Consider the following 72,089-nt stretch of genomic DNA (forward strand, 5'->3'; position numbering starts at 1 on the left):
ATGAATACAAGTCCCATGATGGTAGTGACTGTCCATTACTGTTTATGACTTATCAACCATCATTTACTTTCTCATATAAAATATTTATTTGATGACTTTATTATTTCATTCCAAGTCATCAACTCATCTATAGAGCTGCTGCTTATCCTGTCTGACAAAATCACTATTTTAGTAGTTCTTCTAAGTAAATAAGACCTACTTTTATGACCGCTGAACACCAACTGTCAATCACTTAGATCATGTATTTCCAGGTAGAGGATCCTCGCAACGCAACTGCTTTTTATCTCTCTCATGCATTCTCTCGTCTCTCCGTCTCAGTCAATGAGGTTTCCGTATCTGCTCCACACAGAGTGGACAAGCAAGTGGGCGTGCAATGGATTATGGGAATTAATTGCCGTATTTTCTGTGGATACAGAAACTGAGCATAGCTCACAGAAGAAGAAAAAAATTAACTATATGGAATTCAAATAATTGAGCCGACGTCGGTCAAATTAAAAACCGAAAAATAACAAAAATGTTGGTTAAATGCTCAGCTCTAGATTCTAATGACATCATCAGTGTGCATCGTGTGATTTTAACCAATTATGAGTAGGCATTGCCTACTAATTGGTTGATGATGTCATAGAAAACACTTATCTTCCTCTTTCTTTTTTACTACAAAACATAGAAATGCCCGTTTTTCACATATGCTGATGTTGGGGTGGTGCTGGAGATGATGAATATGAAGTTGAAACATTTAGAAATTTCCCTTTAACATTTCTTCAAACTGCCTTGTATTTATGATTGTCCTTGAAGTTATTAGAAGTTACAGTATTTGAAGTTTATAGCAATTTGGATTTTTGTAGAGGATAGATGTTGCCAGGATAGATAGATATCTACAGGCCAGTTTCAATACAAATGACTTATACAAAATACATTTTATTGGGCTTTAGAAATTAAGCAGTTAGGCTGACATCACACTAAGGTTTTTTCTCAGAGAAACAGCAGCGTTTTCCTCATTGTTTTCAATGGTGCAGATGTATTTGACACACTGAATGTGCATCACAGCCTTACATATTATTTGTTTGACTTTGATGATTTCTGCGTTTTTTTCCCCAAGGACTCTAACCTCTCTGTCTGATGTGCAGAAGAAAACAACCAACTCTGAGACGCTACAAGTCCTCTTAGGTGTCTCAGAGGACACCCTTGTCACCTGTGTGCAGGACAGCCTGCAAGGTTCTCTCTCCAAACTTGCATGCATGTCCAATTCTCCATCTGGAAGTGCAGGCTCTATGATGCTAACCCCTGCTGTAATGGCAGAGTTGGCTAAAGATGTCAAGTCGGCCTTATCAGTGGTCGTTAAGAGTGCCTCCGCAAGTCAAACCTCTCTAGTGACACCGGTAAGGGGAGACTCACAGACCAAGGTGACTGAGAGCATGGTGAGAGAGCTGGCTGTTAAACTTGAAAAAGTTGACCAAGAGAGCAAGAGTCTAACAGGGCAAGTCATGACCACCATCTCTGACACAATGGTGGCTTTTGTTGACGAGAACGAACACAATTTGCTGGAAGATCTGAAGGACAAGATCACGTTTTTGGCATCGCATGTTGGCTTCATTGAGGATCTTGATGCCCTGATAAGGAAATACGAGAGCAGCTACAATATTAGTGAATCTGGTTCCTCCTGCACGCTCACATCTAAGAGCATCCAAAAACTCTCTAGCCGGGAGTTTCAAACATCAGCAATACAAGCAGTGAGTGGAGTTCTTGACAAAAAAGTCAGTAGTTTGAGCTTTCCTAGTTCAGTCGTTCAGTCTGAGTTAACAGGTGCTGTATCAGGTCAAACATTGTCTGGCATTGTAAAGACAGAGTCAATTCACCCAGTGGGCTCAGCAGCGTCAGTAGTTGTTAAGACTTTCGTGTCAGATATGAAGTCCTTGGCTGAATCTGAAGAGAGTCCCCAACAGAAGAGTGCCTGGTCTGCTGCTGTTCACATTTACCACAGCATCCAAAACAACTTGAAAGATTATTTCGGCAAGCTTCAGCGATGTGCCTTAAAGAGCATTGTCACATCTGATGATAACATCACAAATGCTGAGTTTAAGGAGACAGTTCCACTTCCTTGCTTAAACATGAAATATAGGCCCAGTAAGAGTGAGCCTCAGTTGCCAGAGTCCACTGGTGCAGTTACTTTACAAAGAGGCCTAAGTGAGAGCTCAAAACTTCTTTGGGCAAAAAAAGAGTCAGAAGAAAGCAAGCTCCTTCTGACAACTTGCACCAAAGAAGTCATCTCAGAGCTTCTGGTCTTGTACAAGACTGAGATGTCAAAGGAGGACCCCCTGTACACTGTTGGAGAAAAAGGATCAGGCTTCTCTATTGAGAGAGAGAAATGTGTAGAGGGTGTTCTGGCTCAGCTTGGGGATATTGCCCATTCCAGGGCCTCATCACCAATAGTATGTGAGTTCCCCTGTCAAATTGAGGACAGCAGAAGTAAGGCCACAGCTTCTTTGACCAGTCTGTTAGATTGTATTAGAAAACTCTCAAGTGAGGAATTTAAGAGAAATGCCACTCAAGCAGTGAGTGAGTTCCTAGTTAAAAAGTCCACCAGTAGCTTAACTAGTGCACAGCCTGCTTATTCTGTAGCATCCAGGTCTTGTTCCATTCAAAACCAGTACACATGGTCAAAGGATATTTGTGCGGATTCTGCTGCCTTTGGCATCATTGAAACATTTGTGGAAGACCTGCAGAGCTCGGCGCAACCTGCAGAAGTAGAGGAGAGAGAACCTGACCTCCAGGAAAATGCACAAAAGCTACAGAGCAGGATCTGGTCTGCTACCACTAGTTTATATAACAATATTAAGAAGACATTAAAGGACTTCATCATTCACCAGCGGAGGTCAGACATGCTGAGCAGAATGTCTAGTCATATACCCACAGAGGACTCTGGACATCTTGGGACTAAGGAGTACCTTGGTTTGGCAAGCCAGGACTTGAGGCAAGCTAGTAAGAGTGTGCCTCACTTGCACAGTTTGAACCTTGAAGTGGCTCTACACAGGGGTGTCAGCGAGAGTTCAAAACTTCTCTGGACTGAAACAGACGAGGCTCTACTGACCAATAGTACCAAAGAGGTCATTTCAACAATCTTGACCTCATGCGAGGATCAGGCATCAAATGCACCTTGCTTCTCCACAGTAGGAAAGAAAATATCTGATATGTCCCTTGAGGTCAACATGTTGGTAGGTGGTGTTCTGTCTCAGCTGAAGGACATCTCCTTGTCAAGGTCCCCAACACCATGTGAAGACATGTTTGAACGTCTCCAAGGTTCTCCTGAGCGAACCTCTCCAGTAAGTCTAGATTGCAGCACGGCTGCCTCCAAAGGCATTGCATCTTCCCACAGTCTTTCAACAAAGAGCCTCCAAAAACTCTCTAGTCATGAGTTCCAAACCAAAGCTGAGAAAGGAGTGAGTGAGGTCCTCTCTAGATCATTTAACATTGTGGAGGAAGGCACAACAGATAAGTACCTCCAGTCTGTATCTACATCCACCACATCTACTGATATTATACAAACCACGGTGAAAGACCAGCAGGAGCTCACCCAGACCACCCAATCATCTGACATGGTATCTGGAACCTCCCTGCTCACCACTGGACAGGTTTCTGAGAAAAGAATCTGGTCTGTTGCTCGTAACATCTACTACAGTCTGCAAAGTAAGATTACGGAGTTTCTCAGAAAAGATCTTCAAAGATCAGACACAACACTTGGTTCAATCCAAATCTTTACATATCAAAGCAGTCCTGCATCACAAAGAGCAAGTCTCGGCCATCTTGAGGTCAACCAGAGCAGTGTTACACCTGGTGTAAACGATGCCTGTGTGGACATTCCGCACAAATTACTACCTAAAACCACTGAGCTCTCAGGATCCATGCTGGAGGATATTGGCACGATCCGTTGTAGGAGTGCTGACAGCCAAAATACAAGAAATACCTCTTCTTCACGCTCTTCCATCTCTCTAACACCTACTTCAAAATTAAGGCAGTCGAAATGGCACTTTGCTTTACCCGGGACTCCCATCCCCACTGAGTTTCCTGCTCAGATTGACTTTCCCATTGTTAGAAACACAATCATTGAGGACTTCTTTCACACAGAGGACTTACTTCCTGTAACCTTTGTGGACAAAGTCAGGCAAGCTGCTGGGGTGGTAGTGGACATTATGGTGGAAAGTGTTGAGAACACACAGGAAAATGGACAGGGTGCTTCACATCTTGACGACCTCCGATCTGCTGTTAGGAAATTGAGAAAAATCATTTCCACTTGGACCATCCACATTTTCAGTCATGAATTGGTGGATAAAGTGATAGCCCTTCAGGACAGCCACAGCACTCCACAGGTCTTAACATTGGAAGCAGCCAAAAGTGCTTCAGACTCCATTCTTTCAAGGCTGAAATGGGGAAAGGAACAATGTGCCATATCCAAGGAGCTCTCCTCTCAGCTTCTCCAGATATTTGCTGAAGAGACAGTGAAGTGCTTCCTGAGACAGTGGTCAGATGAGTATGAAAACATAAACTTTGATGTTTCAGTCCAGAACGATCCAAAGACTTCTACTTGCATGGTCATTCTTCAAATGATCACCAAAGCCACTGCTAAATGTTATTTTGAGTCCGCTACCAGCGTGGCCACCAGTGGCATTGTAGAAGGCGTGTTTGATTTGGAAAGGGATACCATCAGCAGTACTGGAGAGCAGGTCCTCACCTTCAATACAAAGGTATAGTACACATACATCTTTCATGAATAACACTGCTGTTGACCTTTTATGAGATATATGATTCTTTGTGTCATGGCATTGCACTGCTTCTTTGCAATTGATATGCTGTACTTTAAGATATCGAAAAATGTTCAGTTTGTTTTAATGTGCCTTTTCCCACCAACCAGGGTTCCAAGAAAGTTAGTAAGAACCTCTGTCCTCAAGAGTCTCTGGAGTACCAGCCTCAGAACATTTCCCCTACTGTGTACTTTACAGGTAAGCCCTGCTGCTGTTTAGGCTGCTGCTCAGTCAAGACTGAGACATTATCCCTTTACCATTCCACTAATTCATTTGGAAAGACGTTGTACTCCTCTGAGTTGTTACCTATGACATACTGTACTGTGGGCTGGGTGGTAGCCTAGTGGGTTAAGAGGTTGGGCCAGTAACCGATAGGTTGCTGGTTCAGAATCCCTTAATTCACGAGGCAAAATCTGTCAATGTGCTCTTGAGCAAGGCACTTCATCCTAATTGCTCCTTGTAAGTCTCTCTGGATAAGAGTGTCTGATAAATGAGTAAAAATGTAAATTGATGGCATGCTGGATGGTCTTTCGTTGCAGAGACGATGACAACATCTCATGGCTCCTTTTCTCCAGAGGGAATTTATGATATCGCATCGTCCTTCCCACTTGAAGAGAAGAGTCGCAAACCCTCCCTTTTCACCAGATTGTCTAGATCCATCACGAAAGGCTTTCTCAGCCCATTCAAATCTTCAAGAAAAAACAAATTATTTAAATAAATTCCTCATTATAACAACGAGAGCATTCATTTGTTCAGATGAGAATCTAATCGTATTGGTCACATACGCCGAAAACAACTGTGAGATGCTTTATTACGAGCCCATTCCCAACAATGCAGAGTTAAAAAGTAAGAATATATTTTCTAAATAGTAACACAATAACAAGGCTATATACAAGGAGTACCAGTACCGAGTCAATGTGCATGGGTGCGAGGTAGTTGAGGTAATACAGTATGTACATGTAGGTAAGGGTAAAAGTGACTAGGCAATCAGGATAGATAATAAACACAGTAGCAGCAGCTAGTGTGAAAGTCGGTCAGTGTCACAGTGAATGTGTGGGTAGAGTGTAGTGAGTGTGCATCGAGCCAATTCAAGAGAGTCAGTGGAAAACAATTAGAAAAATACATCAATAACAAAGGGGGTCAATGCAAATAGTGCAGGTGGCCATTTAATTAACGTTCATCAGTCTGATGGCTTGGGGGTAGAAGCTGTTCAGCAGTCTTATGACTTGGGGGTAGAAGCTGTTCAGCAGTCTAATGACTTGGGGGTAGAAGCTGTTCAGCAGTCTAATGACTTGGGGGTGGAAGCTGTTCAGCAGTCTAATGGCTTGGGGTAGAAGCTGTTCAGCAGTCTAATGACTTGGGGGTAGAAGCTGTTCAGCAGTCTAATGACTTGGGGGTAGAAGCTGTTCAGCAGTCTAATGACTTGGGGGTAGAAGCTGTTCAGCAGTCTAATGACTTGAAGGGGTAGAAGCTGTCAGCAGTCTAATGACTTGGGGGCAGTCTAATGACTTGGGGGTAGAAGCTGTTCAGCAGTCTAATGCACTTGGGGGTAGAAGCTGTTCAGCAGTCTAATGGCTTGGGAGTAGAAGCTGTTAAGGAGCCTTTTGTCCCAGACTTGGTGCTCTCGTATCGCTTGCCGTGTGGTAGCAGAGTGAACAGTCTATGACTTGGGTGGTTGGAGCCTTTTGCCAATCATTTACATATCACTTATTTTATTTTTATTTGATTTGATGTCATATTGTAAACGTATGTATCTGTATTGCTGAAAATATGATTTTGAAAACAATGAATGTCTACAAGTGCTTCATAAAACAGTTATATTTATTTTTGTATTTTCAAAAGACAGCAAATAGCCAATCAAGTATCAACATAAGTGAAATGAAAGACAGATTTAATTTTCAGTGAATAATTGTCTTGTCCAGTGAGCAACTCAATGACAGCGATTCAAATGACATCATTAGATCACCTCCAAGAAGCATCTTCAACGTTCACCTGACAACCCATTGGATAAGACACATACACTAACCAAGTGTTTCTTACCTGTCAAGAAGGTTGAGATCAGAATATGAGGTCCATAAACAAACTGAAAATGGCATACTGAAGATGGAGTCAAAAGGAACTCAGCCTTTCACCCTTTTCATAGCAATGGAATATGTGACACGGTTCGTTATAGTTCATGTTTTCTACAAAAAATGATAAAGGCAGATTCGATTATCCAGTTTTTAAAATAATAATAATAATTTAAATCGACAGAACTACCGTCCTTGGGTGTTCCTGAGCTCACAGTAAAAGGTTAAACTAGACATGTTATTGTGAGTTCTGGAGGCAGCAGATGCTGTTGGTGGTCGATCAAGGGCACTTCCTGTCTACGCACTGCTTCCCGCCCTCTTCGTACTCCTGTTTTGAGATCCACATTTGCTGGAAAGTTCCCTAGAGTAAGACAACATGATGCTTATCAGTACAAATCCAAAACAATACAACCACCATCATTGATGAAGTGCATTAGGTCAAAGTAATAGGTTATTATCAAACTATTTCAAAACAGGCCAACACACAAATCCCAAAACAAATAGACAAATCATAGTGTGCAAGTGACCAGAAGCATTGCAATACAGTATAAGTATATATCAATGGAGGCTGCTGAGCTGCTCAGTGGAGGCTGCTGCCTCTCTGTGGTGAGAGCACTAACACACTGAACATGATGGACAAGGATGCTCCATATAGCCATCCATCACTGTCCAGGCACAGCCTGGGTGTATGTAATACAATTTGACCAGATATGGTTTGATATCTCTTCTGAAACTGTGGTGGGGTTATTGAGTTCAGGGTTGTGTAATGGTTGCTTCCATGTCAGTCCTCAAAGATGAAATTGCATAGAATCGAATGAATCACATCCAATGATTTCCCGTTTTGGACATTGTTTTGAAAATGATTCTCCATAGCTGCCATACCTTTGATGTCATAACCTGTTACAGAATTCCCCTTCCTTATTATAAACTCTGATTACAACTATGGAGTTCATTGGCCTACAACACATGTGTGTACGTATTTGCCCTTAAAATTATATTGCTACATGGAAGAAAATAATAAGGTAGGCCTAAACTGTAATAAGATGTACTTTAAAGATACTATAAATAGCAGGAGACATACCTGGGTTCTAGACTGGTATTCAGGGCAAGCATTTTAGGATTATACATATGGTTAGTGTCAACTTCTACTTACACGTTAAAGCTCAGCCATGTTGCTACATGTTTACTCATTGACTTCAAGTAGAGCATTGTTTGTGAATCTGAATAAAAGCCTAATAAAAGTGTATTGCCCCCAGCTTGGGCAGCACTGCTACACTGCTTTTTTGGGCTAAAGGTGTTTGTGACACGTGCATGTGTTCCAATGATGTCATAATTGTCTGTAGGTTCTATGTTGCCTATCAACTTGGCTGTCCTTCAGAAAGTAGATAATACTTGTATTTTCAAACTATTAATAAAAATTCTAGCAACAAAACAAACTAAATAGATTTAATCCATTAATATGATATTGCCAGATGGAAGAAAATAACAAGGTAGGCCTAAACTGTAATAAGATATATCTTATAGACTGCTTCAGTGCATTTGGAAAGTATTCAGACCCCTTGACTTTTTACACATTTCATTTTTTACATTACAGCCTTATTCTAAAATGGATTACATACAACATTTTCCTCATCAATCTACACACAATATCCTATAATGACAAAGCAAAAACAGTTTTTTAGACATTTTTGCAATTTAAAACGGAAAAAAACAGAAATACCTTATTTACATAAGTATTCAAACCCTTTGCTATGAGACTCGAAATTGAGCACCGGTGCATCCTGTTTCCCTTGATCATCCTTGAGGTATTTCTACAACATGATTGGAGTCCACCTGTGGTAAATTCAATTGATTGGACATGATTTGGAAAGGCCCATACCTAAGGTCCCACAGTTGACAGTGCAAAAATCTATTTTAATTCCAGGTTATAAGGCAACAAAATAGGGAAAATGCCAAGGGGGGTGAATACTTTCGCAAGCCACTGTAAATGGTTCAGTTCACATAAACAGTCATTATTTTCAGTTTGAGAGATCATCCCGGGCTTTGCCCCGTCTGCTGTAGCTGAGATGTCCCTGGAGGACGTAGAACAACAAGACTATGATGTTTCTGACACTGAGAGAGTCAGGTAAGGCCACTTACACTCTGTCCAGTTAGATATTTGTGTGGAGATTAAGAGAGACAGACTAATAAGAAAGAACTTGTTATGGGGCAGGTCAGGCGTCATTCATGGAGTCATTTGTAGGGTCAAGTCCCCAGCCGATCTATTTGAACCGCTCATTATTTGTGGCCATGTATTAACTACTAAGTGAGTCTTTGACATGAAGACAGTGGTTAGATTCTGACATTGGGACTGCTCTGATGTTGTTTCCATTCTCTCCTGCTTATGACCATAGAGCCTTGTCCCAGTCTCTAGACCTGCCTGTCTGTGTGGTGGATGACCACCTGACCTCTGAAGCTGTCAATGAGATGGTAAGTTGACCTTGTCATTTCATATTACAACATTAATCCAATAAAATGTTATAGTGATGCTATCATTGGCAATGTTGACGTACCACAACCATCTCTATTGTGTTTCAGTTGTTTGAATTTGTCCAACGTTGCCAATGCTCCTCCACTCTCTAACGGTTCATAAGTTCTTTCAGTATGATATTTGTTGTAAATGTTAAGTTTGACTCTGTTGGTGCCATTATTTGAGACTCATAATGTTTATTTCTACCAGAAGCAAAGCAGCACTGTGGAAACCACAGAAGAAGAGAGCCTCAACAGTGCGAAAAATCTTGAGTCTTTTTCACTGATTATCAACTTCCTGCAGAACCTAACTGAGGAGTATGTTCTATTTTATTTGGTACAGTACTACTATCAAACCTGTAAAGGATTGTATGAAAGCAGATTCATCAACTACATTTCCATTGCTGAAAAAGTTACATCACACCACAATGTTGTCAAAACAATTGCTACAAAGCATGTGTAAAATACTGTTTAATCTGATGACTCTACTGACCGACATTTCTGACAATATTAATTCTATTAATATGAATAATTCATATGAATCATTTTCAGGCAATGGAGTAGGATTCGTAATGGCATTTCTGACCCGGTAAGATCTGAAAGCTTATTTAGAATACAATGATCACTGAATGTTTAGCCTTGTTCATAAGCTTTTGAAAGACGCACTATGCAACATTTTAAAACACTACTTCTGTTTCTGGAATACAGCTGACAAAACAACAGCTTGCCGGCTTGTGTCTGAGGATTGTCCAGTTTTTATCGGACAAGCTGATGCAGATCATCATCCCAGGTCTTTACGAACTACTGGGCATCCAAGATGCTGCCTCCTCTCCATTGTCACAGAGATCTCTCACAGCGTCACTCACCAGTCTGTTAGACGATAAGGTTAACACCAAGTCCCGCGTGAGATTTACTGAGGCTGGTGTACCTAAGAGGCCAGGCAGTCGAAAGTCTTACAATAGCTTTCGCATCCCGACTCCCTACCCTTCTTCCAACTGTATGGATCAGGAAGAGGAAGAAGAGCAGGAATCACAACAACTTAAGTTCAAGGAGATTTACCTGACTAAGGAGATGGGCAGTCTGGGCAGTGGAAGCTACTGCCCAAAACCATTGCCCAAGCCAGCCATGAGGTATGTCTGTAACCATTCTTCAATACTGCCTTTTATTTATGATTGTCCTTAAACAGTATTTGATGTTTATAGCAATTTCACATTTTTTTTTAGAGGATAGATATGGCCATATAAAGTTGAATTCTGAGTTTACATACACCTTAGCCAAGTACATTTAAACTCAGTTTTTCACAATTCCTGACATTTAATCCTAGTAAAATTTCCCTGTTTTAGGTCAGTTAAAATCACCACTTTATTTTAAGAATGTGAAATGTCAGAATAATAGAAGAAGAAAGAATAATTTATTTCAGCTTTTATTTCTTTCTTCACATTCCCAGTGGGTCAGAAGTTTACATACACTCAAATAGTATTTGGTAGCATTGCCTTTAAATTGTTTAACTTGGGTCAAATGTTTTGGGTAGCCTTCCACAAGCTTCCCACAATAAGTTGGGAGAATTTTGGCCCATTCCTCCTGACAGAGCTGGTATGACTGAGTCAGGTTTGTAGGCCTCCTTGCTCGCACAAGCTTTTTCAGTTCTGCCCACAAATGTTCTATAGGATTGAGGTCAGGGCTTTGTGATTGCCACTCCAATACATTGACTTTGTTGTTCTTAAGTCATTTTGCCACAACTTTGGAAGTATGCTTGGGGTCATGTCCATTTGGAAGACCCATTTGCGACCAAGCTTTAACTTCCTGACTGAAGTCTTGAGATGTTGCTTCAATATATCCACATAATTGTCCAGCCTCATGATGCTATCTATTTTGTGAAGTGCACTAGACCCTCCTGCAGCAAAGCACCCCCACAACATGATTCTGCTACCCCCGTGCTTCACGGTTGGGATGGTGTTCTTTGGCTTGCAAGCCTCACCCTTTTCCTCCAAACATAATGATAGTCATTATGCCCAAACAGTTCTATTTTTGTTTCATCAGACCAGAGGACATTTCTCTAAAAAGTACGATCTTTGTCCCCATGTGCAGTTGCAAACCGTAGTCTGGGTTTTTTATGGCGGCTTCCGGAGCAGTGGCTTCTTCCCTGCTGAGCGGCCTTTCAGGTAATGTCGATATAGGACTCGTTTTACTGTGGATATAGATACTTTTGTACCTGTTTCCTCCAGCATCTTCACACGGTCCATTGCTGTTGTTCGTGGATTGATTTGCACTTTTCGCACCCAAGTACGTTCATCTCTAGGAGACAGAACGCGTCTCCTTCCTGAGTGTATGACGGCTGCGTGGTATTGTTTGTACAGATGAACGTGGTACCTTCAGCCATTTGGAAATTGCTCCCAAGGATGAACCAATTATTTTTCTGAGGTCTTGGCTGATTTCTTTGGATTTTCTCATGATGTCAAGCGAAGAGGCACTGAGTTTGAAGGTTGGCCTTGAAATACATCCACAGACTCAAATGATGTCAATAGGCCTAACATAAGCTTCTAAAGCCATGACATCCTTTTCTGGAATTTTCCAAGCTGTTTAAAGGCACAGTCAACTTAGTGCATGTAAACTTCTGACCCACTGGAATTGAGATACAGTGAATTATAAGTTAACTAATCTATCTGTAAACAATTGTTGGAAAAATGACTTGTGTCATGCACAAAGTAGATGTCCTAACCGACTTGCCAAAACTAGAGTTTGTTAACAAGGAATTTGTGGAGTGGTTGAAAAACGACTTTTAATGACTCCAACCTAAGTGTATGTAAACTTCCGACTTCAACTGTACAAGCCAGTTTCAATACAAATTACTTGTACAAAAAAAGTACTCTAATTTATCATATTATTTGACTTTAAAACAGAATAATTTAGTCTTTTTTTTTCTTCTCCAAACCGGCAGAAGCTTTTCTCTTTTATCTTTCTGTAATGAAAAGAACTATAGAAGTTGAATAAATTATTATTTTTTATTATTAGATGTGGTTGACACACCTCCACCACACTAAGGTGTTTTCCCAGAGCAAAAGCAACGATTCCCCCACTATTTTCAATGGTGCAGATGTGTTTGACACACCTCCACCAGAGCAACGTTCCTCACAGCATTACATATTATTTGTTTGACTGTGATGATTTCTGTTTTTTTTTTCAAGAACCTCTCTGTCTGATGTGCAGAAGAAGACAACCAACTCTGACTCGCTACAAGTCCTCTTAGGTGTCTCAGAGGACACCCTCGTCACCTGTGTGCAGGACAGCCTGCAAGGATCTCTCTCCAAACTTGCATGCATGTCCAATTCTCCATCTGGAAGTGCAGGCTCTCCGAAGATGACCCCTGCTGTAATGGCAGAAGTGATTAAAGATGTCAAGTCGGCCGTATCAGTGGTCGTTAAGAGTGCCTCCGCTAGCCAAACCTCTCAAGTGACACCGGTAAGGGGAGACTCACAGACCAAGGTGACTGAGAGCATGGTGAGAGAGCTGGCTGCTAAACTTGAAAAAGTTGACCAAGAGAGCAAGAGTCTAACAGTGCAAGTCATGACCATGATCTCTGACACAAGGGTGGCTTTTGTTGACGAGAACAAACATAATTTGCTGAAAGATCTGAAGGACAAGATCACGTTTTTGGCTTCGCATGTTGGCTTCATTGACGATCTTGATGCCCTGATAAGGAAATACGAGAGCAGCTACAATATTGGTGAATCTGGTTCCTCCTGCACGCTCACATCTAAGAGCATCCAAAAACTCTCCAGTCGGGAGTTTCAAACATCAGCAATACAAGCAGTGAGTGGAGTTCTTGCCAAAAAAGTCAGTAGTTTGAGCTTTCCTAGTTCAGTCGTTCAGTCTGAGTTAACAGGTGCTGTGTCAGGTCACACATTGTCTAGCATTGTAAAGACAGAGTCAATTCACCCAGTGGGCTCAGCAGCGTCAGTAGTTGTTAAGACTTTCGTGTCAGATATGAAGTCCTTGGCTGAATCTGAAGAGAGTCCCCAACAGAAGAGTGCCTGGTCTGCTGCTGTTCACATTTACCACAGCATCCAAAACAACTTGAAAGATTATTTCGGCAAGCTTCAGAGATTTGCCCTAAAGAGCATTGTCACATCTGATGACAACATCACAAATGCTGAGTTTAAGGAGACAGTTCCACTTCCTTGCTTAGACATGAAATATAGGCCCAGTAAGAGTGAGCCTCAGTTGCCAGAGTCCACTGGTGAAGTTACTTTACAAAGAGGCCTAAGTGAGTGCTCAAAACGTCTTTGGGCACAAACTGAGTCAGAAGAAAGCAAGCTCCTTCTGACAACTTGCACCAAAGAAGTCATCTCAGAGCTTCTGGTCTTGTACAAGACTGAGATGTCAAAGGAGGACCCCCTGTACACTGTTGGAGAAAAAGGATCAGACTTCTCTATTGAGAGACAACAATTTGTAGAGGGCGTTCTGGCTCAGCTTGGGGATATCTCCCATTCCAGGGCCTCATCACCAATAGTATATGAGTTCCCCTGTCAAATTGAGGACAGCAGAAGTAAGGCCACAGCTTCTTCGACCAGTCTGTTAGATTGCATGAAAAAACGATCAAGTGAGGAATTCAAGAGAGACACCACTCAAGCAGTGAGTGAGTTCCTAGTTAAAAAGTCCAACTGTAGCTTAACTAGTGCACAGCCTGCTTATTCTGTAGCATCCAGGTCTTGTTCCGTTCAAAACCAGAGAACCTTGTCAAAGGCTATTTGTGCGGATTCTGCTGCCTTTGGCATCATTGACACATTTGTGGAAGACCTGCAGAGCTTGGTGCAACCTGCAGAAGTAGAGGAGAGAGAACCTGACCTCCAGGAAAATGCACAAAAGCGAAAGAGCAGGATCTGGTCTGCTACCACTAGTTTATATAACAATATTAAGAAGACATTAAAGGACTTCATCATTCACCAGCGGAGGTCAGACGTGCAGAGAAGAATGTCTAGCCATACACCCACAGAGGACTCTGGACATCTTGTGACTAAGGAGTACCTTGGTTTGGCAAGCCAGAACTTGACGCAAGCTAGTAAGAGTGTGCCTCACTTGCACAGTTTGAACCAGGAAGTGACTCTACACATGGGTGTCAGCGAGAGTTCAAAACTTCTCTGGACTGAAACAGACGAGGGTCTAATGAACAATAGTACCAAACAGGTCATTTCAACAATCTTGACCTCATGCGAGGATCAGACATCAAATGCACCTTGCTTCTCCACAGTAGGAAAGAAAATATCTGATATGTCCCTTGAGGTCAACATATTGGTAGGTGGTGTTCTGTCTCAGCTGAAGGACATCTCCTTGTCAAGGTCCCCAACACCATGTGAAGACATGTTTGAACGTCTCCAAGGTTCTCCTGAGCGAACCTCTCCAGTAAGTCTAGATTGCAGCACGGCTGCCTCCAAAGGCATTGCATCTTCCCACAGTCTTTCAACAAAGAGCCTCCAAAATCTTTCTAGTCATGAGTTCCAAACCAAAGCTGAGAAAGGAGTGAGTGAGGTCCTCTCTAGATCATTTAACATTGTGGAGGAAGGTACAACAGATAAGTACCTCCAGTCTGTATCTACATCCACCACATCTACTGATATTATACAAACCATCGTGAAAGATCTGCAGGACCTCACCCAGACCACCCAATCATCTGACATGGTATCTGGAACCTCCCTGCTCACCACTGGACAGGTTTCTGAGAAAGGAATCTGGTCTGTTGCTCGTAACATCTACTACAGTGTGCAAAGTAAGATTACAGAGTTTCTCAGAAAAGATCTTCAAATGTCAGACACAACACTTGGTTCAATCCAAATATTTACATATCAAAGCAGTCCTGCTTCACAAAGAGCAAGTCTCTGCCATCTTGAGGTCAACCAGAGCAGTGTTACACCTGGTGGAAACGATGCCTGTGTGGACATTCCGCACAAATTACTACCTAAAACCACTAAGCTCTCAGGATCCATGCTGGAGGATATTGGCACGATCCGTTGTAGGAGTGCTGACAGCCAAAATACAAGAAATACCTCTTCTTCATGCTCCTCCATCTCTCTAACACCTACTTCAAAATCAAAGCAGTCAGAATGGGACTTTACCTTGCCCGGTACTCCCATCCCCACTGAATTATCTGCTCAGAGTGACTTTCCCATTGTAAGAAACATGATCATTCAGGACTTGTTTCACACAGAGAACTTACTTCCCCCATCCTTTGTGGAGAAAGTCAGGCAAGCTGCTGGGGTGGTAGTGGACGAAATGGTGGAAAGTGTTGAGAACACACAGGAAGATGGACAGGGTGCTTCTCATCCTGACAACCTCCGATCTGCTGTTAGGAAATTGAGAAAAATAATTTCCACTGGGACCATCCACATTTTCAGTCATGAATTTGTGGATAAAGTGATAGCCCTTCAGGACAGCCACAGCACTCCACAGGTCTTAACATTGGCAGCAGCCAGAAGTGCTTCAGACTCCATTCTTTCAAGGCTGAAATGGGGAAAGGAACAATGTGCCATATCCAGGAAGCTCTCCTCTCAGCTTCTTCAGATATTTGCTGAAGAGACAGTGAAGGGCTTCCTAAAACAGTGGTTAGATGAGTATGAAAATATCAACATTGATGTTTCAGTCCAGAATGAACCAAGCACCTCTACTTGCATGGTCTTTCCTATCCAGCTCAATCTGAGCAAGCCAGATGATAGTGACACAATGAATCAGCTCACGAAGGTCATGGTCAACAAAATGATGGATGCCTTATCAGTTGGCTCAAGTCATCAAATGATCACCAAAGCCAATGCCAAATGTTATTTTGAGTCCGGTACCAGCATGGCCACCAGTGACATTGTAGAAGGGATGTTGGATTTGGTAAGGGATAGCACCAGCAGTACTGGAGAGCAGATCCCCATCTTCAAGTCCAAGAAAAGCAAGAAAACCATGTTCAGCAAGATATGCTTTAACATAAAGGTATAGTACAAGTACAGATTTTTCATGAATAACACTGCTTTTGAATGTATGAGATATTATTTGTTTATATAATTCAGTATTTTAGCATTGTATTGCCTTTTTCCAGTTGACATACTGTACTTTAAGATATATAACAGTTTGTTTTAATGTGCCTTTTCCCACCAAACAGGGTTCCAAGAAAGTTAGAAAGGACCACTGTCCTCAAAAGTCTATGGAGTACCAGCCTCAGAACACTTCCCCTACTGTGTACTTTACAGGTAAGCCCTGCTGCTGCTCATTCAAGACTAAGATATTATTACTTTAGCGTTCAACTAATTCATTTGGAAAGACATTGCACTCTGCTCTGAATTGTTACCCATGACATACTGGATGGTCTTTCTTTGCAGAGTCGAGGACAAATTCTCATGGCTCCTTTGCTCCAGAGGGAAATGACATCGCATATTCCTTCCCACCTGAAGAGAAGAGTCGCAAACCCTCCCTTTTCACCAGAATGTATAGAGCCATCACTAGAAGCTTCTCCAACCCAAGATAATTTTCCTCATTAAATGAGATTGCATTCATTTGTTGTCATATATTGACTGTTTTGCTAGCACAGACTGTAATATGTTCTGCGATTCATCCACATGCATTGAGGAGTATACCACCTCAGTCACAGGCTACATCAATAAGTGGATCGACAACATCGTGCCCACAGTGACCGTATGTACATATCCCCGACAGAAGCCATGGATTACAGGCAACATCCACACCGCGCTAAAGGCTAGAGCTGCTTCTTTCAAGGAGCGGGACACTAATCCAGACACTTATATGAAATCCTGCTATGCCCTCAGACTAACCATCAAATAGGCAAAGTGGTTGGTTAGGTCAGGGTGTGACTAGGGTGGGCAATCTAGGTGATCTATTTCTTTGTTTGGACTGGTATGGTTCCCAATCAGAGGCAGCTGTCTATCGTTGTCTCTGATTGGGGATCATACTTATGAACATTATGTTTGTTTATACATATATATTTTTTTGGTGTTCATCTAATAAAGTAAGATGTACACTTACCACGCTGCACCTTGGTCTCCTCATTCCGACGACGAGCGTAACACAAAGCGTAAATACAGGACTAAGATTGAATCCTACTACACCGGTTCTGATGCTCGTTGGATGTGGCAAGGCTTGCAAACTATTACGGACAACAAAGGGAAACCCAGCCGCGAGCTGCCCAGTGACACAAGTCTGCCAGACGGGTTAGGTGCCTTTTATGCTCGCTTCAAGGCAAGCAACACTGAGGCATGCATGAGAGCATCAGCTGTTCGGTACGACTGTGATAACGTTCTCTGTAGCCAATGAGAGCAAAATCTTTAAAAAGGTCAACATTCACAAGGGGTCAGATGAATTACCAGGACGTCTGCTCCGTGCATGCGCGGACCAACTGGCAAGTGTCTTCACTGACATTTTCAACCTCTGTAATACCTACATGTTTCAAACAGACCACCATAGTCCCTGTGCCCAAGAAAGTGAAGGTAACCTGCCTAAATTACTATTACCCCATAGCCTTTGAAAGGCTGGTCAAGGCTCACATCAACACCATCATCCCAGAAACCCTATATATCCACTTCAATTTGCATACCGCCCCAACAGCTTCACAGATGATGCCATATCAATCGTGATCTATACTGCCCTTTTCCACCTGGTCAAAAGGAACACCTATGTGAGAATGCTGTTCATTGACTACAGCTCAGCATTCAACACCACAGTGCCCACAAAGCTCATCACTAAGCTAAGGACCCTGGAACTGAACACCTCCCTCTGCAACTGGATCCTGGACTTCCTGAAGGGCCTCCCCCAGGTTGTAAAGGTAGGCAACACCACATCTGCCACACTGATCCTCAACATGGGGGCCCCTCAGGGGTGCGTGCATAGTCCCCTCCTGCATGGCCAGCATGACTCCAACACCATCATTCAGTTTGCTGACGACACAACAGGGGTGGGCCTGATCACCGACAATGATGAGACAGCCTATAGGGAGGAGGTCAGAGACCTGGCAGTGTGGTGCCAGGACAACAACCTCTCCCTCAACATGAGCAAAACAAAGGAGATGATCGTGGACTACAGGAAAAGGAGGGCAGAACACTCCCCCATTCACATCAACAGGGCTGTAGTGGAGCGGATTGAGAATTAAGTTCCTTGGCGTCCACATCATATTCTCCCTGCTGCCATTCAGATTGGAGCTTGTGACTGTATCTAAATTAATTTACCCCCTGTTTTTTGCATAAATAAGTCTGTCATCAGCATTTATTTGATGTTGGTTGACTGTAGCATTTGTATGTCTTTCTCTGTATCATGATGCCTTGACATTGGTCATTCATATTAAAGTGATGTACAGACTGAATTTGTACTCTATTTTTAAGCCACAAAAATCTAAATATCTTTGAACATAACTTAATTTTCAAGTTGAAAGAGTGCGCCAAGAATAAATTGTGGGTGAATAAATATTCCGTTTTTAATCAAACTTTTGTAATGCTGTAAACCCTTTCCATCAATTGTCACTCCAGGTATTCTGAACATTGTCTTTTCTATTATGAATGGGATATTTTTCATACCAGTTTGACTGCTCAGACAAGTGTAATAAACTATCATTACGAACGTGAACGTTGACTAACAAAAGTTTAAGTTATACACCTTCAATACTTGTTACCTACATTAAGCCAAGATGGATCTTGAACTTCGATACCATTACATGAAGGGTCTATGGTGAAAACCCTGCAAGCCAGTGATATAGAGACATTAGAAAAGGTTTGTTTTCAGTGGTGCAAAGTACTTAAGTAAAAATGATTTAAATCGTTTTGGGGGTATCTGTACTTTAACTATTTATATTTTTGACAACTTCAGTACATTCATAAAGGACAAAAATGTACTTTTGACTCCATCCACTTTCCCTGATACCCAAAAGTACATTTTGAATGCTTTGTATGACAGGAAAATGGTCCAATTCACACACTTATCAAGAGAACCTCCCCTACCTCTGATCTGGCAGACTCAATAAACACAAATGTTTAGTTTATAAATTATGTCTAAGTGTTGGAGTGTGCCCCTGGCTATTCTTACATTCAAAAAAAGCAATACAATTGTGTTGTCTGCTTTGCTTAATTTTTTAAATTATTTTTACTTTTGATACTTGAGAATATTTCAGACCAAATACTTCCCAAGTAGTATTTTACTGGGCAACTTTCACATTTACTTGAGTCATACTGTTTGCAACTGACTGATTGAGGACTTTTTCCACCACTGTTTGTTTTGGACATTTATTTTTTATCAAATGTATTTGACAGGGACAATCTACTGTATTTCTGTAAATGTGCCAGATTTAGCCAGCTGGCTTTGTGATGTAACAAAGGTAGCTGATGATGTAATGAAAACAGACAGTTAAATATGTGTGTGTAGAACTGTTGCACATTTGCTCTGGAAATGAGGACCAAACCTACTCGTCAAAAGGAGTGAATTGCACCTCCAATTGAAGTCAATAATAAGGTATGGAATCATGCCAATAAGTCATTATTTATATAGCTCTGTAGCTTGCAGTATTTTGAAGGAGATAAGCAAGGGAAAATGATGCTTTGGTTAATATTTCTCACGTGAAAGGAAACATGACCATGCTAACTGAAAAATGGATACATGAATATTGGTCAAATGTACCTACATCTTCTGAAGCTGTGTTGGGCCTACTTGATCATTTAAAAAAAAAGTCACATAGACGATGTCCATAAATTAGACAACAATACTGAACAGTTGTAGCCCGTTGGTAGTGGTAGGCTTCTGGCTGTGATCTCTGACCACTGTAACAGTGAATAGTGGCAATTTACCCGCAGTGTATAGGCTTGTTTACTAGGCTAACTAGTGCATTGGGGTGGGCTATGTGCAGCATGGGCATACAGGAAACCACTCTAGCCGCTTAACTCACCTTGGCCACGAGCTCTATAGTTTACAGCTATTGCATCACCTACAAAGCATCAACTGAATGTTGAATGTCAGGTATTTTAATTGTCTGTATTGTCTACTTGTTAAATGTTTGTAAAGTCTTAATTTGTAATTGTTTGTAATGTCTTATCAATTGGTGTTGGACCACAGGAAGATTAGCTAACGTTATAGCGTTAGCTAATGGGGACTCTAGTAAAGATTCACAAGACTGTTCACAGATTCACATTGATCACAGAATCTGATTGATAATCTTAATTCGAAGTTTTTTACTGGACAACCAACACTTGACAGATGGGCTAATCCATAGAAAGAAAATGTGATCTTGGATCTTGAACTCCCCTAGCTACATTTCGACTTAATGTTCAATATTACTAGTGGCACTCTGTCCTTACGAACAGTAAATCATTGGGTCTGACTCTTTTGATTTAATGCAATTTCATCATCGATAGTGAAACAACCACCACATAATCGTCAACTCCCCCCTACAAAACATGAATTTATTTGTGGTTTATCCTCTTTAGCTATTTGGTATTAGGTGTGATCCTGACTTGGAATGGCCACGAAGTTACACATTGTTTTAGGTCCAGTTAGTTTGGAAGTTGTGGTAAATGGGGGAGTGTGAGCGCGTGTCATGAGATGCTGCAGGTGTTGATATGGGGATGGATAGGCTACCACTGCCTTTAATTACTACGCTCTGCCTGCACCTACCTCAACTGGTACTCTGCTGCCTCGCTGTGGTGAGAGCACTAACACACTGAACATGATGGACAAGGATGCTCCATATAGCCATCCATCACTGTCCAGTTGTGATGGATGTAATACAGAATGCAATACAGAATGACAAGATATGGTTTGATATCTCTTCTGAAACTGGGGTGGGGTTATTGAGTTCAAGGTTGTGTAATGGTTGCTTCCATGTCAGTCCTCAAAGATGAAATTGCATAGAATCGAATGAATCACATCCAATGATTTCCCGTTTTGGACATTGTTTTGAAAATGATTCTCCATAGCTGCCATACCTTTGATGTCATAACCTGTTACAGAATTCCCCTTCCTTATTATAAACTCTGATTAAAATCTAATCAAATCAAATTTTATTTGTCACATACACATGGTTAGCAGATGTTAATGCGAGTGTAGCGAAATGCTTGTGCTTCTAGTTCCGACAATGCAGTAATAACCAACAAGTAATCTAACTAACAATTCCAAAACTACTGTCTTATACACAGTGTAAGGGGATAAAGAATATGTACATAAAGATATATGAATGAGTGATGGTACAGAGCAGCATAGGCAAGATACAGTAGATGGTATCGAGTACAGTATATACATATGAGATGAGTATGTAAACAAAGTGGCATAGTTAAAGTGGCTAGTGATACATGTATTACATAAGGATGCAGTAGATGATATAGAGTACAGTATATACGTATACATATGAGATGAATAATGTAGGGTATGTAAACATTATATTAGGTAGCATTGTTTAAAGTGGCTAGTGATGTATTTTACATCATTTCCCATCAATTCCCATTATTAAAGTGGCTGGAGTTGAGTCAGTGTGTTGGCAGCAGCCACTCAATGTTAGTGGTGGCTGTTTAACAGTCTGATGGCCTTGAGATAGAAGCTGTTTTTCAGTCTCTCGGTCCCTGCTTTGATGCACCTGTACTGACCTCACCTTCTGGATGATAGCGGGGTGAACAGGCAGTGGCTCGGGTGGTTGTTATCCTTGATGATCTTTATGGCCTTCCTGTAACATCGGGTGGTGTAGGTGTCCTGGAAAAACTATGACTATAACTAAAACTATGGAGTTCATTGGCCTACAACACATGTGTGTGTATTTGCCCTTAAAATGATATTGCTAGATGGAAGAAAATAATAAGATAGGCCTAAACTGTAATAAGATGTACTTGAAAGATACTATAAATAGCAGGAGACATACCTGGGTTCTAGACTGGTATTTAGGGCAAGCATTTTAGGATTATACATATGCTTAGTGTCAACTTCTACTTACACGTTAAAGCTCAGCCATGTTGCTACATGTTTACTCTTTGACTTCAAGTAGAGCATTGTTTGTGAATCTGAATAAAAGCCTAATAAAAGTGTATCGCCCCCAGCTTGGGCAGCACTGCTACACTGCTTTTTTGGGCTAAAGGTGTTTGTGACACGTGCATGTGTTCCAATGATGTCATAATTGTCTGTAGGTTCTATGTTGCCTATCAACTTGGCTGTCCTTCAGAAAGTAGATAATACTTGTGTTTTCAAACAATTAATACAAATACTAGCAACAAAACAAACTAAATAGATTTAACCCATTAATATGATATTGCCAGATGGAAGAAAATAACAAGCTAAACTGTATTAAGATATATCTTATAGACTGCTTCAGTGCATTTGGAAAGTATTCAGACCCCTTGACTTTTTACACATTTCATTTTTTACGTTACAGCCTTATTCTAAAATGGATTACATACAACATTTTCCTCATCAATCTACACACAATATCCTATAATGACAAAGCAAAAACTGTTTTTTAGACATTTTTGCAATTTAAAACGGAAAAAAACAGAAATACCTTATAAGTATTCAAACCCTTTGCTATGAGACTCGAAATTGAGCACCGGTGCATCCTGTTTCCCTTGATCATCCTTGAGGTATTTCTACAACATGATTGGAGTCCACCTGTGGTAAATTCAATTGATTGGACGTGATTTGGAAAGGCACATACCTAAGGTCCCACAGTTGACAGTGCAAAAATCTATTTTAATTCCAGGTTATAAGGCAACAAAATAGGGAAAATGCCAAGGGGGGTGAATACTTTCGCAAGCCACTGTAAATGGTTCAGTTCACATAAACAGTCATTATTTTCAGTTTGAGAGATCATCCCGGGCTTTGCCCCGTCTGCTGTAGCTGAGATGTCCCTGGAGGACGTAGAACAACAAGACTATGATGTTTCTGACACTGAGACAGTCAGGTAAGGCCACTTACACTCTGTCCAGTTAGATATTTGTGTGGAGATTAAGAGAGAGAGACTAATAAGAAAGAACTTGTTATGGGGCAGGTCAGGCGTCATTCATGGAGTCATTTGTAGGGTCAAGTCCCCAGCCGATCTATTTGAACCGCTCATTATTTGTGGCCATGTATTAACTACTAAGTGAGTCTTTGACATGAAGACAGTGGTTAGATTCTTCCATTGGGACTGCTCTGATGTTTCCATTCTCTGCTGGTTATGACCATAGAGCCTTGTCCCAGTCTCTAGACCTGCCTGTCTGTGTGATGGATGACCACCTGACCTCTGAAGCTGTCAATGAGATGGTAAGTTGACCTTGTCATTTCATATTACAACATTAATCCAATAAAATGTTATAGTGATGCTATGATTGGCAATGTTGACGTACCACAACCATCTCTGTTGTGTTTCAGTTGTTTAAATTTGTCCAATGTTGCCAATGCTCCTCCATTCTCTAACGGTTCATAAGTTCTTTCAGTATGATATTTGTTGTATATGTTAAGTTTGACTCTGTTGGTGCCATTATTTGAGACTCATAATGTTTATTTCTACCAGAAGCAAAGCAGCACTGTGGAAACCACAGAAGAAGAGAGCCTCAACAGTGCGAAAAATCTTGAGTCTTTTTCACTGATTATCAACTTCCTGCAGAACCTAACTGAGGAGTATGTTCTATTTTATTTGGTACAGTACTACTATCAAACCTGTAAAGGATTGTATGAAAGCAGATTCATCAACTACATTTCCATTGCGGAAAAAGTTACATCACATCACAATGTTGTCAAAACAATTGCTACAAAGCATGTGTAAAATACTGTTTAATCTGATGACTCTACTGACCGACATTTCTGACAATATTAATACTATTAATATGAATAATTCATATGAATCATTTTCAGGCAATGGAGTAGGATTCATAATGGCATTTCTGACCCGGTAAGATCTGAAAGCTTATTTAGAATACAATGATCACTGAATGTTTAACCTTGTTCATAAGCTTTTGAAAGACGCACTATGCAACATTTTAAAACACTACTTCTGTTTCTGGAATACAGCTGACAAAACAACAGCTTGCCGGCTTGTGTCTGAGGATTGTCCAGTTTTTATCGGACAAGCTGATGCAGATCATCATCCCAGGTCTTTACGAACTACTGGGCATCCAAGATGCTGCCTCCCCTCCATTGTCACAGAGATCTCTCACAGCGTCACTCACCAGTCTGTTAGACGATAAGGTTAACACCAAGTCCCGCGTGAGATTTACTGAGGCTGGTGTACCTAAGAGGCCAGGCAGTCGAAAGTCTTTCAATATATTTCGCATCCCGACTCCCTACCCTTCCTCCAACTGTATGGATCAGGAAGAGGAAGAAGAGCAGGAATCACAACAACTTAAGTTCAATGAGATTTACCTGACTAAGGAGATGGGCAGTCTGGGCAGTGGAAGCTACTGCCCAAAACCATTGCCCAAGCCAGCCATGAGGTATGTCTGTAACCATTCTTCAATACTGCCCTTTATTTATGATTGTCCTTAAACAGTATTTGATGTTTATAGAAATTTCACATTTTTTTTAGAGGATAGATATGGCCATATAAAGTTTAATTCAGAGTTTACATACACCTTAGCCAAGGACATTTAAACTCAGTTTTTCACAATTCCTGACATTTAATCCTAGTAAAAATTCCCTGTTTTAGGTCAGTTAGGATCACCACTTTATTTTAAGAATGTGAAATGTCAGAATAATAGAAGAAGAAAGAATAATTTATTTCAGCTTTTATTTCTTTCTCCACATTCCCAGTGGGTCAGAAGTTTACATACACTCAAATAGTATTTGGTAGCATTGCCTTTAAATTGTTTAACTTGGGTCAAATGTTTTGGGTAGCCTTCCACAAGCTCCCACAATAAGTTGGGAGAATTTTGGCCCATTCCTCCTGACAGAGCTGGTATGACTGAGTCAGGTTTGTAGGCCTCCTTGCTCGCACAAGCTTTTTCAGTTCTGCCCACAAATGTTCTATAGGATTGAGGTCAGGGCTTTGTGATTGCCACTCCAATACCTTGACTTTGTTGTTCTTAAGTCATTTTGCCACAACTTTGGAAGTATGCTTGGGGTCATGTCCATTTGGAAGACCCATTTGCGACCAAGCTTTAACTTCCTGACTGAAGTCTTGAGATGTTGCTTCAATATATCCACATAATTGTCCAGCCTCATGATGCTATCTATTTTGTGAAGGGCACTAGACCCTCCTGCAGCAAAGCACCCCCACAACATGATTCTGCTACCACCGTGCTTCACGGTTGGGATGGTGTTCTTTGGCTTGCAAGCCTCACCCTTTTTCCTCCAAACATAATGATGGTCATTATGCCCAAACAGTTCTATTTTTGTTTCATCAGACCAGAGGACATTTCTCCAAAAAGTATGATCTTTGTCCCCATGTGCAGTTGCAAACCGTAGTCTGGGTTTTTTATGGCGGCTTCCGGAGCAGTGGCTTCTTCCCTGCTGAGCGGCCTTTCAGGTTATGTCGATATAGGACTCGTTTTACTGTGGATATAGATACTTTTGTACCTGTTTCCTCCAGCATCTTCACACGGTCCATTGCTGTTGTTCTGGGATTGATTTGCACTTTTCGCACCCAAGTACGTTCATCTCTAGGAGACAGAACGCGTCTCCTTCCTGAGTGGTATGACGGCTGTGTGGTCCCATGGTGTTTATACTTGCGTACTATTGTTTGCACAGATGAACGTGGTACCTTCAGCCATTTGGAAATTGCTCACAAGGTTGAACCAATTATTTTTCTGAGGTCTTGGCTGATTTCTTTTGATTTTCTCATGATGTCAAACGAAGAGGCACTGAGTTTGAAGGTTGGCCTTGAAATACATCCACAGACTCAAATGATGTCAATTAGCCTAACATAAGCTTCTAAAGCCATGACATCCTTTTCTGGAATTTTCCAAGCTGTTTAAAGGCACAGTCAACTTAGTGCATGTAAACTTCTGACCCACTGGAATTGAGATACAGTGAATTCTAAGTTAACTAATCTGTCTGTAAACAATTGTTGGAAAAATTACTTGTCATGCACAAAGTAGATGTCCTAACCGACTTGCCAAAACTAGAGTTTGTTAACAAGGAATTTGTGGAGTGGTTGAAAAACGACTTTTAATGACTCCAACCTAAGTGTATGTAAACTTCTGACTTCAACTGTACAAGCCAGTTTCAATACAAATTACTTATACAAAAAAAGTACTCTAATTTATCATATTATTTGACTTTAAAACAGAATAATTTAGTATTTTTTTTTCTTCTCCAAACCAGCAGAAGCTTTTCTCTTTTATCTTTCTGTAATGAAAAGAACTATAGAAGTTGAATAAATTATAATTTTTTATTATTAGATGTGGTTGACACACCTCCACCACACTAAGGTGTTTTCCCAGAGCAAAAGCAACGATTCCCCCACTATTTTCAATGGTGCAGATGTGTTTGACACACCTCCACCAGAGCAACGTTCCTCACAGCCTTACATATTATTTGTTTGACTGTGATGATTTCTGTTTTTTTTTCCAAGAACCTCTCTGTCTGATGTGCAGAAGAAGACAACCAACTCTGACTCGCTACAAGTCCTCTTAGGTGTCTCAGAGGACACCCTCGTCACCTGTGTGCAGGACAGCCTGCAAGGATCTCTCTCCAAACTTGCATGCATGTCCAATTCTCCATCTGGAAGTGCAGGCTCTCCGAAGATGACCCCTGCTGTAATGGCAGAAGTGATTAAAGATGTCAAGTCGGCCGTATCAGTGGTCGTTAAGAGTGCCTCCACTAGCCAAATCTCTCAAGTGACACCGGTAAGGGGAGACTCACAGACCACGGTGACTGAGAGCATGGTGAGAGAGCTGGCTGCTAAACTTGAAAAAGTTGACCAAGAGAGCAAGAGTCTAACAGGGCAAGTCATGACCATGATCTCTGACACAATGGTGGCTTTTGTTGACGAGAACGAACAGAATTTGCTGAAAGATCTGAAGGACAAGATCACGTTTTTGGCATCGCATGTTGGCTTCATTGAGGATCTTGATGCCCTGATAAGGAAATACGAGAGCAGCTACAATATTAGTGAATCTGGTTCCTCCTGCACGCTCACATCTAAGAGCATCCAAAAACTCTCCAGCCGGGAGTTTCAAACATCAGCAATACAAGCAGTGAGTGGAGTTCTTGCCAAAAAAGTCAGTAGTTTGAGCTTTCCTAGTTCAGTCGTTCAGTCTGAGTTAACAGGTGCTGTATCAGGTCAAACATTGTCTGGCATTGTAAAGACAGAGTCAATTCACCCAGTGGGCTCAGCAGCGTCAGTAGTTGTTAAGACTTTCGTGTCAGATATGAAGTCCTTGGCTGAATCTGAAGAGAGTCCCCAACAGAAGAGTGCCTGGTCTGCTGCTGTTCACATTTACCACAGCATCCAAAACAACTTGAAAGATTATTTCGGCAAGCTTCAGAGATTTGCCCTAAAGAGCATTGTCACATCTGATGACAACATCACAAATGCTGAGTTTAAGGAGACAGTTCCACTTCCTTGCTTAGACATGAAATATAGGCCCAGTAAGAGTGAGCCTCAGTTGCCAGAGTCCACTGGTGAAGTTACTTTACAAAGAGGCCTAAGTGAGTGCTCAAAACTTCTTTGGGCACAAACTGAGTCAGAAGAAAGCAAGCTACTTCTGACAACTTGCACCAAAGAAGTCATCTCAGAGCTTCTGGTCTTGTACAAGACTGAGATGTCAAAGGAGGACCCCCTGTACACTGTTGGAGAAAAAGGATCAGACTTCTCTATTGAGAGACAACAATTTGTAGATGGCGTTCTGGCTCAGCTTGGGGATATCTCCCATTCCAGGGCCTCATCACCAATAGTATATGAGTTCTCCTGTCAAATTGAGGACAGCAGAAGTAAGGCCACAGCTTCTTTGACCAGTCTGTTAGATTGCATGAAACAACTCTCAAGTGAGGAATTCAAGAGAGACACCACTCAAGCAGTGAGTGAGTTCCTAGTTAAAAAGTCCAACAGTAGCTTAACTAGTGCACAGCCTGCTTATTCTGTAGCATCCAGGTCTTGTTCCGTTCAAAACCAGAGAACCTTGTCAAAGGATATTTGTGTGGATTCTGCTGCCTTTGGCATCATTGACACATTTGTGGAAGACCTGCAGAGCTTGGCGCAACCTGCAGAAGTAGAGGAAAGAGAACCTGACCTCCAGGAAAATGCACAAAAGCTTCAGAGCAGGATCTGGTCTGCTACCACTAGTTTATATAACAATATTAAGAAGACATTAAAGGGCTTCACCATTCACCGGCGGAGGTCAGATGTGCAGAGAAGAATGTCTAGCCATACACCCACAGAGGACTCTGGACATCTTGTGACTAAGGAGTACCTTGGTTTGGCAAGCCAGAACTTGACGCAAGCTAGTAAGAGTGTGCCTCACTTGCCCAGTTTGAACCAGGAAGTGACTCTACACATGGGTGTCAGCGAGAGTTCAAAACTTCTCTGGACTGAAACAGACGAGGCTCTACTGACCAATAGTACCAAACAGGTCATTTCAACAATCTTGACCTCATGCGAGGATCAGACATCAAATGCACCTTGCTTCTCCACAGTAGGAAAGAAAATATCTGATATGTCCCTTGAGGTCAACATATTGGTAGGTGGTGTTCTGTCTCAGCTGAAGGACATCTCCTTGTCAAGGTCCCCAACACCATGTGAAGACATGTTTGAACGTCTCCAAGGTTCTACTGAGCGAACCTCTCCAGTAAGTCTAGATTGCAGCACGGCTGCCTCCAAAGGCATTGCATCTTCCCACAGTCTTTCAACAAAGAGCCTCCAAAAACTCTCTAGTCATGAGTTCCAAACCAAAGCTGAGAAAGGAGTGAGTGAGGTCCTCTCTAGATCATTTAACATTGTGGAGGAAGGTACAACAGATAAGTACCTCCAGTCTGTATCTACATCCACCACATCTACTGATATTATACGAACCATGGAGAAAGACCAGCAGGAGCTCACCCAGACCACCCAATCATCTGACATGGTATCTGGAACCTCCCTGCTCACCACTGGACAGGTTTCTGAGAAAAGGATCTGGTCTGTTGCTCGTAACATCTACTAAAGTCTGCAAAGTAAGATTACGGAGTTTCTCAGAAAAGATCTTCAAAGATCAGACACAACACTTGGTTCAATCCAAATATTTACATATCAAAGCAGTCCTGCTTCACAAAGAGCAAGTCTCTGCCATCTTGAGGTCAACCAGAGCAGTGTTACACCTGGTGGAAACGATGCCTGTGTGGACATTCCGCACAAATTACTACCTAAAACCACTAAGCTCTCAGGATCCATGCTGGAGGATATTGGCACGATCCGTTGTAGGAGTGCTGACAGCCAAAATACAAGAAATACCTCTTCTTCACGCTCCTCCACCTCTCTAACACCTACTTCAAAATTAAGGCAGTCGAAATGGCACTTTGCCTTACCCGGGACTCCCATCCCCACTGAGTTTCCTGCTCAGATTGACTTTCCCATTGTTAGAAACACAATCATTGAGGACTTCTTTCACACAGAGGACTTACTTCCTGTAACCTTTGTGGACAAAGTCAGGCAAGCTGCTGGGGTGGTAGTGGACATTATGGTGGAAAGTGTTGAGAACACACAGGAAGATGGAAAAGTTGGTTCTCATCTTGACGACCTCCGATCTGCTGTTAGGAAATTGAGAAAAATCATTTCCACTTGGACCATCCACATTTTCAGCCATGAATTGGTGGATAAAGTGATAGCCCTTCAGGACAGCCACAGCACTCCACAGGTCTTAACATTGGAAGCAGCCAAAAGTGCTTCAGACTCCATTCTTTCAAGGCTGAAATGGGGAAATGAACAATGTGCCATATCCAAGGAGCTCTCCTCTCAGCTTCTCCAGATATTTGCTGAAGAGACAGTGAAGTGCTTCCTGAGACAGTGGTCAGATGAGTATGAAAACATAAACTTTGATGTTTCAGTCCAGAACGATCCAAAGACTTCTACTTGCATGGTCATTCTTCAAATGATCACCAAAGCCACTGCTAAATGTTATTTTGAGTCCGCTACCAGCGTGGCCACCAGTGACATTGTAGAAGGCGTGTTTGATTTGGAAAGGGATACCATCAGCAGTACTGGAGAGCAGGTCCTCACCTTCGATACAAAGGTATAGTACACATACATCTTTCATGAATAACACTGCTGTTGACCTTTTATATGATTCTTTGTGTCATGGCATTGCACTGCTTCTTTGCAATTGATATGCTGTACTTTAAGATATCGAAAACATTTCAGTTTGTTTTAATGTGCCTTTTCCCACCAACCAGGGTTCCAAGAATGTTAGTAAGAACCTCTGTCCTCAAGAGTCTCTGGAGTACCAGCCTCAGAACATTTCCCCTACTGTGTACTTTACAGGTAAGCCCTGCTGCTGTTTAGGCTGCTGCTCAGTCAAGACTGAGACATTATCCCTTTACCATTCCACTAATTCATTTGGAAAGACGTTGTACTCCTCTGAGTTGTTACCTATGACATACTGTACTGTGGGCTGGGTGGTAGCCTAGTGGGTTAAGAGGTTGGGCCAGTAACCGATAGGTTGCTGGTTCAGAATCCCTGAGTTCACGAGGCAAAATCTGTCAATGTGCTCTTGAGCAAGGCACTTAATCCTAATTGCTCCTTGTAAGTCTCTCTAGATAAGAGTGTCTGATAAATGAGTAAAAATGTAAATTGATGGCATGCTGGATGGTCTTTCGTTGCAGAGACGATGACAACATCTCATGGCTCCTTTTCTCCAGAGGGAAATGTATGATATCGCATCGTCCTTCCCACTTGAAGAGAAGAGTCGCAAACCCTCCCTTTTCACCAGATTGTCTAGATCCATCACGAAAGGCTTTCTCAGCACATTCAAATCTTCAAGGAAAACCAAATTATTTAATTAAATTCTTCATTATAAACAACGAGAGCATTCATTTGTTCAGATGAGAATCTAATCGTATTGGTCACATACGCCGAAAACAACTGTGAGATGCTTTATTACGAGCCCATTCCCAACAATGCAGAGTTAAAAAGTAAGAATATATTTTCTAAATAGTAACACAATAACAATAACAAGGCTATATACAAGGAGTACCAGTACCGAGTCAATGTGCATGGGTGCGAGGTAGTTGAGGTAATACAGTATGTACATGTAGGTAAGGGTAAAAGTGACTAGGCAATCAGGATAGATAATAAACACAGTAGCAGCAGCTAGTGTGAAAGTCGGTCAGTGTCACAGTGAATGTGTGGGTAGAGTGTAGTGAGTGTGCATCGAGCCAATTCAAGAGAGTCAGTGGAAAACAATTAGAAAAATACATCAATAACAAAGGGGCAAATAGTGCAGGTGGCCATTTAATTGACGTTCAGCAGTCTGATGGCTTGGGGGTAGAAGCTGTTCAGCAGTCTAATGACTTGGGTGTAGAAGCTGTTCAGCAGTCTAATGACTTGGGGGTAGAAGCTGTTCAGCAGTCTGATGACTTGGGGGTAGAAGCTGTTCAGCAGTCTGATGACTTGGGGGTAGAAGCTGTTCAGCAGTCTAATGACTTGGGGGTAGAAGCTGTTCAGCAGTCTGATGACTTGGGGGTAGAAGCTGTTCAGCAGTCTAATGACTTGGGTGTAGAAGCTGTTCAGCAGTCTAATGACTTGGGGGTAGAAGCTGTTCAGCAGTCTGATGACTTGGGGGTAGAAGCTGTTCAGCAGTCTGATGACTTGGGGGTAGAAGCTGTTCAGCAGTCTAATGACTTGGGGGTAGAAGCTGTTCAGCAGTCTAATGACTTGGGGTTAGAAGCTGTTCAGCAGTCTAATGACTTGGGGGTAGAAGCTGTTCAGCAGTCTAATGACTTGGGGGTAGAAGCTGTTCAGCAGTCTAATGACTTGGGGATAGAAGCTGTTCAGCAGTCTTTTGACTTGGGGGTAGAAGCTGTTCAGATCTAATGACTTGGGGGTAGAAGCTGTTCAGCATTCTAATGACTTGGGGGTAGAAGCTGTTCAGCAGTCTAATGACTTGTGGGTAGAAGCTGTTCAGCAGTCTAATGACTTGGGGGTAGAAGCTGTTCAGCAGTCTAATGACTTGGGGGTAGAAGCTGTTCAGCAGTCTAATGACTTGGGGGTAGAAGCTGTTCAGCAGTCTAATGACTTGGGGGTAGACTCTGTTCAGCAGTCTAATGACTTGGGGGTAGACTCTGTTCAGCAGTCTAATGACTTGGGGGTAGACGCTGTTCAGCAGTCGTATGGCTAGGGGGTAGAAGCTGTTCAGCAGTCTAATGACCAGGATCCTGGTGTCTACCCAATGTGCTGAGCACTCCTCCTGGACAGAGTCCGCTCTACATTCAGCTGCTACAACCATGGTCTCTGTGTGAAGGCACTGTTAGAGAGTCAATCAACCAGAACAAGGTTAGGAGACCAAATCTGTGTCCTAGCATTGTGAAATACTGTATATGTAATGGCCTCAATACATTAATGAAGTGCCCTTACATCCTATCCTCTCCCCATACTGAAACAACTTGTTAGGGTGAACCAATAAGACTGACACTATATACCTTCTAAGCATGATAGTTGGCTCATGATTTGTTTCAGGACTTGTTAGGGTAAACCAATAACAGCTTCTACCCCCAAATCATAAGACTGCTGAACAATTAATCAAATGGCCACCGGACAAGTTCAACTGTTTTAATATTTGTTACTTTAGTTTATTGGGTAAATATTCTGTCCAACTCTTCTTGAACTGCACTGTTTGTTAAGGGCTTGTAAGTAAAGTATTTCACGGAAAGATCTACACTTGTTGTATTCAGCGCATGTGACAAATTAAAGTTTGAGTTGATTTGATTTGACTATATACCTTCTAAGCATGATGGTTGGCACATGATTTGTTTGTACTGAAATCTATTCAGGGAGGATAAGGGTATATCATAGGCAGTGATGAAGTGGTAAAACCATTGACTGGTAAATGCTGATTGCCGTTCAGGATTAAAGAAGTAACGCTCCCTCTACTTTCAATGCATCTTCCACAAAAGGTGGGTAAATGCTTGAACAAAATAAAATAAAAAGTGTGTAAACAGCTTTTACATGTGTTCCCCCCCCATCACCACTGATTATAGGAGGCTTCTTCTGACAGTATTCACACCTTTCATAAGAAACCTCCAGAGAAATATTCATATTCACCGTAGCTGTCATTTAAACTTGGACTAACCTGGCCAAGGCCAAACAGTATATGGCGTTTTCTCTGGGTGTGCGGTCGCAGTGGAGAGAAAAGGCCTCCAGTGAGGTGGTGAGTATATGGGCGGAGTTTGGCGAGGCAAACACAGGTCTGAGATTGGTGTCTCTGGAAATGGGCGGGAGCGGGACTCTGCTCCTCCATTGGTTGCTGTTCTGATCCCCACTCTCATCCTCCTCACATCCCTTCCCTCCACATCCCCTCTTCTTCTCTCTTTCATCCCTCGTGGCCACAGGGTGTAGCTTCGGTAGTTGAAGACGTTTATCCTGGGATGCCAGGGCGCGGAGCGGGCAGGATACATGAGATGGGCAGTTGATGGGGGTCAAACGTCGAGAGGCTGTGGACATCACCCTGATACCCGCCTTGGCCTCACTCCTCCTGGGCTTGGAGGACATCTTGGGGAGGGTGAAGCCGTCCACCAGGACCGTGTCGCCCACCCTGGTCCTGAACGGAGCCCTGTTGAGGCCCATGCAGTGCCTGGATGCTGCCCTCCTCTGCCCCAGCCTCACCCAGCCCTTTATCTGGAGGTATGTCCGCATGGGCAGGGCCATACCTGGGAGGACCACCACAGAGCACAGCTTGGTGGCCAGGTGACTCACACACTCCCTGTGGCCGTACTGAAGGGCGATCCTCAGGGGGTCACGACCCTGGGGATCCCGACAGGCAAGGGTCAGAACGCTGCTGGCGATAATGAGTTTGAGGATGGTGAGCTGGCCTCGTTTGATGTAGGCGACAGCGGGACACTTGGCGACGTCGGGGTGGGCCGTCTGGTGGCACCACTCACGGTAAGGGTGAACCCCCACCGGCTCAATGACACGCACCCCCCTCTCCAGCAGCCAGCTGGCCAGGTCCAGGTGGCCCAGAGAAGCAGCGATGTAGAGTGCCACCCGGAGCTGGAACCTGGAATAATACAGAATCAATGTATTTATAACACGTTTCAAGTTTTTTTTGTCAAGTTCACAAGATACAGTGGGTTATAAAACAGTACAATAAAATGCTTACTTGCAAGCTCTTTCCCACAATGCAGTATTAAATATCAGGGTAAGAGAAAAAACGTATGAAGGAAAAAAACACAAGAATATAAGCTATATACAGGGTCAGTACTATCATTGTAAGCTATATACAGGGTCAGTACTGTCATTGTAAGCTATATACAGGGTCAGTACTATCATTGTAAGCTATATACAGGGTCAGTACTATCATTGTAAGCTATATACAGGGTCAGTACCATCACTGTAAGCTATATACAGGGTCAGTACCATCATTGTAAGCTATATACAGGGTCAGTACTATCATTGTAAGCTATATACAGGGTCAGTACTATCATTGTAAGCTATATACAGGGTCAGTACCATCATTGTAAGCTATATACAGGGTCAGTACTATCATTGTAAGCTATATACAGGGTCAGTACTATCATTGTAAGCTATATACAGGGTCAGTACTATCATTGTAAGCTATATACAGGGTCAGTACTATCATTGTAAGCTATATACAGGGTCAGTACCATTATTGTAAGCTATATACAGGGTCAGTACTATCATTGTAAGCTATATACAGGGTCAGTACTATCATTGTAAGCTATATACAGGGTCAGTACTATCATTGTAAGCTATATACAGGGTCAGTACTATCATTGTAAGCTATATACAGGGTCAGTACCATTAATGTATGTTATATACAGGGTCAGTACTATCATTGTAAGCTATATACAGGGTCAGTACTATCATTATAAGTTATATACAGGGTCAGTACCATTAATGTATGTTATATACAGGGTCAGTACTATCATTATAAGCTATATACAGGGTCAGTACTGTCATTGTAAGCTATATACAGGGTCAGTACTATCATTGTAAGCTATATACAGGGTCAGTACTATCATTGTAAGCTATATACAGGGTCAGTACCATTAATGTATGTTATATACAGGGTCAGTACTATCATTATAAGCTATATACAGGGTCAGTACTGTCATTGTAAACTATATACAGGGTCAGTACTATCATTATAAGCTATATACAGGGTCAGTACTATCATTGTAAGCTATATACAGGGTCAGTACCATTAATGTATGTTATATACAGGGTCAGTACTATCATTGTAAGCTATATACAGGGTCAGTACCATCATTGTAAGCTATATACAGGGTCAGTACCATCATTGTAAGCTATATACAGGGTCAGTACCATCATTGTAAGCTATATAAAGGTTCAGTACCATCACTGTTGATAGTAAGTCTATCATACAGTTCAGTGTGTAGATGTGTATTCTGACATCACAGGTCTCTCCCTAGACAGGTGTCGTTGGACGGTCAGTCTGTGTCCCAGGAAGCAGCCTCTGAGGAACTCCGCCCACCCATCCCAGGTCTCCCACCGTAGAGTAGCCCCTGGGAGACAGAGACACATGCAGGTTGTCCTCCTGGTTGCCATGAACCAAGAATGTGTTCCATACAGTCCATTTGTCTCTGTGTTACATCCATAAGGTGTTGAGCCAGAGGACATTTGAGGCTGTTCTGATGGCAGAAGGCGGGGTGCAACTCAATATTAGGAAGGTGTTTCTAATGTTTGGTACACTCAGTATATATAAGTTAGGAGTCATATAATTACAGGGGTAAGATGAACTGGCTCCTTTGCACTGATCTTAGGTCTGGTTTGTGTTTTTACTGCTAATGGTAAAGGTTAGGATTTGGTGAGAGTAAACTGATCCTAGATCTGTGCCCAAGGGCAATTTCTATCCAGAGACAAATCAAAGGTCCATGCTATTTAAACTTATAATCTACCACCATCTCGTGGCTCAAACTTGTAACAACATTTTCTAATTCATGTGCTGTACTGAGTTTTGTTCTATCACATTGAACACTAATCTGGGTGCAGATTAAATTGTTAACAGAAATATTATGAATATGTATTTCAATGAACCCAAAGGGCCTCTTCTTCTCCTACTATACGGCCTGCTGTACTCTACTGTGCTCTACTGTACTCTGCTGTACTCTACTGTAGTCTGCTCTACTGTAGTGTACTACTCTACTGCTGTAGTCTGCTGTGCTCAACTGTACTCTGCTGTACTCTGTCTGCTGTACTCTACTGTAGTCTGCTCTACTGTACTCTGCTCTACTGTAGTGTACTACTCTACTGCTGTAGTCTGCTGTACTCTGCTGTGCTCTACTGTAGTATGTTGTACTCTGCTGTGCTCTACTGTACTATACACCACTGGGTATACAGACTCTTCAGATACTGTTAGCGAACACCAGACTGAGGTCGAGGCGATTACATGGGGTAAAGGTTTATGACTGTAAGGGTGTTTGGTACAAAGGCAACACTACATCGGGCCACATTTCAGCTCTATTCCAGGTCAACCATACAATACTATAGATTTCCACTCTAGTCAACCAGCAAGAAGGAGAGACAGACAGAAGGTCTGGCTTTGACTATGTCAATGATGGGATGTGTAAGTAAGGAGTAAGGAACACAAATAAACATTATTCTGATGGTTAAATTTGTACTTAGATATATAACCACTCTCCTCTGTTAGCAAATCTTCCACAGAACTTTGTGGAACAGAGTGAGTTCTGTCCCTGTCTGGCTCTGGACATGTACCCAGGGATCTCTGTACAACAACACTTCACACTCACGAAGCAGTGTTCTTACTAACCAATCACTCTACCATAACCATGGTCTCGGTATAAAGCAGTGTTCTTACTAACCAATCACTCTACCATAGCCATGGTCTCGGTATAAAGCAGTGTCCTTACTAACCAATCACTCTACCATAACCATGGTCTCGGTATAAAGCAGTGTTCTTACTAACCAATCACTCTACCATAACCATGGTCTCGGTATAAAGCAGTGGTCCTTACTAACCAATCACTCTACCATAACCATGGTCTTGGTTGAGCAAGGGCAATATTACTTTAAGTCTCAAGCAGGGTGAACTCAACATACTATATAACACCACACTATACAGTGGGGCAAAAAAGTATTTAAAATTTGAAGCAGAGCTTAATTTGTAAATTGGGAGGTGCCAGAGGGGGGGCTCTGTGGTACCAGAACTCATGAGAAAAAAGATCACCTATTATAATAGAGCATTGAACGCATATCATCACATTTGGGTAGGGCAGTAGAGTAGAGCCATTTACAGTAGGTGAACACATGGGGAACATTTTTAGTAGCCTAGGGTCCGGGAAAGTGTTGGCCTTTTTAAAACCGCATTTCGTGCAATTCTACATAATTTTACATGACTGGAGACTTTGGCATTATGTTTTTTTAATCCGCACAAATGATCGAAATGGCAGGCTACTTTGACGCTGACAAATGTAGTATCTGAGATCAATAAAAACGACCTTGTCTTGAATCCATCAATAGCCTATAGGCCTAGGTTTGTGGAGAAACATATAGTAGGCTACAATATGAGGAGGAAATGAGTCCTAAAAATGCTTTCCAGTTTCACTGACTCACCCAATGATGCGCAGCTCACTCGCTGGAGATTGTCGATGCGCTCGTGTCAAAAGCCTATCTCTCCCTCTCTCTGTTTTGTAAAACAATGTTTGGGAGTTGATCAAATATTTTGGTAGTCTACAGCATAGTCTTATCTTTTCAGCAAGAGTCATTGCTTTTCAACCTGTGTTTTCCCTCGATTGTATTTGAAATATTGCAAAAGGCCTGTTTTGTCTGCGTGCTGTTTTTTCACTGACAGATTTGCCTCGCGTTCCCGACTGTAGGCTATTCTTTGTTATTGGGCTACAATCCTCAGCTAGGCTATTTAAAAAAAGGGGCCATTGGTCCTCTGTAGCTAAATTATAGGGCTTCTCATGACGTATTAGGCTATTCTGAATGATTTAATTTATTTCTGAACAGACAGCAGTAATTCCGTAACTTTAGAAAATTCCTCCAGAACCCTTCATGCAGCTATGATTCTATAAGGAAACAAATGATGAAGTGCAACTCTGGAGAGATGAGGGGGCAGGATAATCGACGAAGAGGTGTAACAGTTCTCTTCTTGCGTTGTGTACAATCAGTCATCGACACGGAACTCCAACATGTAGCACCAGTCATGTAGATTTATTCTGATAGGAACGGCACAAAATTGCACGTCATGCAATGCACGTCTCACCATCCAACTATGCACTCACGCACGCACGCTGGTTTGGTGCTTGTTCACTGGGGTAGTTACCAAAATAATTCAATTACAATATACAATATAATATATTTAACAATGTACCTGGTAGGAACGGCACAAAATTGCACGTCATGCAATAAACGTCTCACCAACCAACTCTGCACTCACGCACTGTACAAAATATATGACCCCCCCACCAGACACAGTAAGTTGCTAGTGTTGATAATGGGATATGTAGGAGGGTGAGCCGGTCAAGGATCGATTCAGACAAGGTGGTCTATTGTATGACAAGTGACAGTTTAATTATGAGTAAAGATATCTGGTACAACGTATAGGGGCCCATTTCATTCGGTTCTTAAGGAACCAGCAGAAAAAAGAAGCCCAGATAACAGAGTGCATGTATGTTATATACAGTACAGAAAGTAGGTTGATTCTAGAAGATCGGGTCTTCGGGTTGGTTCAGGCTGAGGTGTAGTCTTCTTGGATTGGCCCTGTTGGGCCGTCCATCATCCCTCTGAGCCCCGTTCTTTTTCACACAATGTTCAGCTAAAAAAGGAGATTAGGTGTGTGCGCTGTCCTCAGTCACACAATGTTCGGCTAGAAAGGAGATTAGGTGTGTGCGCTGGTTTCTGCAAGTCAAGGCTGTCTCTTCCTCCCAATGTGTGGGTGTATGTCTTATCTGTGTGTCCTCGGCAGTTAGTGTGTGTAATGTGTGTGTGCTGTGTGTGTGGGTGTGGGAGCTATCCTGTATGGGACCTAACATGTTTTACTGTGAAAATACGTTGTCTCAGTTATAGCAATGTAATAGCAGTAGGCTGGTCACCTGCATAAGAAATAGCACTTCCTTACAAATCCCTCTCTTCACGTCTCCCCAGAGACGTGACACAACCTAACTAGATCCAGACACAAAAAGAAAACTTTTCCCAGAAGGAAAAGTTTTGTGATTCCCTCTCTTCACATCTCCTAAGAGATGTGACATAAACTAGGCTAACAATTACAAAGTTTAAAATACCTTCATGTTCTCCATTCGATCCCACTATGTACTAGATTGGCTACCAGCCACCTAGGAACTTGCAAACCTCATGTCAAAAGAGAACAACAGCTCATTGAAAAACAGAACAAAAGAAAATGATGTGAAATTTAAGCCCCCCTTTTTGACACCCACCAGGGTGTCACTCATTATCCCTTATTTCAGCAGTCATAGCATTTCATGAAAAGAAAAACAAAACCTAGTAGGCACTCTCAACCTCATCCTCAAATTCGGGCAGGTCATTAGCAAGCAGAGGAAACATCTGGGAAAGGGGGGAAGGGTCAATAGCTCTAGAGATAACCCTAGTGGTAAGGGAACGGATACATGGAATGCAACAGCATCCACAGAGAACCAAAATGGCCGCGAACACCGAAATGGAGACCAAAATGGAGGAGACCAGGGTTTATATTTACCAAAGGCACTCATCCAGGAGTCCCACATTGAGGTATCAATCCCAGAATGAGATTTCATTTTACCATTAAGAGTCCTCAAACCTTCTAGGGCTACGGTCAAGCTTCCATCACTAGCAGTGTTATTAGGGATAAAAGTACAGCATTGTTCCCCAAACATAGAACAGACACCTCCTTTCTCAGCTAGGAGCATGTCAACTGCGATACGATTCTGGAAGGCCATAAGGCTGGTTGCAGCCAGTTGACCATGGACGGCTTCAAAACCTTGCTGTGTCCAGTTGCCCAATTTCTGAACATTAAAATGGATATAGTTAATTCGATCTACATTTTTGTTGATGGTACACCACCAGCAAATAGAAGATTCAATCCCAGCAGAAATCTGGTTAGCAAGTTTATACTCATCCGGGGACCCCTCTGGGAACTCCTATGGCGTCTATATACGTAGGGTCACCACCATCAGATCCAGCCATCCTCTTTTTCTTGGATGGGAAGGCATCCTTTTCAATTTGGGCCACCAACTCAGTCACACCTATTGGGTATACTGAAATGGGAAGAAGCAGAGAGACAAGAGCACAAAGACCAGTAGAATTTTTAGGGAAACGCCCAAACAGCCGCTTACCACCGCACCACCACCAGACATCTGCTCTGGCGACAACTGTAAGGGGAGAATTAGGAAAGTAAGTAGCATTACACCAGTGGGGTGGGACAGTACCTAAATCTGGAGGTCCTCGGGTCATGTTCACACATGTGAAATTCCCTTCAGCAACATCTGAGGAGAAAATCGGTGCCTGTCTGCCCTTGACTAGTGGATAAACCTTGTCCCAGGAAGAACAGTTCTGGGGTGGGTTATTAAATCTCATAACAGGGAAAACACAATTGTCAGGTAAGGCTGCAGGCACAATGAGAAGGAGAGGCCTAGCTCCCATACATACCACACAGTCAGTACGGGCCGCCTTTCCAGCTTCTTCAGTCAGTAGTAACCAATTATTGGAGAAACCTGAGACTCCAGACGTCATAAGGATGGAATCATCTACTGTAGGCGGATTCAATCCGGACGAGATGATAATAGGCCCCAATCTAGGATCCGAAGTGGATACCACCTGTCGCTTAGAAAGAACAGCTTGAGGGGTGGTTATGTTAGTAAAACAAATCTTAAGATGCCAATAGACTCTCTGCTCTTCCCATGGTGCCAATAAGAAGGGGGTACAGCCGATACCACCTTCCCTGTGTTTGATTACCAATTTCAAACCAGTTGTAACTTTAGTTAACGTCAACCTGCTCCGCCACAGGAGTGCCATCTGATGCACTGTCCAGCTAGACCAGTCAGGACCAGTCTCTGCCACTAAATTCTTCCACGTCCATTTATTATACTCTGTCATGTACCACACTGATCTAGACCAACTGATTGCATGAGTACCATAACCGCCACCTGGGCTTCCAATAACACCCCAGGTAAGTATAACAGTGGTAGTAGCGTTAGGCGGGATACACAGAGTAGCTGACCTAATCAATTCTGCAGTACACTCAAAGTCATTATTCTGAACTTGACGTTTAGACAGAACATGCGTATCCGAGAATATTGAAGCATTGGTGATGTTTAGCTGGGTAGTCTGTTCCTGGTCAGTGATTATACGCTGGGCTGCCCATATCATTACTCCCAATGTCAAAACAACATTGACTATAATTAGGACAAACAATGGGCCAGAACAACCCAGTCTTTCCCATGGTCTCCTAGCCCTTCTAGCCCATGGTGCTACTCTAGTGTCCCTATCATCTGAGGATGGGAGTCTCCTCCACATGATCAGACGGGAGGGATGTCAGAATTTGAATTCGAATTGGATGTGAGTAAATCACTTCTTACTTCAGCCAGAGTTCTGGCAGGGGTTGGGGCTGGTGTACAATGTGTCAGTGCAATGTGTACAATGTACAAGTGTACAATGTGTACAATGTACAGTGCGCCTGATTTACCTTTGACCTGGACTGAGTGTGAAGTAACCTCCTTCACTTCGTACGGTCCAGTCCACCTGGGATCAGCCCACTTTCTCTTGTGGACCTTGATCCTTACCCAGTCCCCAACTTTTACCCTTGGTTGTTCCGGGACGTCAGTCAGCTCCCTCTCTGCGACACGGTGTATCTGTTTGGAGAGAGCTGCAGACAATTCCGTCAATTTCTTCACATAGTCAGACATCCCTATTTGGTGCACATCAAGAGGGGGCATATGACCTCCCTCTCTTGGTGGCCCTGGCATTACTCTACCTGTCATTATTTCATGGGGTGAAAGATGTGTCCCTGCACCTGGTGAGGACCTCATGGCCATCAGTGCCAGGGGCAGGGCTTCCACCCAGGTCAATTTGGTCCCTGCACACACTTTAGCTATCTTAGCTTTCAGATTTTGATTACAGCGTTCCACAAGGCCCTGCGACTGCGGGTTATACACTGAGCCAAACTTGTGTGTAATGCCAAACCTCTCCTCCACCTGTCTTAGGTGCTGATTTGAGAAGTGGGACCCATTGTCGGACCTGATTTGTCGAGGAACCCCATACCTAGGTATAAGTTCCGTTTGTAGCCACTTAATGACTGACTTCGCATCCTCCTTTGCTGTAGGAATGGCCTCTACCCACTTAGAGAATCTGTCTACCATTACTAGCAAATATCTCTTTCCTCCCTTCACCTGATCCGCTCCCATGACTGTAAAATCTATGCTGATGTCTTGGAAACAGGCATTGGGTACCGGATAGTGACCCATTGGTGTTTGGTAAGGTTTCTTTGGATTGTGACTTCCACAGATGGCACAACTGTCACAGAACAAATCTGTCATTTCTTTCATGTATGGATGCCACCATACGTAGGAGACTCTCTGTAGAGTCTTCAGTTTCCCTTTGTGTGTTGGTCCATGTGCTTCTCTGATTAGTTCAGGACAGAGGTTTGCAGGGGCCACTTGTCTGCCATCATGGCATCGCCACAGTTCATCAGGACCTTTCGTCGCTCCCCTCTGTCCCCACACTGAGTGTTCATATGGTCCGGCTGCTTGTTGTAGTTCTTTGATGTGTTGGTTAGTCAATTCAGTCCTAGGTGGACTGATTTGGAGAACCATTTGTCTGGGAGTGTATCCTCCTGCTTTCTTAGCTGCCTGGTCTGCAGCATCATTTCCCTTGCTGATCTTGGAGTTCAATATCTGATGGCCCTTGCATTTCATTATGGCCACTTTTTCAGGAAGTGATACAGCAGCAATCAGACGCTCCATCTGGGTCTTGTGCTTGATTGGTAGATTTCCAGTAGTGGTAAAGTTTCGTCTGACCCATTGTGGTCCATCGATGTGTACTGCTCCATGAGTCAGTGTATATGTTGACCTTTTTCCCATCCAAATGGAAATTCTTGCCATAGTCAGGTGCAGTGAGAGCTGCAGCCACAGCCAAGTCTGTTTTCAACTGGCCAAATGCAGCAGAGGCCTCAGGTGACCAGATAAGAGGAGCATGAAGGTTTCTTGAGCCTGCATGTCTGACTATTTCCCTCAGTGGTTCAGTCCTGGCAGTGTAGTCAGGAATGTGTGTACGGCTGTACCCCGTCAAACCCAAAAACGAGAGCATACCAGCGACTGTGGTTGGTCTGGGATGGTGAAGAATGGAGCTTCTGTGTGAAGTAGAGAGTCCAGCTCCGTCTCCTGAGATTTCTCTACCCAAAAAGAGTACTGTCCTTCTGCACATCTGGACTTTTGATTTCTTGACCTTGTACCCTTTGCTAGCCAAAAAGTCCAGCAGGACTTTGGTGATTTCTAAGCACAGGTCCGAAGTGGGGGCTCCCAGGAGGAGATCGTCAACGTATTGGATGAGTACCGTGCCTTCCGGAAGGGTGAGTTCTCCCAAATGTTTTTTCAGGATGTAATTGAAAATTCCGGGGGAACAACGGTAGCCCTGGGGAAGCACAGAATACGTGTACTGCTGGTTTTCGTAAGTGAATGCAAACAGAGGCTGAGACCCCTCATCCAGAGGAACGCTAAAGAAAGCATTAGCAAGGTCCACGACAGTGAAATATTGGTGTTTCGGCGACAGATTGCTCAGGATGATGTGTGGATCAGGAACAGGTAGGTCAACCCCCAAAGTAGCTTCATTGATAGCTCTGAAGTCTTGTACCATCCTGTAGGTTTCACCATCTGCCTTCAGAACAGGCAGAATTGGGGTGTTCCATGGAGATTGAGTTCGGTAAATGCAGTTAGCTCCCAATAGCCCCTCAATAGTGGGGCGAATCCCCTCTACCTGCTCAGGCTTGAGACGATATTGGGGTCTGTAGATTGGAGGTTGAGACGGATCCAACAGGGTGATGGCAACTGGGGTAACTTGTAGTTTGCCCACATCGAAAGGTGAGGTACTCCAGATAGATTTGTCAATGGAATCCAGCAGTGCTGTAGACGATGGGTGATCTGAATAGGGTTTACCATGGTGCCTGGGTAGGGCAAGACGCTCAGGCTTACAGGTTTCTTCCGTGTCTACCATTGTTAGTCTCCACATGTCTTCAGTAGTAGCTTTCATCAACCCTGGTGTGGAGGTAGGTACCCATTGGAGTTTCGATGCTCGACGTATCATAGGACCCAGGGTTCTGGCTTCATGTCCATTCCCCACTGCCAGTGTCACATGGGGTGATGAGTCAGGCCCCAACAGATACCAGGGCTTCAGATGAGAAGGTAAAATCACAGGGGCAGATACCCCCTCTGGTCCACAAACAATTGAGACACACCTAATGGTTGGGGTTTGGTGCATCATGTTTTCATCCCAATCATCAGTGTAAGGTGTATTTTCATCCTCAGTTACATTGAGAGTACAGTGTAACTCAGCTTGGGGAGTCTTGTAAGGATGTAGAGTATAGATAAGCTTTCTCCACAAGTTAAACTGGAACTGTATCTCCGGGGTGGAGGGTCCATTTTCCAGGCATTTTAGCCAATAGATTTCCTGGGTCAGAGACAGTGGGGGAGTCGGTAAAATGGGAAGCATTAACACTCTTCCCGTTGGCGTAGGTCTGACTGACACTTCAACTCCGTTTTCGGTGAGACAGATGTAACACCCCATTTTACAGAGTAGGTCTCTCCCCAACAGATTAATGGGACAATTAGGACAGTATAGAAATTGGTGCCTCAGCTTTGAAGGTCCCCACTGGAAAAGGAGAGGTTCAGTTTTGTGTTGTGTTTCCGGTCTTCCCGACACCCCCACCACCTGTATGGAATCAGTAGACAAAGGCTGAGGAGATCTGATCGCAGAATATGTACATCCGGTGTCCACAAGAAATTGATGAGTGACACCTCCTACTTCACACGTGACAGTAGGCTCCGTATATACAGAAAAATGTTGGACCTCCGCCTCGTCAGGTGGTGGTGGGCACCTTCATTCCCATGGAGGGTATGCTTCAGACATTCCCTGGAATGGTACTGGAGGTGCTGGTTGTCCTGGGTGGTTGTACACAGGTTGTGGATAGGCGGGTCCTGGTGGTGGTGGTGGTGGTGGTCCCGTCATTCGAGGTGCACCCCTTCCCCTAGGGCCGTATCCTCTTCCTCTGTTCATTATGAACTGCTGTTGTTGAGGCGTCAATGGGTACGGGCAGTATTTGGCAAAATGTCCAATTTGGTGACAATTGTGACATTGTCCAGATGATCGTCCAGCTGCCCTCAATCCCCACTGCAGATTTGATTGGGGGCTGTAGTATGTTGTGGTAGGTCCTCTGGGTGTGAAGCCTTGGGCAGGATAAGCCTGAGGTGGGTAAGATATTGGGGGAGCAACGTAGGCTACAGGGGTTGGTGGGGCAACTGGAGCTGCTCCCACCATCATTTGTTTCACGGTAGCTTCCACCACTTGTGGAATGATTTGGTCCTCAGCCAACATCTGCTTCTTTGGCTGTGCTGCCTTTTGGGCCTCTTTAAGCTGTATCTTCAGCAGTTGTACCTGTAGAGCTTTCACCTCTGTGTCCGCAGCTCCTGTATCCTTGCAGTGCTGGGTGATATGGTGGTGCACATGGGAGTTGAATTGGGTTAGTGGCATGGCACATAGCCCGACTGTGTTTCGCAATTTAGTCTTTACAGTTCCCGGTGTCCCATTCACCACCATTTCTTTCCACATAGCCATGGAGGTTTCTGAGTGGTCGAACGGTTCTCCATGCACTGACCTCCATGTTGTCTTAGCCCTATCCAGATATTCGGATGCCTGTTCTCCTGCATGCATGGTGAAAGATGATAGTGCAGCAAAATTCTTCTCGGTGGGGTAGGCTCTTCTGAGTTCTGCCCATAGTTGAGTGCGATACTTCTCTGGTGGAGTGGCACCTGGGTGGGTCCCCAGACCAGCGGTATTTATCAATACATTCATGGTGGTGTGATCGGTTGCTCTTGCCAACAACGCTTTCATGTCTCTGAGTGCCAGCCGGAATCCTGATGTGAGGGTCTGTAACTGTAGTAGCCAAGCTGATGCTCCTCCGTGGAGACTAGGAAGTTGTTCCATTATGGCGGTGAGGTCTTGCATTTTCCATGGCACATATTCTTCGGTTTTTTTTTGTTCTCACTCAGTCTCAGAGGCATTTGTAGTTCTTGTTCTCTTCTTAGTTGATTTTTGTCTTGTATGCGTTTAGACCTCCTAGGTGCCGGTCTCGGCGGTATCTGTCCATGCAGGTCTTCAACATCTCCCAAGTAATACCCATTCAGTTGCCATGGTCCACCCTTTCCGGTTGCATGTCTGTGTTCCGCATTAAGTTGTAGGGCAGCTTGCCATACTTCATCAGTTGTCACTCTTTCTAGCTCATCTTCGTCCTCTTCCTCAGGCTTGTTGTGTGAATAGGTATATTCACGTTGGACATCCACTTCAGGACAGGAATGCTCATGCTCCCCACTGTAGACAGTAGTTCCCCTGGTTCTTTCGTTCAGGTGGGATCTGGCTGACCCAACACTTCGAGATGCAGGGGATCTGATGGAGTCTGGTAGCTCTCTGAACTGAATGGAAGGCTTTGACTGAAAGGAGTGAGACGTGAGTGTCTGATAACTTGATGGCTGCAGTAGGCTGGTGTTCATTAAGGGTTCTTGGGAAAATTTGAGTGACTTACATGAGTCACGGCTCCTTTCTCCCACAGTTACCTGTCCTTCTCCACATTCTTGTAGGCTTCGACCCCCATGGGGTGTGGACACCAATCCGCCTTCTAGAGAGCAGGGGGTGGAGGGTTGTCCTACCTCCTCACAGTCTATATAGCCTCCAGTCAAATGCATTGACACCTGTCCCTGTAGCAGGCCTTCCTCGATGTGGAGAACTGGTGCCTGGATGGAGGGGGCTGAGGGAGCTTGGGTTGTCAATGAATATGGTGGTGGTTGAGTGACCTCTTCTGGTAGCTTCGGGTATAAACGTGGCACAGGAGTGGGGGAGACTGCTGCAGGGGCCAATTTGACTTCGTCACTCCCCTGTGTCGCCTCCATTGATGACTCCGCCTCCGCCCCAGCCACTACCCCCATCACTTCCGTTTTTTTGTTCAGTTGTGCTCTACGGGTCTCCTCGATAGCCCAAGTGCCTATTCTCAATTCAGCTTCTGCTTTCTCTCTCTGTTTAGTCCCTTCCTTCTTGAATACATGCAATTTGTTCTGTTCTATCTCCCTGTCTTTAGCTTCCTGTAATGCTTCACGCAACTCGCCTTCCATTGTGCTAAGCTGGACCCTATTTGGCGTTCCCCCTACTAAATAACCTGCCTGTGTCCACTTCAACTTCAACCCTTCCCAAACCTTCTTTATTGACTTCCACTGTTCCTTTCCTCCTGACCTATCTTGCATACGTTGATCTAGAAAATCATTGAATTTTAATTTTGGAGGTTGCGGAGTCGCCATTTTAGTTGAATAATATTTACGTGTTTTTTGGAAATATTTTGTACACTCTCTGGATATACTTAGCCCGTCACTGGCTCGTGCCAGTGATGTATTCTTAGGAGACACTATTACTCGTACTCTGTCTTAACTCAGAGCCTCTCCGTCATATATCCAGAATTTTCGGCAATAATGTTTTAATGATTAAACACGAGCCCCCAATTCAGGAAATGATCTTCAACATTAATGTTTTAACAATTTGGATAATATATATATATATATTTTTTTTTTTAGAATTTAGGAAATACTTTTTCCACAATAATTTTAAATATTGGTAATGATATCAGGGACTTGTGAAACGCCGTTTACATTTAGTCTATAGTCAACACACAAATATTCTTACATGGACATAGTCTTAAACAAAATTGATCAATTAGAACATCTTATTCTATGACATCACACATTAGTACATTTATCACATTAATTCTGGCCACAACACAAAGCGGACTTTTCAGTCCAACATACATTAATCTATTGTAGACACCTTACCGGACACAGCCGGCTATTGGATTTTAACCTCACCGGACACAGCCTGGCTATTGGTTATCACTACGCCTAATTGGAGTTTCTATATACTACTTTTGCAGACGCCCGACCGGTCACTAACCGGACTATCGGTAGCAACTCTGGTCACGTCCTTTTTCAGACGCCCGACCGGTCACCAGCCGGACAATCGGTAGCAACTCTGGTCACGTCTATGTTCAATTATAGATCACCTTACCGGACTCAAGCCGGACCGGTCACTAGCCGGACTATCAGTAGCACTCTATATTGACTATTTTATCCCTTACCGGTGTCTGCCACCGGACCGTTCGCAAGCCGGACTATCAGAATATTCTACGTTGTAAGTTAATTTAGGTCTACTTCTACTTATCCCTTACCGGTGTCTGCCACCGGACCGTTCTCAAGCCGGACTATCGGAATATTCTAATTACTACTTATCCCTTACCGGTGTCTGCCACCGGACCGTTCTCAAGCCGGACTATCGGGATATTCTAATTACCACATATGTTTACTTCACTGTCAATTTCAAGTCCATTATTTATGTAAAATTTACACAAAAATTCTTACCCACACTCGGTACTACTGATCGTAATTTGGTATGACTATTCGACAATATGCAAAGTTTGATAAAACAGGTTTTGCTTACCTTATTTTGTGGTCGACCAGAGATCAGTTTCCCGAGTTGAGCAGAATTGTTGTCCACCCCCGAATGGTTTTCACCTGTCCTCCGGGAACCGTCCTTTCACCAACTCGCCCCCTCACACCCACATCAACCACTCTGGACTGGGTCGTTAGTAAACCATTCCTCTGCTACCAAGATTCTGTTGATAATGGGATATGTAGGAGGGTGAGCCGGTCAAGGATCGATTCAGACAAGGTGGTCTATTGTATGACAAGTGACAGTTTAATTATGAGTAAAGATATCTGGTACAATGTATACGGGCCCATTTCATTCGGTTCTTAAGGAACCAGCAGAAAAAAGAAGCCCAGATAACAGAGTGCATGTATGTTATATACAGTACAGAAAGTAGGTTGATTCTAGAAGATCGGGTCTTCGGGTTGGTTCAGGCTGAGGTGTAGTCTTCTTGGATTGGCCCTGTTGGGCCGTCCATCATCCCTCTGAGTCCCGTTCTTTGTCACACAATGTTCAGCTAAAAAAGGAGATTAGGTGTGTGCGCTGTCCTCAGTCACACAATGTTCGGCTAGAAAGGAGATTAGGTGTGTGCGCTGGTTTCTGCAAGTCAAGGCTGTCTCTTCCTCCCAATGTGTGGGTGTATGTCTTATCTGTGTGTCCTCGGCAGTTAGTGTGTGTAATGTGTGTGTGCTGTGTGTGTGGGTGTGGGAGCTATCCTGTATGGGACCTAACATGTTTTACTGTGAAAATACATTGTCTCAGTTATAGCAATGTAATAGCAGTAGGCTGGTCACCTGCATAAGAAATAGCACTTCCTTACACTAGCTAGTACTGGCGGGAATTCTCTACAACAAAATGCACAACAAATATTCTCCAAAAACCACTGCATCTTATGTGTGATGTTCGAATAACATTTACAAATAATTTGATATAAATTGAACATTTAAATCATCACTTGAGAGTATAAAAATCACTTTTGCTGTACAGTGCTTTGCAACCAACAAATTACCTACCGCTGGTTTGGTGCTTGTTCACTGGGACGATTTTAACTGGAACATCCCCCCTCGTAAGCAGCTATTCAAACCAGCCAATAAGATGCCATGTTGAGTAGGTGAAGGCAAGACAAACTCAAACCAAAAACCCATTGGCTTAACAATAAAGTGGCAAGGGGAATCACCAATATAACCCTGTTACAGAGGCAACTCGAATGAACTTTGATCGCTTTTATTATAATTGTTACATAGCAAAAAGTGAAAATTATTTTTCATGGCACGAGAGGTACCGGATTCGGCCAAATAGGTTCCGGAACAAAACAGTCCAGAACGGAACGGTGCCGGATCCTGTTCCTGCATGATCCGGCTCAAATGAAGCACTGATTTGAAGTACCTAGGCCTCTACCTGCTGAGTATAAAGATTATTAAACTAGATTCAGTGGGCTTGTCATTCACAGTACTGATGAAAAATCAAGTATATTTGATCTAAATGTGGATATACGAGGACATCTAGTGGTCACCGGATTTAAAAAAAAATCATGCAAGCTATCTTTGCACTAGCATGCGATGCCATATATTTGACGCAGGTATTTATTATTCAACAAGGACAGTCATTGACCCGGACAAAATATAATTGTATGAGCTATGCCTCTGTGTACCGGCGTTGTTGCACCCCTCTACTATCTGGCTTGGTGGGGCGATCTCGTTCTGCATGCCTGCTTCACTTATATTCAATGTGTCGTCATGCATTTGTGCATGCACGCTGTTAACAGTCATATCCGTCTTGCTAACTTAGCTAGCTCATCAAACAGTATTTTATTCGCTTTTTCTGCACGATAGCACTTATTAAAGCCTTGAAGGGTTGCATCGGTTTCCACTGGATTTGACAGCTTGTTATGCTGGCTAGCTAGGTAGCTAATTCGCTAACGCAAACTATTTATCATGTAGCAGCCTATGCTGACTAGCGTCGCTAGCAACTAGCTAAAATAGATAAAGTTTAGTCGTGGGTCCACAAAATCAAACAAATGGTACTGAACTGATGACAAAATCATGTTTCAAAATTGTAGTAGCTATTTATGTTGTTGTTGTTGTTGTTTAATGACATTGCGAATATAATAATTTTTGACATTTAACTACCGGTATGTATCTAATTCGGTTTCGGCATGAGAAAAGTATTAATCGCAAATTCCAGCACTAACGGATACCGGGAAATAGAAATAAGAGAACCGGTCACAAATGCGGAGCCACGCCCTAAAATAACATGGCGTTTAAAAACAATTTTTTTTTAAACATTTTTTTTTATTTTTTTAAAATTAATAACAAATCAATACATAAAGCACATGAGGGAACACAAGCATACATAGATTACAAACAATAGACAATCGAGCTAGGGGGTACAATATCACATTACAATTACACAAGGACCTTAAGGGACATGCATGTACTTACAATTCTAACAGCTTTTTTGATAGTAGAGCATTTAACCGTCTTAAAATACAGTTCAATTTCTTTTTGTAGGGTACGAAAATGTGGTTTTCTGTTTGTAAATTTACATTTGTGTATATGAAATTTGGCAAAAAGAATAATGAAATTAATTACATAAAAATGATTCCGCTTATTTCTATTGTATGTAAAGAGTCCAAACAGTACATCTCTCCACAATAGTGTAAAATCTTCATAAATGTGTTCAATTATAAACCTACTGATGTCTTGCCAGTTTTCTTACATGCATACAATGCCAAAAAAGATGCACAACTGTTTCTGGGTGGTCATTACAAAAGGAGCAATTTGAGTTGATGTTTTCCTTAAACTTCTTCATATAGTGGTTGGCAGGATAATATTTATGAATCATTTTAAAGGAAACTTCCTAAATTTTGTTAACAAGTAGGTATGTGTGTGGCAACATCCAAACTTTTTTCCAACAGATATTATCAATAAATCCATTCCAATAAGGCATGACATAAGGTATAGATAGATACAACATCCTGCTGAAACAAGGATCATATCGCTCTGTTGTTGAATGGATCAAAAGAGAAACAAATCTTTCCTACTGATGAGTCAACAGAAGGTAGGCTCTGAGGGTCAGGTCTTGACATGTTCCTGAATAACATAGCAACACTTGAGGGAATGGCATCTAAAACAATTGCAAAATCTTTAGGTGTTACAGGGACCTTGTAAAGTAATAAGAATTCTTTATAACTGAGTAAAAGACCCTCTGCATTTACCAGTTGGCCCACCAATAGGATATTATTTCGGAACCAATATTCTAAAAACAGAGAGGTATTTTTATACAATATATCCCGATTATTCCATATATAATATCTGTGTGGAGAAAAATTGTGTTTATAAATTAAGGACCATGACAAGAAAACCTGCCGATGAAAAGCAGAAAGTTTCACTGGAACTTTGTCAATATTATCATTGCAAAACAACATGAAGTTAAGGCCACCAAAAGTAGAGAAGACATGATGAGGAATAAAATTCCAGATAGAAGTGGGTCTTCTTAGGAATTGTTTTATCCAATTGATCTTAAAAGTATTATTTAAAGTAGTAAAGTCCAGAAAATTCAGTCCACCATTCTCATAAGTGTTCATTACAACAGTTTTCCTAATGTAATGGGCACGGTTCCTCCAAAGAAAGTTCAAAAGCATCTGGTCTATCTCAAAATATATAAAGATATAAAGATAGAGCACCATATGCTAGTCTAGAGATACCTTCAGCCTTGGTTATTAGGACTCTACCTTTTAAAGATAAGTCCCTCTGTAGCCATTGATTTAGTTTCTTCTGGGTTTTTTTAATAAGAGGGTTCAAATTTAGTAAGCCTCTAGACTTCTGATCCTTTGTAATGGTTATGCCTAAATATGTAAGTTCTTCTTTTACTGGAATACCATAATATGAAGGTGTCACACAATCTTTGACAGCTATGAGTTCACGTTTATTAATGTTAAGATATAGACCAGACACTTTGGAAAAGGATTGTATCACATTGATCGATATGTGAATTTGGTTAGCGTCTTTCAGAAAAAGTGTAGTGTCGTCAGCCAGCTGGCTTATAATAATTTCTTTACCAGCTATGGAAATACCTTGTACAGGACTATTATTTAAAGAATTTGCAAGAAGTTGGGTGATTAATAAAAACAGGTACGGAGAGATAGGACAACCTTGCCTAATTCCTCTCTTTAACTCAAATCTAGGTGAGGTGCCATATTTCAATTTGATAGAGCTGTTACCATTTGCATAGAGAGTCTTAATAGCCTTACAGAAAAAATCCCCAAAGCCAAGTCTCGTTTGTGACACATTCATGCGTTCCAACTTTGTCTTAATTGTATGTAGGTTCTAAATTGCTTATGAGCTTGGCTTCCCTTCAGAAAGTAGCTGATTCTTGTACTTTACAGCTGTATTTTCCTACAGTTACTAATAATACTAGCAACATAACAGATTTCATTCCTTAAAATGATTTTGCCAGATGGAAGAAAATAATAAGGTAGGCCTAAACTGTAATAAGATATACCTTAAAGACTGCTTGTGTTTAATCCTGAATCCAGTTGCCCCTCTTGTACTGGGATAAAATAATAGGGAACCCATGAACCTTATGGAGGAGTACATGTGTTTTGTAGACACACCTGGGTTCTAAACTGGCTGAGGTAAACATTTTAGGAAAGCCTGGGTTTTTAAATCCCGGTGAAAGCAGATATGACAAAGTTTATCAATGTCATGTTGCCCTTCTATTTAGATGAAACTAGCGAAAATTATAATTTTTCTTCTCTTAATCCACATTTTCTAGCAAAAAAACATGTTCATGCTTTAGGGCTGCATACATATTGGTAAAATATAAAGTGTGTGTGTGGGGGGGAAGGGGCCTGGTGGATATAATGGGGTATAGGCCTAACTGCTGTTTTGAGGGTGAAATTTCAACCACAGGATGATGTTATCATTGTAAACTAAATTCAGCATAGCCAAACCTTGTATAAAATAGGTTGAATTTGTACCTTTGAAACCATGTCAGATTTTCAACATTATATACACTTTCAGAAAAAAACAATAGGCAGCACCTCAGCCCGGGATCGAACCCCATCCAGGGTTTTAATTACACCCAGCCCTGCTTAGCTTTAATATGTCACTGACTACTACCAATATGCTATTGTGAGAATTATTATTGAGAGATCTCTTAATAACAAAATATATTCAGTGTTAATATCGAAGTCATTCTAAGGGGTAGGTTTGACAAAGCAAATGAGTGAGTGAGTCCTTGACATGAAGACAGTGGTTAGATTCTGCCATTGGGACTGCTCTGATGTTTCCATTCTCTCCTGGTTATGACCATAGAGCCTTGTCCCAGTCTCTAGACCTGCCTGTCTGTGTGATGGATGACCACCTGACCTCTGAAGCTGTCAATGAGATGGTAAGTTGACCTTGTCATTTCATATTACAACATTAATCCAATAAAATGTTATAGTGATGCTATCTTTGGCAATGTTGACGTACCACAACCATCTCTGTTGTGTTTCAGTTGTTTAAATTTGTCCAACGTTGCCAATGCTCCTCCACTCTTTAACAGTTAATAGTTATTTCAGTATGATATTTGTTGTATATTAAGTTTGATTATTTGCAATATAATTACATTTCTACCAGGAGCAGAGCAATTCTACCAGGAGCAGAGCAACCGCACTGATGGAAACCACAGAAGATCTGACACTTATGGACTTCCTTCAAAACCTAACTGAGAAGTATGTTCTGTTTTCTTTGGTACTATCACACCTTCAAGGAAATAGGATCAAATTAGAAACTCATCAATCGGAGAAAAATGTTCAGTGCTAGAAAAGTTGTCACATTGCAATTTTGCCAAAACAACTGACACAAAGCAAGTATAACTTCACGATCAGGCAAATAATTAATTCTGCCACGCATCCTGATATGACAACATTTATAACAATATTGTTTTCAGGCAATGGAGGGGGATTCGTGAGGGCATGTTTGACCCGGTAAGATCATGTTACTGACAATTTAATTAGATTACCATGAAAACTCTGCCTAATGTTTAACCTTGTTCATAAGCTTTTGAAAGACGCACTATGCAACATTTTAAAACACTTCTTCTGTTTCTGGAATACAGCTGACAAAACAACAGCTTGCCGGCTTGTGTCTGAGGATTGTCCAGTTTTTATCGGACAAGCTGATGCAGATCATCATCCCAGGTCTTTACGAACTACTAGGCATCCAAGATGCTGCCTCCTCTCCATTGTCACAGAGATCTCTCACAGCGTCACTCACCAGTCTGTTAGACGATAAGACTAACACCAAGTCCCGCGTGAGATTTACTGAGGCTGGTGTACCTAAGAGGCCAGGCAGTCGAAAGTCTTACAATAGCTTTTGCATCCCGACTCCCTACCCTTCCTCCAACTGTATGGAGCAGGAAGAGGAAGAAGAGCAGGAATCACAACTTAAGTTCAAGGAGATTTACCTGACTAAGGGCAGTCTTGGGCAGTGGAAGCTACCTGCCCAAGGGGGCCATGTGGTATGTTCTTAAAGGGAAATTTAACAACTTCATATTCATCTCCAGCATCACCATATGTGAAAATTACACATTTCCATGCTTTGTAGTAAAAAAAATACAGAGGGACGTAACTGTTTCCAATAGGGCTAAGAAATTAGTGCTTTTTGAGGTTGGTTTGGTTTCGATTCAAATATTTAAAAAATAATCACGGTTTTGGATTTCAATACTTTTTTTAGACATTGAATACACTATGGATTATGTGTGTTGAATGCTGTAACAACACATAATAAAACAATGAATACAAGTCCCATGATGGTAGTGACTGTCCATTACTGTTTATGACTTATCAACCATCATTTACTTTCTCATATAAAATATTTATTTGATGACATTATTATTTCATTCCAAGTCATCAACTCATCTCTATAGAGCTGCTGCTTATTCTGTCTGACAAAATCACTATTTTAGTAGTTCTTCTAAGTAAATAAGACCTACTTTTATGACCGCTGAACACCAACTGTCAATCACTTAGATCATGTATTTCCAGGTAGAGAATCCTCGCAACGCAACTGCTTTTTATCTCTCTCATGCATTCTCTCGTCTCTCCGTCTCAGTCAATGAGGTTTCCGTATCTGCTCCACACAGAGTGGACAAGCAAGTGGGCGTGCAATGGATTATGGGAATTAATTGCCATATTTTCTGTGCTAAACTATGTAGAATATTGGCCTGTTGGAAACTACAACTCCCTACTACATTGCATAGTTCGTGCTTGATCTGATTTATCTCTACAGAAACTGAGCATCGAGCTCACAGAAGAAGAAAAAAATTAACTATATGGAATTCAAATAATTGAGCCGACGTCGGTCAATTAGTTGTTTAAAAAACGAAAAATAACAAAAATGTTGGTTAAATGCTCAGCTCTAGATTCTAATGACATCATCAGTGTGCATCGTGTGATTTTAACCAATTATGAGTAGGCATTTCCTACTAATTGGTTGATGATGTCATAGAAAACACTTATCTTCCTCTTTCTTTTTTACTACAAAACATAGAAATGACCGTTTTTCACATATGCTGATGTTGGGGTGGTGCTGGAGATGATGAATTAGAAGTTGAAACATTTAGAAATTTCCCTTTAACATTTCTTCAAACTGCCTTGTATTTATGATTGTCCTTGAAGTTATTAGAAGTTACAGTATTTGAAGTTTATAGCAATTTGGATTTTTGTAGAGGATAGATATTGCCAGGATAGATAGATATCTACACGCCAGTTTCAATACAAATGACTTATACAAAATACATTTTATTGGGCTTTAGAAATTAAGCAGTTAGGCTGACATCACACTAAGGTTTTTTCTCAGAGAAACAGCAGCGTTTTCCTCATTGTTTTCAATGGTGCAGATGTATTTGACACACTGAATGTGCATCACAGCCTTACATATTATTTGTTTGACTTTGATGATTTCTGCTGTTTTTTTTCCCAAGGACTCTAACCTCTGTCTGATGTGCAGAAGAAAACAACCAACTCTGAGACGCTACAAGTCCTCTTAGGTGTCTCAGAGGACACCCTCGTCACCTCTGTGCAGGACAGCCTGCAAGGTTCTCTCTCCAAACTTCGACCTTATCAGTGGTCGTTAAGAGTGCCTCCGCAAGTCAAACCTCTCTAGTGACACCGGTAAGGGGAGACTCACAGACCAAGGTGACTGAGAGCATGGTGAGAGAGCTGGCTGCTAAACTTGAAAAAGTTGACCAAGAGAGCAAGAGTCTAACAGGGCAAGTCATGACCACCATCTCTGACACAATGGTGGCTTTTGTTGACGAGAACCAACAGAATTTGCTGGAAGATCTGAAGGACAAGATCACGTTTTTGGCATCGCATGTTGGCTTCATTGAAGATCTTGATGCCCTGATAAGGAAATACGAGAGCAGCTACAATATTAGTGAATCTGGTTCCTCCTGCACGCTCACGTCTAAGAGCATCCAGAAACTCTCCAGCCGGGAGTTTCAAACATCAGCAATACAAGCAGTGAGTGGAGTTCTTGCCAAAAAAGTCAGTAGTTTGAGCTTTCCTAGTTCAGTCATTCAGTCTGAGTTAACAGGTGCTGTGTCAGGTCAAACATTGTCTGGCATTGTAAAGACAGAGCCAATTCACCCAGTGGGCTCAGCAGCGTCAGTAGTTGTTAAGACTTTCGTGTCAGATATGAAGTCCTTGGCTGAATCTGAAGAGAGTCCCCAACAGAAGAGTGCCTGGTCTGCTGCTGTTCACATTTACCACAGCGTCCAAAACAACTTGAAAGATTATTTCGGCAAGCTTCAGCGATGTGCCTTAAAGAGCATTGTCACATCTGATGACAACATCAAAAATGCTTAGTTTAAAGGAGACAGTTCCACTTCCTTGCTTAAACATGAAATATAGGCCCAGTAAGAGTGAGCCTCAGTTGCCAGAGTCCACTGGTGCAGTTACTTTACAAAGAGGCCTAAGTGAGAGCTCAAAACTCCTTTGGGCACAAACTGAGTCAGAAGAAAGCAAGCTCCTTCTGACAACTAGCACCAAAGAAGTCCTCTCAGAGCTTCTGGTCTTGTACAACACTGAGATGTCAAAGGAGGACGCCCTGTACACTGTTGGAGAAAAAGGATCAGACTTCTCTATTGAGAGAGAGAAATTTGTAGAGGTTGTTCTGGCTCAGCTTGGGGATATCTCCCATTCCAGGTCCCCATCACCAATAGTATGTGAGTTCCCCTGTCAAATTGAGGACAGCAGAAGTAAGGCCACAGCTTCTTTGACCAATCTGTTAGATTGCATGAAAAAACTCTCAAGTGAGGAATTTAAGAGAAATGCCACTCAAGCAGTGAGTGAGTTCCTAGTTAAAAAGTCCACCAGTAGCTTAACTAGTGCAAAGCCTGCTTATTCTGTAGCATCCAGGTCTTGTTCCATTCAAAACCAGTACACATGGTCAAAGGATATTTGTGCGGATTCTGCTGCCTTTGGCATCATTGAAACATTTGTGGAAGACCTGCAGAGCTCGGCGCAACCTGCAGAAGTAGAGGAGAGAGAACCTGACCTCCAGGAAAATGCACAAAAGCTACAGAGCAGGATCTGGTCTGCTACCACTAGTTTATATAACAATATTCAGAAGACATTAAAGGACTTCATCATTCATCAGCGGAGGTCAGACATGCTGAGCAGAATGTCTAGTCATATACCCACAGAGGACTCTGGACATCTTGGGACTAAGGAGTACCTTGGTTTGGCAAGCCAGGACTTGAGGCAAGCTAGTAAGAGTGTGCCTCACTTGCACAGTTTGAACCAGGAAGTGGCTCTACACAGGGGTGTCAGCGAGAGTTCAAAACTTATCTGGACTGAAACAGACAAGGCTCTACTGACCAATAGTACCAAAGAGGTCATTTCAACAATCTTGACCTCATGCGAGGATCAGACATCAAATGCACCTTGCTTTTCCACTGTAGGAAAGAAAATATCTGATATGTCCCTTGAGGTCAACATGTTGGTAGGTGGTGTTCTGTCTTAGCTGAAGGACATCTCCTTGTCAAGGTCCCCAACACCATGTGAAGACATGTTTGAACGTCTCCAAGGTTCTCCTGAGCGAACATCTCCAGTAAGTCTAGATTGTAGCACGGCTGCCTCCAAAGGCATTGCATCTTCCCACAGTCTTTTAACAAAGAGCCTCCAAAAACTCTCTAGTCATGAGTTCCAAACCAAAGCTGAGAAAGGAGTGAGTGAGGTCCTCTCTAGATCATTTAACATTGTGGAGGAAGGTACCTTCAGTCTGTATCTACATCCACCACATCTACTGATATTATACAAACCATGGTGAAAGACCAGCAGGAGCTCACCCAGACCACCCAATCATCTGACATGGTATCTGGAACCTCCCTGCTCACCACTGGACAGGTTTCTGAGAAAATAATCTGGTCTGTTGCTCGTAACATCTACTACAGTCTGCAAAGTAAGATTACAGAGTTTCTCAGAAAAGATCTTCAAAGATCAGACACAACACTTGGTTCAATCCAAATATTTACATATCAAAGCAGTCCTGCATCACAAAGAGCAAGTCTCGGCCATCTTGAGGTCAACCAGAGCAGTGTTACACCTGGTGGAAAATATGCCTGTGTGGACATTCCGCACAAATTACTACCTAAAACCACTAAGCTCTCAGGATCCATGCTGGAGGATATTGACACGATCCGTTGTAGAAGTGCTGACAGCCAAAATACAAGAAATACCTCTTCTTCTTCACGCTCCTCCATCTCTCTAACACCTACTTCAAAATTAAGGCAGTCGAAATGGCACTTTGCTTTACCCGGGACTCCCATGCCCACTGAGTTTCCTGCTCAGATTGACTTTCCCATTGTTAGAAACACAATCATTGAGGACTTCTTTCACACTGATGACTTACTTCCTGTAACCTTTGTGGACAAAGTCAGGCAAGCTGCTGGGGTGGTAGTGGACATTATGGTGGAAAGTGTTGAGAACACACAGGAAGATGGAAAAGTTGGTTCTCATCTTGACGACCTCCGATCTGCTGTTAGGAAATTGAGAAAAATCATTTCCACTTGGACCATCCACATTTTAAGTCATGAATTGGTGGATAAAGTGATAGCCCTTCAGGACAGCCACAGCACTCCACAGGTCTTAGCATGGGCAGCAGCCAAAAGTGCTTCAGACTCCATTCTTTCAAGGCTGAAATGGGGAAATGAACAATGTGCCGTATCCAAGGAGCTCTCCTCTCAGCTTCTCCAGATATTTGCTGAAGAGACAGTGAAGGGCTTCCTGAGACAGTGGTCAGATGAGTATGAAAATATAAACTTTGATGTTTCAGTCCAGAACGATCCAAAGACTTCTACTTGCATGGTCATTCTTCAAATGATCACCAAAGCCACTGCTAAATGTTATTTTGAGTCCGCTACCAGCGTGGCCACTGTAACTGACAGTTAGACTTACAGGTTATGTCGTTGTCTTTCGTTTGAATTGTTTACGTGTCCGCTGTGCGGGGGAAATGATAATACAAGCGGAACTACGTAGCTAATACTGTTGTAACGGGGATCCTTATTGTAGCAACACACTTTTGGAGGGAAGGCAATCCTGCGCTGCGTTAGCTAAGTTTTCATGTCATCGGGTGTAGTTCATAAAGGTTGAAGAGTGTATGTTAGGATGAAGTGTGAATTCACACCAGGAATAATAAGTGTGAAGTTTGATTTCCTCCCTTCTGTAATAAGCAGCCAATGAGGTATTTTTGTGTGTTTAATCTGAACCCGTTATAACGCCGGTTAAACTGTTATGTATGTAAGCACTTCAGAGTTATACCAAGCTAATAAGTCACTCGTAAGATAAGGTTGTAAGAGTGTGCTTAACTGTATTTTTCATTTACTTTATAGTTCTCACGGAAGGTGATAATTCTGACTAAAACTACAGAATAAAGCTGCCAGTTAAAATCAAGGAACGGTTGTGCTCGTGGTTACTGAAGGGAGCTACAGTGAGAACTCAATGCTCTTCACGAGCAAGAGAGAAAGAAGAATCTCATCCATCTGTAAAACGTCTACAAGATTCCCAAATCCTGGTAGACCCTGTCATCTGCCAGATAAGAGTTTTGCACCTACCGGCAAACTAAGAAGAAAATCTCCACATAAGGAAGCATCGTGAGGAAACATAAGGTCAAGACTAACAGGAAAGTCGGACACGCAAGTACATGTCAAGGTGTTTGAAGGTGGTCCTAGCCTTGTGAACAGCTAATAAGAGACTTTAAGATTACAATTCGTAAGGACTGGAGATAGTTGTCTATTTCATAAAGACTCTGGTATTATGCATTTGCTCTTTCTATCTTAATGTATCGCTGGTATGTGTATTACTGAAAAATATTATTTGATACTTACTAAAAATATATATATAGTTACAAACATTAAGGGTCAGCGTACACCTATTAATTCTATTTTCACCTGTAAGTTAATAGTGTAATTGTTTGGTAAGGTGTTTGTTCAAGCCTTTGTTACAAGCATTATACATGTTTATACCACGTACTAAGGTTTAAATTACAGTTAATTAGAGTATAAATTACCTGCTCACTTATCCAAACCTTAACTAGAATTGATTTGACTTGATTTAGAATGTCAGAAAGAGGTAGTTTCACTAAAGGTGATAGAGATGGGGTGGGTCAAGTTGAGCAGCTGCAGCAACACCTCGCAAACTTCAAGCCTTCATCAGAACAAACAGAACAGCAGGAAGAGGCCCAGACTGGTGTGGAGTCACTTCGGCCAGTGAATGATGATACAGAGGCTGCTAATGAGATAGCACAACAAGAGCCACGAAAAGGTGAGAGGGTCCGCAGGTTAACTGAAAAGGGCAGAGAATTGCGCGACGAAAGGTGGAGACAGCTCGAACATCGTTTCAGGGTCAGCTATGAGAAGTGGAAGGCTCTGGTAAAGGAAGCAAAACTGTCACTGACAGGCTGTTGCTCTGAAGACCTACTAGAAGACCTCTTAAACAAGATTAGCCATACCTCTGCAGAGCTAAACCTTGTCTATGTAAATTTGCGTCAAATCGACATTCCCGACAACGATATACGACGCAGAGTTGATACTTGTGAAGCAGTTACAATGTCTATTATCAAGACTGTAAGGTGTCATTTAAAAGGCAGGGAAGAAGGTCAAAGTAACCAGATAGAGTTGCACTGGAAGGACAGCAATTCCTTGTGCATGTCCGAACTCTCACATAAGTCAAGTCTCAACTATCAGCCCTCAAGTGCTTCCTCCCAGTCTCAAAGCAACTGAAAGGTCAACTCCAGACGCTCAAGCGTGTCATCTGTCAAGAGACAAGAGGCTGCAGCGGAAGTTGCTGCTAACCAAGCAGCTTTAGAAGTAATGGTTAAGCAAGAACGCCAACTAGAAGAGCTTCAGAGACTCGAAGATGAAGATAAGAAGAGGACAGCGGAGCAAGAAGCTGAGGCTGTGAAACGCAGCTTAGAAGAAGCTAGGCTGCGAGTCAAGTTAGAGGTAGAAAATGCTGCCAGACGAAGGACGCTAGAAGACAAGCGTAGAGAGTTAGAGCGCCTAGAAGTGCTCAAGAAACGAAATGCTGCCAAGGCGCGAATGCAAGTGTATGAGCAAGATGACGAGGACGAGAAGAGAGAACTACTCTCTAACTGCAAATATGTGAAAGAAGTCATGCACAGAAGTGGCTCATTTCACAGTCTCTCACCACAACATGTTGTGACAAGCACACAGCAAGAAGATGGCACCAAGACCATGTTCAGGTTACTAGCGGAATCAATCAGTGAAAGCCGCCTCCCCATACCAGAACCAGTAACATTCAATGGAGAACCACTCTCGTTCACTGACTGGAAGGTCTCTTTTCAGAGTCTGATAGACAGGAAGAACATACCAGCAACTGAGAAGATATATTACTTGAGAAAATAATTTGGTGGGCCTGCCAAGAAAGCCATCGAAAGTTACTTTATGTTAGGAACAGAGTCAGCCTACTATGCTGCATGGACCATTCTTGAAGAAAGGTACGGAAACAAATTCCTCATCGCCAAGTCCTTCAGAGATAAGATCAATGCATGGCCTAAGATAGGATCCAAGGACAGTCGTGAACTTAGAGACCTTGTAGACTTTCTTCGCAGCTGTGAGGCTGCTATGTCTCAGAATAAGGGCCTGGAGGTGCTTAATGACTGTAATGAAAACCAAAAGATCCTCGCTAAACTTCCAGATTGGCTAACTTCAAGATGGAATAGAAAGGTCATAGACATCTTAGAAGAAACTGAGATCTTTCCAAGCTTCAGTCAGTTTGTGAAGTTTCTCACGAGAGAAGCAAAGATCGCTTGCAATCCTGTGACATCCCTTCATGCTTTGAAACCAAGCGAAGATGGAAAACCTAAGACGCCAAGGATTCAAAGCCCCGGAGCAAGGGTATTAGCAACTAACTCTGATGAGAAAGATACTGTTACTAGTTGTGTCTTCTGTGAGAAGTCAGGTCACAGTCTCCACAAATGCTGGAAGTTCATGGACAAGCCCACCGCAGAGCGACATAAGTTTGTTCAAGAGAATAAATTGTGCTTTGGCTGTTTAAGGCCTGGGCATCGCTCAAAAGATTGCGATAACAGGAACACCTGCGACACGTGTCAGAGGAGGCATCCATCCTGCCTGCACGAAGATCGTACTAAGGAAAGGTTAAGGGATAGGAAGACCCCACAAGATAAGGGGACAAGAGCGTCAAGTGAGGCCATATCTAACAGAGTCGTAAGGGACATTAACAACACTCACACCTCCACAATCATTACAGTATGGGTGTCAACCACAAGTGAGCCAGATCGTGAAGTTATTGTGTATGCACTTCTTGACACCCAGAGCGACACCACTTTTATCCTTGAAGAGACAACAAAGGCTCTCAATACAAGGAAGGAGCCAGTCCAACTGAAACTCTCTACAATGGCTTCAATGAATACCATTGTGCCCTGCCAGAAGCTGTCTGGTTTGAGCATGGTCTCATCTTGAACACATTGCAGAGGAGATTGCTCCTCAACAGAGCTGTGATGCCGGTCTCTTAATTGGCTACAACTGCTCCCAGGCTCTCCTTCCAAGAGAAATTGTGTCTGGTAAGGGAAATCAGCCTTTTGCTCAGAGAACAGATCTTGGCTGGAGCATAGTCGGCTATGGAAATCCATGTATCGACTATGGCGACCCTATTGGAGTGAGTCATCGGGTTATCGTTAGGTTATCGTTATCGTATGCCAAGCCTTCAATCTTCTTCCAACCTCACAAATCAAGTACACTATGTTTGTAGAACACGTGTAAGAGAGGTAATCACAACACTGGACATTATCAAGACGCTTGAATCTGACTTCAACGAGAGAGCTGCAGAAGAGGACCTCATATCTCAAGAGGATATCTGGTTCCTGAAGAAAATGAAAGAGGGCATCAGACGTAAGGACAATGGACATTATGAGATGCCGCTGCCGTTTAAGGAAGAAAGACCCAATCTGCCGAACAATAAAACATGTGCAGTTCACCGACTCAGGTGCCTGGAAAGGAGGCTAAGGAGAGACAAGCAGTACTACAAGGACTAAACAGCATTCATGGAAGAGACTATAGCTTGTGGATATGCTGAGAAGGTCTCTAAAGAGGAAATTAACAAGCACCCAGCATGGTACATCCCGCACCATGGGGTTTATCACCCACAAAAGCCTGGGAAGATAGTCTTTGACTGCTCAGCTAAGTTTCGAGAGACGTCCTTGAATAATCATCTCCTTACCGGTCCAGAGTTGACAAACACATTGCTGGGCGTCCTTTGTCGTTTTCGTAAGGGTCCAGTTGCAATCATGTGTGACGTAGAGCGCATGTTCCACCAGTTTCATGTGAAAGCAGAAGACCAAGATTATCTACGGTTCCTTTGGTGGGAGAACGGAGATCTAGAGTCTCAACCCTCAGTGTATCGTATGAAGGTCCACTTGTTCGGCGCAGCTTCATCTCCTGGTTGCGCCAACTATGGTCTCAAACATCTTGCTGCCGAAGGACGAGGAAGCTTCAGCGAGAAGTCTATCCAGTTCATAGAAAGGAACTTTTATGTTGACGATGGGTTGACGAGCGTATCGTCTGAAGCTGAAGCGGCCCAGCTGGTGAAAGAAGCAAGAGAGCTTTGCAGTATCGGCAAACTTCGGTTGCACAAGTTTATCTCTAACAGCAAGGAAGTTATAGCCACAATTCCCAAGGAAGAACGTGCCAAGGGTGCCAAAGACCTGGATATGGCACTGGGTGAACCACACATAGAGAGAGCGCTTGGTGTACTATGGTGTGTCGCATCAGACGAGTTCCAGTTTAGAGTAGTTGTCAAGGAACGCCCACTCACAAAAAGAGGAGTGTTGTCTACAGTAGCCTCTGTATATGATCCGCTTGGGTTTGTGGCACCCTTTGTCCTGGCGGGGAAGCAGATCTTGCAGCGGATGTGTCGTGACAAAATTGACTGGGATGACCCCCTTCCAGATGACCTACGTTCCCAGTGGGAATTCTGGCTCCAAGGTCTACAAAACTTGTCTGAAGTAAGGATCCAACGAAGCTACTTGCCATCAAGTTTCAAGGAGGTGCAGAGTTATGAGCTCCATTACTTCTCCGACGCTAGTACCTCAGGTTATGGAGAGTGCTCATACCTCAGAACAATCAGCACCGCAGGAGAAGTTCATTGCTCCCTAGTTATGGGGAAGTCGAGAGTTGCCCCCTCCAAGGTTACGACCATACCACGACTGGAACTTTCAGCAGCGGTGGTAGCTGTTCGAACAAGTGACATGCTCAAAAAGGAGCTAGAGATACGGTAAGGTCTACAGGAATACTTCTGGACAGACTCGAAGGTAGTTCTTGGCTACATCAACAATGAAGCCAGAAGATTCCACGTCTTTGTAGCTAACCGTATTCAACGCATTAAGCAAAGCACAGATCCCGAACAATGGAGATATGTGACCTCTGAAGAGAATCCTGCGGATCATGCTTCCAGAGGTCTCACATCAGAACAGCTCATGGCTTCCAACTGGTTCACAGGTCCAGACTTTCTTTGGCATGAAGAACTTCCCAAAGGACAAGTCAAGGGGGAAGAGTTCTTAGACAATGATCCAGAGCTGAAATCTCTGGTCCATGATACCCAAGCAAAGGAAGAAAGATCATTACTAGATCACCTTCATAAGTTATCAGACTGGGCAAGAGTGGTAAAAGCTATTGCCAGGCTCAAACGACGTGTCAAGGAAGCCATAGGCTTAAAATTGAGGTCCAGTGAAGCTACAAGCATAGAAGAAAGGAGAGAGGCAGAGCTCACCATTATAAAGATGGTTCAAGAAGCAGCCTTCTCCCATGAGATACACAACCTTAGGCACCAGAAAGACATCAAGAACAAAGATAAAGCAAGCAAGTTGCATAAATTGAGTCCATTTCTGGATGAGCAAGGTATCCTCAGGGTGGGAGGTCGCTTGGCTCATGCAACTCTTCATTCCCATGTGAAGCATCCCGCAATCCTGCCAAGAGATAGCCACTTGTCAGTGCTGCTCGTCAAGCACTATCATGAAAGAGTACGACACCAAGGACGTGGAATGACGATCAATGAGCTGCGATCCAACGGTATATGGATCCTAGGATGCAGCAATGCAGTTTCCTCTCACATCTACAAATGTGTGAAATGCAGGAAATTCAGAAGATGTACAGAAGGGCAAAGGATGGCAGATCTTCCGAAGGAACGCATGGAGACCGCGCCTCCCTTCACATACTGCGGGATGGACTGCTTTGGACCCTTCTATGCCAAGGACGGAAGAAGAGAGTTAAAGCGTTATGGGCTCCTACTCACTTGCATGGGCTCCCGAGCAGTTCACATTGAAATGCTTGACGACTTAACCACCGACGCTTTAATCAATTCCCTGCGTTCATTCATTGCCATACGTGGTAATGTTTGTCAAATCAGATGTGATCAAGGCAGCAACTTCATTGGCGCAAGACGCGAGTTTGTGGACGCCCTGAAAGAAATGGATCAAACACGACTGAAGGAACTTGGATGCGAGTTTATCATGAACATCCCATCTTCAAGTCACATGGGTGGTGTTTGGGAAAGGCAAATCCCCACGATACGAAGTGTCTTAACATCCACTCTTGATCAGTCAGACGGAAGACTCGACACTGCTTCTCTGCATACCTTTCTCTATGAAATAAATAGTAGGCCCCTAACTACGGAATATCTGAATGATCCATTAGGTCCAGAACCTCTCACGCCAAATCACATCTTAACAATGAAGTCCACAGTTATCTTACCGCCACCTGGACAGTTCATCAAGGAAGATCTTTATCTCCGCAAGAGATGGCGCAGAGTACAATTCTTAGCCAATGAATTCTGGACAAGGTGGAAGAAAGAGTACCTCCTAAACCTCCAACACAGACAGAAATGGAGTAAAGACAGAAGAAACGCAAGGATTAATGACATTGTCATCTTGCAAGATGATACTGCACTACGCAACCAGTGGAAATTGGCAAAGGTTACAGAAGTGTACCCGGGACAGGATGGCCGGGTGAGAAGATTCAAGTTACTGATCAGCGACTCGACCCTAGATGAGAGGTAAACGCATCACCAAAACCCACCTATCTGGAGAGGCCCATCTATAAGACAGTCACCCTCCTGGAAGCCGATCAAGAAACCTGCAGACCCCTTTCACAGAAATCACCGGTGATTGGTGGGAGTGTAACTGACAGTTAGACTTACAGGTTATGTCGTTGTCTTTCGTTTGAATTGTTTACGTGTCCGCTGTGCGGGGGAAATGATAATACAAGCGGAACTACGTAGCTAATACTGTTGTAACGGGGATCCTTATTGTAGCAACACACTTTTGGAGGGAAGGCAATCCCCTAGCTAAGTTTTCATTTCATAAAGGTTGAAGAGTGTATGTTAGGATGAAGTGTGAATTCACACCAGGAATAATAAGTGTGAAGTTTGATTTCCTCCCTTCTGTAATAAGCAGCCAATGAGGTATTTTTTCCTTTATTCATGTGTTTAATCTGAACCCTTTATAACGCCGGTTAAAGTGTTATGTATGTAAGCACTTCAGAGTTATACCAAGCTAATAAGTCACTCGTAAGATAAGGTTGTAAGAGTGTGCTTCACTGTATTTTTTATTTACTTTATAGTTCTCACGGAAGGTGATAATTCTGACTAAAACTACAGAATAAAGCCGCCAGTTAAAATCAAGGAACGGTTGTGCTCGTGGTTACTGAAGGGAGCTACAGCCACCAGTGACATTGTAGAAGGCGTGTTTGATTTGGAAAGGGATACCATCAGCAGTACTGGAGAGCAGGTCCTCACCTTCAATACAAAGGTATAGTACACATACATCTTTCATGAATAACACTGCTATTGACCTTTTATGAGATATATGATTCTTTGTGTCATGGCATTGCACTGCTTCTTTGCAGTTGATATGCTGTACTTTAAGATATCGATATTTTCCGTTTGTTTAAATGTGCCTTTTCCCACCAACCAGGGTTCCAAGAAAGTTAGTAAGAACCTCTGTCCTCAAGAGTCTCTGGAGTACCAGCCTCAGAACATTTCCCCTACTGTGTACTTTACAGGTAAGCCCTGCTGCTGTTTAGGCTGCTGCTCAGTCAAGACTGAGACATTATCCCTTTACCATTCCACTAATTCATTTGGAAAGACATTGTACTCCTCTGAGTTGTTACCTATGACATACTGTACTGTGGGCTGGGTGGTAGCCTAGTGGGTTAAGAGGTTGGGCCAGTAACCGATAGGTTGCTGGTTCAGAATCCCTGAGTTCACGAGGCAAAATCTGTCAATGTGCTCTTGAGCAAGGCACTTAATCCTAATTGCTCCTTGTAAGTCTCTCTGGATAAGAGTGTCTGATAAATGAGTTAAAATGTAAATTGATGGCATGCTGGATGGTCTTTCGTTGCAGAGACGATGACAACATCTCATGGCTCCTTTTCTCCAGAGGGAATTTATGATATCGCATCGTCCTTCCCACTTGAAGAAAAGAGTCGCAAGAGCCCTTTTCACCAGATTGTCAAGAGCCATCACGAAAGGCTTTCCCAGCCCATTCAAATCTTCAAGGAAAACCAAATCATTTAATTAAATTCCTCATTATAACAACGAGAGCATTCATTTGTTCAGATGAAAATCTAATCGTATTGGTCACATACGCCGAAAACAACTGTGAGATGCTTTATTACGAGCCCATTCCCAACAATGCAGAGTTAAAAAGTAAGAATATATTTTCTAAATAGTAACACAATAACAAGGCTATATACAAGGAGTACCAGTACCGAGTCAATGTGCATGGGTGCGAGGTAGTTGAGGTAATACAGTATGTACATGTAGGTAAGGGTAAAAGTGACTAGGCAATCAGGATAGATAATAAACACAGTAGCAGCAGCTAGTGTGAAAGTCGGTCAGTGTCACAGTGAATGTGTGGGTAGAGTGTAGTGAGTGTGCATCGAGCCAATTCAAGAGAGTCCGTGGAAAACAATTAGAAAAATACATCAATAACAAAGGGGGTCAATGCAAATAGTGCAGGTGGCCATTTAATTAACGTTCATCAGTCTAATGACTTGGGGGTAGAAGCTGTTCAGCAGTCTAATGGCTGGGGGGTAGAAGCTGTTCAGCAGTCTAATGACTTGGGTGTAGAAGCTGTTCAGCAGTCTAATGACTTGGGGGTAGAAGCTATTCAGCAGTCTAATGACCAGGATCCTGGTGTCTACCCAATGTGCTGAGCACTCCTCCTGGACAGAGTCCGCGCTACATTCAGCTGCTGCAACCATGGTCTCTGTGTGAAGGCACTGTTAGAGAGTCAATCAACCAAAACAAGGTTAGGAGACCAAATCTGTGTCTTAGCATTGTGAAATACTGTATATTTAATGGCCTCAATACATTAATGAAGTGCCCTTACATCCTATCCTCTCCCCATACTGAAACAACTTGTTAGGGTGAACCAATAAGACTGACACTATATACCTTCTAAGCATGATAGTTGGCTCATGATTTGTTTCAGGACTTGTTAGGGTAAACCTATAACAGCTTCTAACCCCAAGTCATAAGACTGCTGAACAATTAATCAAATGGCCACCGGACAAGTTCAAATGTTTTATTATTTGTTACTTTAGTTTATTAGGTAAATATTCTCTTAACTCTTCTTGAACTGCACTGTTTGTTAAGGGCTTGTAAAGTAAACATTTCACGGAAAGATCTACACTTGTTGTATTCAGCGCATGTGACAAATTAAAGTTTGAGTTGATTTGATTTGACTATATACCTTCTAAGCATGATGGTTGGCTCATGATTTGTTTGTACTGAAATCTATTCAGGGAGGATAAGGGTATATCATAGGCAGTGATGTAGTGGTAAAAACATTGACTGGTAAATGCTGATTGCCGTTCAGGATTAAAGAAGTAACGCTCCCTCTACTTTCAATGCATCTTCCACAAAAGGTGGGTAAATGCTTGAACAAAATAAAATAAAAAGTGTGTAAACAGCTTTTACATGTGTTCCACCCCCCCACCACCACTGATTATAGGAGGCTTCTTCTGACAGTATTCACACCTTTCATAAGAAACCTCCAGAGAAATATTCATATTCACCGTAGCTGTCATTTAAACTTGGACTAACCTGGCCAAGGCCAAACAGTATATGGCGTTTTCTCTGGGTGTGCGGTCGCAGGGGAGAGAAAAGGCCTCCAGTGAGGTGGTGAGTATCTGGGCGGAGTTTGGCGAGGCAAACACAGGTCTGAGATTGGTGTCTCTGGAAATGGGCGGGAGAGGGACTCTGCTCCTCCATTGGTTGCTGTTCTGATCCCCACTCTCATCCTCCTCACATCCCTTCCCATCCCCTCTTCTTCTCTCTTTCATCCCTCGTGGCCACAGGGTGTAGCTTCGGTAGTTGAAGAGGTTTATCCTGGGATGCCAGGGCGCGGAGCGGGCAGGATACATGAGATGGGCAGTTGATGGGGGTCAAACGTCGAGAGGCTGTGGACAACACCCCGATACCCGCCTTGGCCTCACTCCTCCTGGGCTTGGAGGACATCTTGGGGAGGGTGAAGCCGTCCACCAGGACCGTGTCGCCCACCCTGGTCCTGAACGAAGCCCTGTTGAGGCCCATGCAGTGCCTGGATGCTGCCCTCCTCTGCCCCAGCCTCACCCAGCCCTTTATCTGGAGGTATGTCCGCATGGGCAGGGCCATACCTGGGAGGACCACCACAGAGCACAGCTTGGTGGCCAGGTGACGCACACACTCTCTGTGGCCGTACTGGAGGGCGATCCTCAGGGGGTCACGCCTGTCGGGATCCCCAGGGTCAAGGGTCAGAACGCTGCTGGCGATAAAGAGTTTGAGGATGGTGAGCTGGCCGCGCTTGATGGAGGCGACAGCGGGAACCTTGGCGACGTCGGGGTGGGCCGTCTGGTGGCACCACTCACGGTAAGGGTGAACCCCCACCGGCTCAATGACACGCACCCCCCTCTCCAGCAGCCAGCCGGCCAGGTCCAGGTGGCCCAGAGAAGCAGCGATGTAGAGTGCCACCCGGAGCTGGAACCTGGAATAATACAGAATCAATGTATTTATAACACGTTTCAAGTTTTTTTTGTCAAGTTCACAAGATACAGTGGGTTATAAAACAGTACAGTAAAATGCTTACTTGCAAGCTCTTTCCCACAATGCAGTATTAAATATCAGGGTAAGAGAAAAAACGTATGAAGGAAAAAAACACAAGAATATAAGCTATATACAGGGTCAGTACTATCATTGTAAGCTATATACAGGGTCAGTACTATCATTGTAAGCTATATACAGGGTCAGTACTATCATTGTAAGCTATATACAGGGTCAGTACTATCATTGTAAGCTATATACAGGGTCAGTACCATCATTGTAAGCTATATACAGGGTCAGTACTATCATTGTAAGCTATATACAGGGTCAGT

At 42.8% G+C, this 72,089-nt stretch overlaps 1 protein-coding gene, 1 long non-coding RNA gene and 1 pseudogene across 2 annotated transcripts; all 3 read right to left on the reverse strand.

The window, feature by feature from the left end:
• Positions 1-29,889: 29,889 nt before the first annotated feature.
• Positions 29,890-35,987, reverse strand: LOC139401801 (protein ANKUB1-like). Its single transcript, XM_071145778.1, has 3 exons — positions 35,857-35,987; positions 33,556-34,479; positions 29,890-30,019 (listed from the first exon to the last, which is right to left on the reverse strand). The coding sequence occupies exons 1-3, from the start codon at positions 35,985-35,987 to the stop codon at positions 29,890-29,892; spliced, it is 1,185 nt and encodes a 394-aa protein (XP_071001879.1).
• A 2,992-nt stretch (positions 35,988-38,979) lies between these two features.
• LOC139401804 (uncharacterized) lies at positions 38,980-49,894 on the reverse strand. The gene is made up of 3 exons (XR_011633170.1): positions 49,161-49,894; positions 41,070-42,285; positions 38,980-40,952 (listed from the first exon to the last, which is right to left on the reverse strand). It is a non-coding gene; the product is annotated as an uncharacterized lncRNA (long non-coding RNA).
• Positions 49,895-69,844: 19,950 nt separating this feature from the next.
• The window catches only part of LOC139401802 (protein ANKUB1-like), a 6,637-nt pseudogene continuing 4,392 nt past the window's right edge, over positions 69,845-72,089 (reverse strand).

This window comes from Oncorhynchus clarkii, unplaced genomic scaffold, assembly GCF_045791955.1.
Source record: "Oncorhynchus clarkii lewisi isolate Uvic-CL-2024 unplaced genomic scaffold, UVic_Ocla_1.0 unplaced_contig_5028_pilon_pilon, whole genome shotgun sequence".
Taxonomy (NCBI): Eukaryota; Metazoa; Chordata; class Actinopteri; order Salmoniformes; family Salmonidae; genus Oncorhynchus; species Oncorhynchus clarkii.

Coding starts and splice junctions, on each gene's coding strand:
- LOC139401801 (XM_071145778.1), bottom strand. CDS start 35,987: ATGTGTCTCTGTCTCCCAGGGGCTACTCTACGGTGGGAGACCTGGGAT. Junction 34,480..35,856: donor TCTAGGGAGAGACCTGTGAT/GTCAGAATACAC, acceptor GTATTATTCCAG/GTTCCAGCTCCGGGTGGCAC. Junction 30,020..33,555: donor TACTGTTTGGCCTTGGCCAG/GTTAGTCCAAGT, acceptor ATTTCCTAACAG/CAGATCGGAGGTCGTCAAGA.